This window comes from Nomascus leucogenys, chromosome 18, assembly GCF_006542625.1.
Source record: "Nomascus leucogenys isolate Asia chromosome 18, Asia_NLE_v1, whole genome shotgun sequence".
NCBI lineage: Eukaryota > Metazoa > Chordata > Mammalia > Primates > Hylobatidae > Nomascus > Nomascus leucogenys.
Window position 1 is genome coordinate 40,871,028 of NC_044398.1, and position 54,063 is coordinate 40,925,090.

At 41.5% G+C, this 54,063-nt stretch overlaps 1 protein-coding gene across 2 annotated transcripts; it reads right to left on the reverse strand.

Annotated features, from left to right (window-relative positions):
• Positions 1–14,672: 14,672 nt before the first annotated feature.
• ZNF239 (zinc finger protein 239) lies at positions 14,673–33,013 on the reverse strand. Of its 2 annotated transcripts, XM_030798663.1 has the most exons (3): positions 32,943–33,013; positions 32,033–32,073; positions 14,673–16,499 (listed from the first exon to the last, which is right to left on the reverse strand). In XM_030798663.1, the coding sequence occupies exon 3, from the start codon at positions 16,405–16,407 to the stop codon at positions 15,031–15,033; it is 1,377 nt and encodes a 458-aa protein (XP_030654523.1). In that variant the 5' UTR covers positions 16,408–16,499; positions 32,033–32,073; positions 32,943–33,013; the 3' UTR covers positions 14,673–15,030. The 2 variants fall into 2 exon arrangements, with proteins under 2 accessions (XP_030654523.1, XP_030654524.1); XM_030798664.1 differs by lacking the exons at positions 32,033–32,073; positions 32,943–33,013 and adding an exon at positions 26,301–26,851.
• Between the last annotated feature and the right edge of the window lie 21,050 nt (positions 33,014–54,063).

Sequence of the window (54,063 nt, forward strand, 5' to 3'; positions counted from 1 at the left end):
ATGTGCTGGCTCCCCTTTGCCTTCCAGCATCATTGGAAGCTTCCTGAAGCCCTCAGCAGAAGCTGAGCAGATGCTGGCACCATGCTTCCTGTACAGCCTGCAGAACCATGAGCCAAGTAAGCCTCTTTTCATAAATTACCAGCCTCAGGTGTTCCTTTATGGCAATGTGAGAATGGGCTAACACAGTGGCCCTGGGCTCAGGATTAACAAGGCTGTGCTAGCACCAAGCGATCATACTGGAAGGCTGAGGTGGGAGGATCACTTGAGCTGGGGAGATCAAGGCTGTGATGAGCTTCCTGGGTTCAAGTGATTCTCATGCCTCAGCCTCTTCAGTAGCTGGGATTACAGGTCTGCGCCACCACGCCCAGCTAATTTTTGTATTTTTAGTAGAGATGGGGTTTCACCATGTTGGCCAGGCTGGTCTTGAACTCCTGGCCTCAAATGATCCTCCTGCTTCAGCCTCACAAAGTGCTGGGATTACTGGCATAAACCACTGTGCGTGGCCCAAGTAATTGTTTTGTATTGATTGAATTTTTCTTTGTTTCTTACACTTCAGTTTAGATTTTAGGGTATATGTATACTTATAAAAAAATGAGATCATGTCTTAAATATTCTTTTTTTTTGAGACAGAGTCTCGCTCTGTTGCCCAGTGCCCAGGCTGGAGTGCAGTGGTGTGGTCTCGGTTCACTGCAACCTCTGCCCTCTGGGTTCAAGCGATTCTCCTGCCTCAGCCTCCCAAGTAGCTGGGATTACAGGTGCTCACCACCATGCCCAGCTAATTTTTGTATTTTTAGTAGAGTTAGTAGAGACAGGGTTTCACCATGTTGGCCAGGCTGGTCTCGAACTCCTGACCTCAAGTGATCCACCTGCCTCGGCCTCCCAAAGTGCTAGGATTACAGGGGTGAGCCACCGTACCCAGCCAATATTCTTGTGTAACTTGCATTTAAAATTTTATGATATGCTGTGAACTCTTTCCATGCGCCATTCTATCTTGAAAATATGCTTAATGGCCAAATATTTTTCCACTTTTCAAAACTGCATTTGGTTTTACCCATATCCTATATTTTGACATTTAGACAACTTCTGTTTTTGCTCGTGTAGGGGATTATTCCATTAAAAGTGGACAAGATAATTTTGATCAACCTGTGAAATAAAGAAAATGGACAAAGCTGAAAAAAATATTTTAGGCTGGGTGCAGTGGCTCTTGCCTGTAATCTCAGCACTTTGGGAGGCCGAGGCAGGCGGATCACATGAAGTCAGGAGTTTGAGACCAGGTTGGCCAACAATGGTGAAACCCCATCTCTACTAAAAATACAAAAAATAGCCAGGCTTTGTGGCACATGCCTGTAATCCCAGCTACTGGAGAGGCTGAGGCATGAGAATCACTTGAACCCAGTAGGTGGAGGTTGCAGTGGGCCAAGATGAATCAATGCACTCTGGCCTGGGTGACAGAGCGAGACTCTGTCTCGAAAAAAAATAAAAATACTTTCAACATTCTTTCTAAGCACATAACTAATAAGACAGTGATCACTGGGGTATGATGTAAAAAGAATGGGAATTCCATGTCAGTACAACGTATGAGGCTGCCTTTGCTCTGGAGACTCAGGCTGACCTGAGAGACGCAATAGGCTGAGGTTTGCTTTTAAGGGTGTTGCAGGGATGATGGGGCAGAAAGAGACCTCTGTGGCCCATGGATGAGATGGACCAGGATACCTCTGCCTTGACCGGACCCTTGGAGGATTCTGTACAGGTAGCATGAACAAGAAGAAAATCAGCCTTCCCACAAATTGCAGTTGGACTTCAAGATGTTTGGGAAGCCCAGAACATTCTTAAGCCCTGAAATCTCTTTTTATTTTTATTTTTTTGAGATATGGTCTTGCTCTGTTGCCCAGGCTAGAGTACAGTGGTGTGATCATGGCTCACTGCATTCTCAACTTCCTGGGCTCAAATGATCCTCCCAAATAGCTGGGACTACAGGCATGTGCCACCATGTCCAGGTAATTTTTTTTTTTTTTTTTTGTAGAGATAGGGTCTGTTGTCCAGTTGCCCAGGCTGGTCTCAAACTCTTGGACACAAGCAATCCTCCTGCCTTGGCCTCCCAAAGTGTTGGGATTATAGGCATGAGGCACTGCACCCAACATGAAATTCCTTTAAAGATATCAACGAGTGTGTCCCCTGTTAGCAGCAAGAAAAATTCCTCTGGAGGAGGAAACATCATCTTAGGTCTGTCTCTCTTTTTTTTTTTTTTTTTTGAGACAGAGTCTTGTTATGTTGTCATCCAGGCTGGAGAGCAGTGGTGCGATCTCAGCTCACTGCAACCTCCACCTCCTGGGTTCAAGCAATTCTCTGCCTCAGCCTCCAGAGTAGCTGAGATTACAGGAGCCCACTACCACGCCTGGCTAATTTATTTTTATTTTTATTTATTTATTTATTTTTGAGACAGAGTCTTGCTCTGTCACCCAGGCTGGAGTGCAGTGGCACGATCTCGGCTCACTGCAATCTCCGCCTCCTGGGTTCACGCCATTCTCCTGCCTCAGACTACCCAGACTGCCTCAGCTGGGATTACAGGTGCCTGCCACCACGCCCGGCTAATTTTTTGTATTTTTAGTAGAGATGGCGTTTCACTGTGTTAGCCAGGATGGTCTTGATCTCCTGACCTCGTGATTCACGTGCCTCGGCCTCCCAAAGTGCTGGGATTACAGGAGTGAGCCACCACACCCTGCCTCTTTTTTTTTTTTTTTTTTAGAGCTAGAAGAGAACATCATACACACAAATTTATTGCATTATACAATAAACACCTGATTGACAGATCACATCATGTGAAATGTATATAGAAAATAATTGATACAGGTTATAATAATTTATGCAAAGATAATATTAGAATAATTGGAAAAGATTAAATTATGCAGAATTGAAAATTCACTTAAGAATAAAAAAGGCAGCAGGGCACTGTGGCTCACTGTAATCCCAGAACTTTGGGAGGCTGAGGTGGGTGGATTGTCTGAGGTCAGGAGTTCAAGACCAGCCTGGTCAACATGGTGAAACCCCATCTCTACTAAAAATACAAAAATAAACTGGGCGTGGAGGCAGGCGCCTGTAATCCCAGCTACTCGGGAGGCTGAGGCAGGAGAATTGCTTGAACCCGGGAGGCGGAGGTTGTAGTGAGCTGAGATCATGCCACTTCACTCCAGCCTGGGTGAAAGAGCAAAACTCTGTCTCAAAAAATAAAATAAAATAAAACAATAAAATAAAATAAAATAAAATAAAATAAAATAAAATAGGCGTCACTGTTTTGCTGCAGAAAATCCTCTTTCAAAGCAAATTCACTGGTATTGGTATAATTCTGATAACAGTGTTTACATTTCTAAATGTTTTCAAACATTCTGGTATCCAAATCCTGTGTCAAAAGATGCTAAAATGTCTTGTGCCACCCACCTTCTTACTACAATCTTACATACTTTCATCGTGCCCCATAAGGATCTTCATGGATGCTATATCCATTTATAATTCCATGGGTGAGGCCAGGCACAGTGGCACTGTAATCCCAGTGCTTTGGGAGGCCGAGTCGGGAGGATCACTTGAGTCCAGGAGTTTCAGCTTGCAGTGAGTTATGATCACGGCACTGCACTGCAGCCTGGGTGACAGATCCAGACCTTGTCTCAAAAAAAAAAATCCATAGTTGCATTGTTCATTATTTAATCAATCTCTATTTTACTGTGAAGACAGGAGTGTTCACCATAGTTTCCACAGCACAAAGGACATGTTTTGCTACATGTCAAGTACTCTTTAAGTGTTGAGGTGAATCTGTGAAGTAGTTTAATGATTGCTGTCCCTTATTTTTATAAACATTTGCATAAACAGAGCTTCTAAAAATTGCAAGTAACTGAGGTTTGCTTTTGGAGTACAAAGAGTCATCAATGCGTGGGTGTTTGCAAAAATATTACCTAGGCAGGACATCCAGGTTCCATCTGACAGGGTAGACACTAATGGAAAGAGGGACTTGTAAATCACTTAATGAGATGGGATTTAATTAGTCACCAGGTGTTACATCTAGCAATCCCACCCACCCTCCCTTCCAAATCTAGCTATTTTTTCCTTTGAGAATTATCACTGCAGAACTTGTTCATCAACTAGTATATATCTGGTTCGTTCATATTTCCCATTTTCCTTTCACAAGAAGATTCAATGACGATGTGAAAGTGTGTCTGAAGTGGGTTCCCTTGAAGTTTGTTTTTAATTTTAATTAATTAATTTTCTTTTTTGAGACAAGGTCTTGCTCTGTTGTCCTTGAACTCTTGGCTTCAAGTGATTACCGCTTTGGCCTCCCAAAGTGGCGGGATTACAAGGATGAACCATTATGCTCAGCCTAGAAGTTTTGTTTTTATTTATTCTGCAAAATTGTTGTGTACCTTCTCCAGTCTAGAAACTTCATTAGCCTCAAGGGAAACAACTGCACATGAGTTTCAATTCCTGCTGCAAAGACCTTTTGTATTCACTACCGGGTCCCTTGTGGATTTTTATTAGGTGCAGTCCCTAAGTGATAATTTTGCCATAAGAAGTGAGGTCCTGGCTGGGCATGGTGGCTCACGCCTGTAATCCCAGCACTTTAGGAGGCCAAGGTGTGCAGATCACAAGGTCAGGAGATCAAGCCCATCCTGGCTAACATGGTGAAACTCTGTTTCTACTAAAAAATACAAAAAATTAGCTGGGCATGGTGGCGGGCGCCTGTAGTCCCAGCTACTCGGGAGGCTGAGGCAGGAGAATGGTGTGAACCCGGAAGGCGGAGCTTGCAGTGAGCAGAGATCACCACACTGCACTTCAGCCTGGGGGACAGAGTGAGACTCCTTCTCCAAAAAAAAAAAAAAAAAGTGAGGTCCTCCAAATAATTGGCTTATTGTTGGAGTTAGGGCTTTGGAAGGAAGGATACAGATATTGAAATCTTGAAAACTTGGGCAAATACCACTGAGAAACGGTAGGAAAATTTGAATATTGACATGCACTGGTTTCTTTTTGCTGCATTCAGCAAAGTTCTGATAATAGATTTAAACTAATACTACATCTAGGCATATTGCATGCAGAGATGGAAGGAAATCATGCATTTCTTTTTTTTTTTTTTTTTTTTTTGTGAGACAGGGTCTTACTCTGTTGCCCATGCTGGAGTGCAGTGGCGAAATCATAGCTCACTGTAGCCTCAACCTGCCAGGCCTGAGTGATCCTCCCACCTCAGCCTTCCGAGTAGCTGAGACTACAGGTGAGCACCACCACGCCTGGCTAATTTATTTTTATTTTTGTAGAGATAGGGTTTCACTTTGCTGTCCACTTTGAAGTTCCAGGCTCTAGTGATCCTCCTGCCTCAGCCTCCAAAAGTGCTGGAATTACAGGCAGAAGCCACTGAGCCTGGCCCCAAAGGGCTTCTTTGTTTTCTCTTGAGACAGAGTCTCACTCTGTTATCCAGGCTGGAGTGCAGTGGCACAGTCTTGGCTGACTGCAACCTCTGCCTCCAAGGCTCAAGCGATTCTCGTGCATCAGCCTCCTGAGGAGCTGGGATTACAGGCGTGCACCACCACACCCGGCTAATTTTTAAAATATTTTTGGCCGGGCACAGTGTCTCACACCTGTAATCCCAGCACTTTGGGAGGCTGAGACAGGTGGATCATGAGGTCAAGAGATCAAGACCACTTTGGCCAACATGGTGAAACCCCATGTCTACTAAAAAAAAAAAAAAAAATTATCTGGTTGTGGTGGCACGTGCCTGTAATCCCAGCTACTTGGGAGGCTGAGGCAGGAGAATCGCTTGAACTCAGGAGGTGGAGGCTGCAGTGAGCCGAGATCGCACCACTTCACTCCAGCCTGGCAACAGAGCAAGACTCTGTCTCACAAAAAAAAAAAAAAAATTTTTTTTTTTTTTTTTTTTAAGTAGAGACGGGGTTTCGTCATGTTGGCTAGGCTGGTCTCGAACTCCTTGCCTCAAGTGATCCATCTGCCTCAGCTTCCCAAAGTACTGGGATTACAGGTGTGAGCCACCACACCTGGATCCAAAGGGCTTTTAAGAAGAAACTTTCCTATGCATTTATTTACTAGACAAATCCATTGAGCCTGTGGCACAGATGGGTTGAAATGTGTTACCTCTTCAGCAGAACTGGTCCTTTTTTTCAGTTGCATTTTTATTTACTTAGAAATTAAAGTCGTAGAGTATGAATAAAAATCTCATGCCTAAAAAAAGTTTGATTAAAAATGTCCAGTTTATGATACATATTTAAATGTTATGAATGTGGCAGTTAGACTGATTTTTTTTTTCTTTGCAAGTTTTTATACAGGCTAAATGGATTTAAAAAGTGTCATACAAGTACTAGGTATTAAAATCACCTTTATTGAATTAAAATTTATGAACAACAATATCTGCCAATGTCATTAAATGTACAATTTAAGGAATTTTTCACAAATATATACATCTGTGTTACCACCACTGCAAACATATATTGCAGCGGTTAGCAAACGTTTTCTGCAAAGGGCCAGATAGTAAATGTTTTAAGTTTTGCATGACATCCGGTCTCTGTCACAACTACTCAACTCTGCAACTGTAGTGCAAAATACATATATGAACAAATCCTTATTCCAATAAAACTTTACAAAACCAGGTGGCAGGCTGAATTGGGCCTGTGCACTGTAGTTTGTTGACATGATATAGAATCTTTCCATCACTGCAAAAATGTCCTTATGCCACTTTGTAATTATTTCTTTTTCACACCCCCACCCACTGGCGACAACTGGTCTGCTGCTTATCACTAGTTTTGTGTTTTCTACAGTTTCATAAAAGTAGAATTGTAATCATGCAGTGTGTATTCTTTTTTGCCTGGCTTTTTTCACTTAGCATAACAGTTACAAGATTCATCTGTGTGTTCTATTTATGCATGTTACAAGATTCATCTGTGTGTTCTATTTATGTATGTTCTGCAATTTTTTAAACTCTACAATGTAGGACATTTAGGTTATCTCCAGTTTTGGGCTATTATGAAGAAAGGTGTAATGAACATTTATGTGTAGGTTTTCTGTGAACATAAGTTTAATTTCTCTGGGAAAAAGGCACAAGGGTACAACTGCTGGGTCATATAGTGTTTGTTTACGTTTTAAAGAAACTGCCAAACTAATTTAGGGAGTGGGATGCCATTCTACATTCCTACCATTAATTTCTCAAGATGCACTTTTTTCTTTTCTTCTTTTTTTGAGACAGAGTCTTACTCTGTCACCCAGGCTGGAGTGCAGTGGCACGATCTCGGCTGACTGTGGCCTCTGCCTTCTGGGTTCAAGTGATTCTCCTGCCTCAGCCTCCCGAGTAGCTGGGACTACAGGCATGCCCCACCACACCCGGCTAATTTTTGTATTTTTAGTAGAGATGGGGTTTCACTATGTTGGCTAGGCTGGACTCAAACTCCTGACCTCAGGTAATCTGCCTGCCTTGGCCTCCCAAAGTGCTTGGATTACAGGCGTGAGCCACCACACCTGGCCGAGATCCACTTTTTCATATCCTTGCCTGCATTTGTTATATTTACTATTTTATCTCTTCTAATATGTGTGTAGTGATAACTCATTCTGGTTTGAATTTATATTTCTCTAATGGCTAACGATGTTTGACATCTTTTTATGTGCTTATCTGCCATTTGTATCTTCACTTTAGTGAAATGTGTCTTTGTGTCTTTTGTTCATTCTCTAACTGGATTGTTTGTTTTCTTACTGTTGAATTTTGAAAGTTCTTACTTGATACAGTCCTTTGTCAGATATGGTTTATAAACATTTTCTTCCAGTATGTAGCTTGAGACAGAGTCTCGCTCTGTCACCCAGGCTGGAGTATAGTGGCACGATCTCACTGCAACCTCTGCCTCCCTGAAATCTCCACCTCCCAGGTTCAAGCTATTCTCCTGCCTCAGCCACCCAAGTAGCTGGGATTACAGGCACCCGCCACCATGTCCAGCTAATTTTTTTTTTTTTTTTTAGTAGAGGCGGAGTTTCACCATGTTGGCCAGACTGGTCTCGAACTCCTGACCTCAGATGATCCGCCTGCCTCGGCCTTCTTTTCATCTTCTTAAGGGGTCTTTTACAGTGCAAACATTTTAAATTTTGATAAAATTCTATTTTTTCCATTTATTGTTTTATGCGTTATGATTTTAATATGTCAAGAACTCTTTGCCTAGCTTATGTACTAAAGATTTTCTCCAGTGTTTTCTTCAGCAAGTGGTGTAGTTTTAAATTTAAAACCAGGATCCATTTTGAATCAATTTTTGTATTAGGTGTGAGATTTAGGTTGAAGTTTCTTTTTTTTTTTTTTTCTAACTTATGGCTATCTATTTGCTCCAGCACTATTTGTTTAAAATATTGTCCTTTCTCCATTGAATTGCTTTTGCACTTTTATCAAAAACTAGTTTTCTTTACTTGTGTGGGTCTATTTCTGGATTCTCTCTTCTGTTCCATTGAACTGTTTTATCTCTGCCAATTCCAAACTGTTTGATTGTTTTTAACTATAAGGAAGTCTTAAAGTCAGGTAGAATGATTTCTTTCATTGCATTCTTTTTCAGAAAGATTTTCAGTGGTTGCAGTTCCTTTGCCCTGCCATGTAAATTTCAGAGCAAGCCTTCATACATCGACAAAAAAATCTTGCTGAGATTTTGATAGGAATTATGTCAAAACTACAGATTAGTTTGAAGAGAATTGACATCTCAAATATCAATGAATATATATGTCTCGACTTATTTAGATCTTCTTTGATTTCTTTTATTAGTGTTTTGTAATTTTCAGCATACAAGTCCTGTACATGTTTTATTAGATTTATACCTAAGTAATTTTTTTTGTTGTTGAGTAATTGTAAATGGTATTCAGCCTTTAACTTCAGTTTTCACATAATCATTGCTAGTACACAGAAATGCAGTTGATATTGGTATGCTGATCTTGTATTCTGTGATCTTGATGAACTCATTTATTCTCGTAGTGTGTGTATGCATGTATCCCTTTGAATTTTCTGTGTAGATAATTGTGTCATTTGCAAACAGTGACAGTTTTTAAAAATCTGTATGTCTTTTTCCTTTTTGTTGCCTTATTGCACTGACCAGGACTTCCTGTACTATGCTGAATAAGGGCTGTGGGAGTGGAATCCCTGCCTTGTTCCCAATCTTATGAAGAAATCACTGCTTATTTTACCATTAAGTATGATAGTAACTGTACATATTTTTAGGTGATCTGTGTAAAGCTGAGGAGGTTTCTCTCTTTTCCTAGCTTGGTGAGGTTACTATGAATGGTTGTTGAATTTTGTCACATTTTTTCCTACATTATTTGATATGTGATTTTGCTTCATTGGCCTATTAATATGGTGGATTAATATATTGAACTATTCTTGCATTCGTGGAATAAGCCTCACTTAGTCGTAGTGCATGATTCTGTTGATATATTTTTGGGTTCAATTTGCTAATTTTTTTTTTTGAGATGGAGTTAATATATTGAACTATTTTTGAGATGGATTAATATATTGAACTATTCTTGCATTCGTGGAATAAGCCTCACTTAGTCGTACTGCATGATTCTGTTGATATATTTTTGGGTTCAATTTGCTAATTTTTTTTTTTTTTTTGAGATGGAGTTTCGCTCTCGTTGCCCAGGCTGGAGTGCAATGGTGCGATCTTGGCTCACTGCAACCTCCGCCTCCCACGTTCAAGCGATTCTCCTGCCTCAGCCTCCTGAGTAGCTGGAATTACAGGCGTGTGCCACCATGCCTTGTTAATTCTGTATTTTTAAAAGAGATGGGGTTTCTCCATGTTGGCCAGGCTGGTCTCAAACTCCTGACCTCAGGTGATCCACCCATCTCGGTGCTGGGATTACAGGCATGAGCCACCATGCCCAGCCTCAATTTGCTAATGTTGAGGACTTTGTGTATGTACGATATGAAGGGTATTGATCTGTATCCTGTATCCTTCAATATTAAGGATATTGGGCTGGGTATGGTATGTAATGTAATGTAATGAAAACTGTAATCCCAGTTTTCTTAGTACTGTCTGACGACTTTGGTATTAGGAAAATATTGGCATCATAAAATGAATTTGTACTTCTCTGATGATTAATGATATGGACCATTCTTTCATGTGCTTACTGACCATTTGCATATGTTCTTTCATAAAAGCCCATCCTTTCGTCTAGTTTTTTTCTTTTTTTTTTTTTTTTGAGGCAGAATTTCACTCTTGTTGCCCAGGCTGGAGTGCAGTGGTGCGATCTTGGCTCACTGCAACCTCTGCCTCCTGGGTTCAAGCGATTCTCCTGCCTCAGCCTCCTGAGTAGCTGAGATTGCAGGCGGGCGCCACCACACCCAGCTATTTTTTTTTTTTGTATTTTTAGTAGAGACGGGGTTTCACCATGTTGATCAGGCTGGTCTCAAACTCTTGACCTCACGTGATCCGCCCACCTCAGCCTCCCACAGTACTGGGATTACAGGCGTGAGATACTGTGCCTGGCCTTTTGTCCAGTTTTGAATGTTTTTCTGAATTACTGGGTTGTAACAGTCTTTAATATATTCTGTATATAAGTACCTCTTCATCACATATTTATCCTATAAATATTCCCCCCACTCCATAACTTTCATTTTCTTGATATGAAGTTTCAAACAACGTAAGTTTTAAAACTGATGAAACCCAACAATTTTTTCTTCTAAGATTTATGTTTTTCATGTCCTCTTTAATGAAGATTTTCTTCTAGGCACTTTATGGTTTTCATGCTGATATTACTCATTTTTCCCCTATACAAAGATTCAATTGTTACAGAACTGTGTTGAAAACTCTATCTTTTCCCTTTAGCTTTGCATCTTTGTTGAAAACCACTTGAAAATATATGGGTGAGTCCAATTCTGTTTACCTGTATGTGTAGCCTAGATCCAGTACCATACTATCTTGATCACTATAGCTTTAGTCTTGAAAAAAGTCTGTAATCCCCGCACTTTGGGAGGCTGAGGCTGGTGGATCACCTGAGGTCAGGAGTTTAAGATCAGCCTGGTCAACATGGTGAAACCTCGTCTCTACTAAAAATACAAAAAAAATTAGCCAGATGTGGTGGCACACACCTGTAATCCCAGCTACTTGGGAGGCTGAGGGAGAATCACTTGAACCTGGGAGGCGGAGGTTGCAGTGAGCCGAGATCATGCCACTGCACTCCAGCCTGGGTGACAGAGGGAGACTCCATCTCAAAGAAAAAGAAGAAAAAAATCTTAAAAAATTGTTTTGACTTTGTAGGTCCTTGAGGTTTATAACTCATGAATACAGTGTATCTATTTATTTTAGGGCTTATTTACTTTCTTCTAGCATTAGTACATGTTTTGCAGCTTTAGTACAGGTCTAGTAACTTTGTCCCTATATTTCATAGTTTTGATGCTGTTTTCATAATTTCAACTTTTTAAAAATATTGAGCTTGCATCCTGTGACCTTGCTAAACACACTTACTAGTTTTAAAAACATTTTCTGACACTTTATGCTTTTCCATATAGACAATCATGTCACAGCAAACAGTCTCACGCCTTCTTTCACATTCTGTATCCCTTTTCTTTGAGACAAGGTCTCACTCTGTCACCCAGGCTGGAGTGCAGTGGTGTGATCACAGCTCGCTGCAGCCTTGACCTCCTGGGCCTCCAGTGATCCTCCTGTTCAGCCTCCTGAGTAGGTGGCACTACAGGCACATGCCACCATGCCTGGCTAATTTTTATTTAAGTTTTGGTAGAAATGAGGTCTCACTATGTTGTCCAGGTTAGTCTTGAACTCCTAAGCTCAAGCAATCTTCCCACCTTGGCCTCCCAAAATGCCAGGATTATAGGCATGAGCTACCACACCCAGCCTCTTTTTTATTGGCTTATTGTACTGGCTAGGACATCCACTACAAGGTTGACTGGAAGTGGTGACTAGACATCTTTACCTTGTTTCCAATCTTAGGAGAAAAGTGCTTTTTACTTCACCAGTAAGTACGATATCAGATGTAGGTTCTCCCATAGATGCTCTTTCTTAGATTCTTGAAGCTCAATTTAATTCCTAATCAACTGAGTGGTTTTATCATGAATGGGTGTTAAATTTTTTCAAATGTTTTCCCACATTAAAAAAATTGTGGTTTTTCTTTTTAATATTAATATGAAACATATTGCTTTTTGAATGTTAAAGCTTGCATTTCTAGGATAAACCCTACTTGGCCATATGTGTTTCCTTTCATAGATTGCTGTGTTCAACTTGGTATTTTAAAAAGGGTTTTTACATCTTATTATTATTAAGAGATGTTGATCTATGAGTTTTTCCTATGATGTCCTTTTTGGCTTTGGTATCTGGGTAATGTTGGTCTCATGACTTTTCTTTGGGGGAAGGTTATCAGCTACAAATTCAATTTAATAGAACTATTCAAGTTCTCTCTCTCGAGTGGGCTTTGGTTCTATATTCCTTACAATAAAATTTTCCAATCCATTTAAGTTGCTGAATTTATTGGAATTAAGTTACTAATAAAATTCCTCTATTACCTTCTTGGTGTATAGGACCATAGTGATATTTACTCTTTCATTCCTGATACTAGGAATCCTTTCAACCCTTTCAAAGAGTTAGGTTTTTGTTCCGTTAAATTTTCTCTATTGTTTGTCCATTTGTGATTTTGTGACTTTTAGCTCTGTCTCATCTCCTGTTCTACTTGCTTTGGATGATTTCTGTTCTTTTTCTCATTTCATAAGGTGGAAGTTTAGACTATCGAATTGAAATCTTTTTATCTAATGTAAGTATTTAATACTGATTTCACCTCTAAGCACTGCTTTAGCTACATTTCACAAATTCTGACATATTCATTCAGTTCAAAATATTTTCAAATTTTTCTTACTTTCTCTTTATTGCTCATTTAGGAGTATGATGTTTAATTTCCAAATATTAAGAGATTGTTCAGACATCTTTGTTATTGGTCTTACTTCTGTCCTGGTGAGAGAATACACCTTGTATGGTTTTCATTCTTTAAAAATTTTTAAGACTGTTTTATTATAGTCCATAGTATATGGAAAAGAATGTATACAGGTTGGGCATAGTGGCTCACATCTGTAATCCCAGTGCTTTGGGAGGTCCTGGAGGGAGGATTGCTTGAGCTTGTGAGCTCGAGACCAGCCTGGGCAGCAGAGCTAGACCCCATCCCTACAAAAATAAAAAATAGCTGGGTGTGGTGGCACATGCCTATAGTCCTAGCTACTCTGGAGGCTGAGACAGGAGGATTGATTGAACCCAGGAATTCAAGGTTGCAGTTAACTGATTGCACCACTGCACTTCAGTCTGGGTGAAAGTGACACACTGTCCCTAAAAAATAAAAATATATTAATGTATCATGCTAATGAGTGAAGTGTTTTACAAATGCCAATTAGTCAAGTTAGTTGATAGTGCTGTTCAAGGCTTGTATCTCCTAAGTGACTTGTGCTATCAATTACTTGATTATTTAACCATCTAATTATAATTGAAATTGTGCCTCTTTCAATTTTGCCAGTTTTTATTTCATGAATTTTGAAGCTCTGTTTTATGTGTACTTAAGCTAGAAAGTAGCTCTGCTGTAGGATTCCCAAATTCCCATAATACAGAGGTCTTTCCCTTGGGGCCATTCAACTTCTGCAGAGAAGAAACTTCCTATTTCTTGCTGGACGTTAAACCTCTAGTCAGTCATGTACAGGAGTTGAGGAGCAGTGTGTGTTTATGTAATGAGGAGGTATGTTCCATATACAAATGGCCATTAGTTTCATTGCTTTCTCTTCACATCTCACTCCCATCCTCCAAGGTACTAAGCATTTCTGAGCCTGGAGCCAAACTGGTTCCTTCTTTTCCTTATCCCCATATGCAAGCAGCATAACTGTGCCTGCTTCTGCTCTGTTGTCTATCTTTCCATCTTTCAAATTTTCATTTGCTGATAGTCTTTCTCCTATTCTCCTTATTGCTGTAGTTTGATAAATTAAACTTTCCTCGCATCTTAATGTTGTCCAATGTGATGAGACATGTTTAACAAAAGTGCATTCTCGAATACTTTCTCTGCTAGCCATTTTTAGCTTATCAAGCCCCAAGATGATTTCTGCAGTCTCTAAGCTGCCCCCTGCGCCTTATGTATTCATTTCTCCAGCTCTGCCTCTGGAATTTATTTGTTATTATCACCTGCTCTCAGGTACCCTCCTGAGTAGCTGGGTCTGCAGGTCTGTGCCAGCACACCAGCTAATTTTTGCACTTTTTTGTAGAGACAAGGTTGTGCCATGTTCCCCAGGCTGGTCACGAACTCCCAGGCTCAAGTGATGCACCCTCTTCAGCCTCCCAAAGTGCCGGGCATGTTACTTTGGACCGTCCTTCACATTCACTCCGGAAGTATCCCAATAAACTAGCTGTACTCACCAAAAAGGACTACTTATGTTCCTGAATAGTTGCCTGGGAGGGGCTGTTCAACTTCCTATCAAAATGGTATATGGGAATGTACTACATGAGTAACTCTCTTCCAGCTTTTTGTTGTGTGGCTACAAACTATTATATCTTTTTGCAATAAACACAAGAATTTCCATGTCCATTGTATTTCCAACTGCCCTCTTGGCCTAAAATGGATGCAGTGTACAATCATAGTTTAGAGGGGGCTAATCAGGACTGGAAAGAATATGAACAACACAAGGCACATCATTTGAAGAGAAACCAGTTTCAATTTCTCAGAGAATGTGAACAAAGGGAAACATGCCCTGCTTGAGAATAAATATAAAGTTCTTGCTGTTAAAATGCTGGGTAGAGTATGTAGTTGAATTGTAAAGTACAGACACTTTTACTCTACCCATCTGAGAAACAAGAACAATCCATTCATTGTACAGCATAACAAAGTGCTTGATACTTAAATACTTTGAATGAATGATTTTTCAGTGAGGGAACATATCTAAATAACCCTTACATCTCTCTCCTTTGTAGAATATAAAGGTAAGGGTGATACTAAATATTTCACAGTTTTTACAGTATGAGCGCTGTGAAGACCTGAATGGGCTAATGTCACTTAGCGAGGATCTTTCTTGTGAACCCGCTGGTGGATGTGAAGGTTGGAGCTCTGGCTGAAGCCCTTCCCACATTTGCTGCACTCATAGGGCTTCTCTCCAGTATGTACTCTCTGGTGGATGAGGAGTTTGGAACTCTGGCTAAATCCCTTCCCACACTTGCCACAGTGATAGGGCTTCTCTCCAGTGTGGACTCTGAGATGGATGCGAAGATCCGAGCTCTGGCTGAAACCCTTCCCACACTCATAGCATTGGTAAGGCTTCTCTCCCGTGTGGATGCACCGGTGAATGTGAAGGTTCGAGCTCTGACTGAAGCCCTTCCCACACTCACCACACTTGTAGGGCCTCTCTCCTGTGTGTACTCGCTGGTGGATGTGCAGGTTTGAGCGCTGACTGAAGCTCATACCGCACTCCCCACACTCATAGGGCTTCTCTCCAGTGTGGACTCGCTGGTGGATGTGCAGTTTGGAGCTCTGACTAAAGCCCTTCCCACACTTGTCACATTTATAAGGTTTCTCGCCTGTATGGACGGCATGATGGATGAGCAGGCTTGAGCTCCTGGTGAAGCCCTTCCCACACTTGTCACACTTATAAGGCTTCTCATCTGTGTGGACTGCCTGATGGATAAGCAGACTCGAGCTCCTTGTGAAGCCCTTCCCACATTGCTCACATTTGTAGGGTTTTTCTTCTGTGTGGTCTCTCTGATGAAGTAGTAGCTCTGAGCTTTGACTGAAGTTCTTACCACACTGACTACATTCATATTGTTTCTCTGCAGTGTGGATTTTCTCACATGGATGACCATCTGGGCTGGTGTTAAGTATTTTCCCACAGTTATTATGGTCACAGGGTTTCTCCTCTGTAGGAGCTCTCTGCTGACTACAACTGACCACCTGTGATTTCCATCCACGAATGTCTTTGCAATTACAGTCAATGGGATCCAAAGATTCTTTTAACTGGCCATTCTGGCAAGTTGCCTCACCGTTTAACAATGGCGAGGCCAGTTCTTGTCCATCAGACACCAGTTTAACTTGAAGGTTCTCTGAAGAACTTTCCCCCTTTATCACTTTTCTCTCAGTGCTTTCTTCCATTACAAAGAGATGTTTGCTTTCCTGATGATCCTGAGGCTCATTCTTACAGAACTTCACTGAAGAGTATTGTGTGTCTATTTGACTTGAGACTTTCAAAGGCAAATATGTTTCACTTTCAATGTTTTTGAAACAATCACTTTGAAGAGTCATCACACTGTCCCTCTTTCTGGAAATATGAGAAGATGCTTCTCCCCATTGTTGACAAGGGGAAATATCTAGTTCAGGCTCCCCATCCACTTCCCCTTGATGATTCACAATACAATCCTGACTTCCAGTAATTGTACTGGCCATGCCTTCCAAAACTAGCCAGGAGGAAAGCTCATGTAACAGATCCTGAAGTGTTTTCTGCTGAAGATTCTGCACAGAATTTTCATTCAAGTCTCCTAGGGAACAAAGACAATTCAGTGGTAAGAACAAAGGGTAGACTTCAAGATTTCAGAGTGAGAGTGCCTAAGGCCTGAAGGCTTAGTAACTAGGAAAACTTGTCCTTATAGTCATGTCCTTTGGGTTAAGGTCAGGTACATTTGTATCTGGGTACAAGACAGAAATTTTCTCTTGGCTTTTAAGCATAGCCAAGGAAAGTCTTTCCTAACTAATCCTATAGAAGGCTGTAAGTCCTATATCCTTGCTAAGAATAACATTTCATCTCATCTCACTTCATTTTTTTTTTGAGACAGAGTTTCACTCTGCTGCCCAGGCTGGAGTGCAGTGGCGTGATCTGGTCTCACTGCAACCTCCACCTCCCAGGTTCAAGCAATTTTCCCACCTCAGCCTCACAAGTAGCTGGGATTATAGGCACACGCCACCATGCCCAGCTAATTTTTGTATTTTTAGTAGAGGTGTGGTTTTTCCATGTTGACCAGGCTGGCCTCGAACTCCTGGCCTCAAATGATCCATCCGCGTCAGCCTCCCAAAGTGCTGGGATTACAGGCATGAGTCACCATACCTGGCCTACTTTCCTTTAAGTAAATTTGCATTTAATTGGTATTCTGCTTTCATAGGTGTGGGGGATACAAGGAAGAAAATATAAATCCTTTTGCTTAACAAGCTAAAGCTTCCTGGGAAGACAAATATACTCAATAATGATAATACTAAGTGAGTGGTGTAGATGAATGTATAGTACAATACAGTACAAGAGATGTATGCATAACCAGCCACGAAAGCACAGCAGAGGAACACTCAACTCAGACCCTGGTGTTTAGGAAGATTTCTGGGAGAAAATGACAGGAAAAAAAAAAGAAGTGAAACGTGGAGAGAAAATATGACACGTTAAAGAAAACTACAAGCGGCTTCTTATGAAGGAGACAAAAACAGTAAGAGTGGTGAAGAATGTGCCACCGAGGGGAAGTAAGGAGCCAGAGCAAAGGGCTTAGTGTCTAATAATGACGACCCTGGGGCTAAACCCTGAAGGGATTGAAAACTATTAAAGAATTTAAGTTCAGAGTGAAATGACTGACTTTGTGACAATAAACACCACTGGAAAGAAAGACTTTAGGTAGCGAGAGGGCTGCCACAGCAAATCAGAAGAAAAACGGGTAAGGATGATAGTTGTGGAGAGAATGGGAGAAATTTATTCTAGATCATATGATGACAAACTAAACCTAGAAGAGAAAGGAGGCACCAAGCCTGTTCTTTGGGATCCCTGCCTGAGTGACGGTATGGTGGTGCTATATAATCAGACAGGAAATGCAAGAGGAAGACGCTGAAGTAGGGAAGGCGGCAGAAACTCAAATCTGCCTTGTATAATCTGTGGTGTTGGTGGAACATTCTTGCAGTACTGGTTAGTAAGCTGTGAGATATATATAGGTCTGGAACTCCTGTGAGAGAACTGTGCTAGGAATACAGAGTTTAGACTTACTGGTATATTAAAAAACAAAAACAAAAACAACACCCTCCCCCAGACTTACTAAAGCAATTAGAGTGAATAGCCTAATATTACACTGAAATGACAAGAAATCCATAATACTCTTGGGAAAACAGAAAGGCTGACATCATCAGAATAAAAACATTGAGGAACTCCTAAATGATAAGCAGCAGATGGATTAGGAGTGATGGAGGAACTAGGGGAAAAAATGTACAGCTTAAATTATGTATAACAGAAGGCTTCTTCATGGGTAAAACATCTTAAGAAATCATAGAAATTCAATTACCAAACTCAGAATCAATAATTACAAAGTCAGGGAGCACTGAACCCATTTCTCTGGAGTCTATGTCTCAGAAAATAATAAACAATGATAAAGTAAGACATTTCTTAATTCAACTTAGGCATTCCTAACAGCTGTGCTAGTTTTTGCTGTTAGCAGCACTCTCCCAGCCCACCTTCTTCCTCTTAGAAATAGAAATATTGGATGGCTAGCAGCAGTGCCCTCATATAAAGCCTCAAGAATAAAATAAATGATCTGCCAAAGAAAGACTGCTAATAATATTAACTGGACTGAAGAGAGAAGCAGAGGTTGAGGTAATGTTGAACCTCCAAAATGCCCAATGGATTAAGGTACAAAAAAGAAGCAATTGACAACGTAAGTGCCCAGGATAAAACTTCAAGCTAAACTTTTTAATAGGAGTTCTGACAAGGAAGATAGCCCAGCGCTGGAAATGAAGAAGCAGGGCATGCCCCAGATAACTCAGTGGCAAAAGAGGTGGACTTAAAAAATGGCCTACACCACTGTGCAGGGGAGTACAGGGAATAGGAGGCCCACCTGAGGCTCAGCCCTAGCCCTTAGCCCACCTGTGGGGGGAGTTTACTGCCTGGGTAGCCCCCTTGCCCACGCATCCAGCTACAAAACAATTCAAATTTTTTCTTTTTCCCAAAATAAAACCTCAGCTAGCTCTGCCAACTGTCAAAAAAAAAAATAAAAAAATAAAAAAATAAAAGGCCTATAACATCCACCATCTGGATTCTTATTACCTCCTTCCCTAGCCCAGTCAGCAGAAGCGTCCCCTAAAGTAGAACACACATGCATGCCAAAGTGGGTCAAGCATGGGTTGTGTCCTACACTCCAATATCATGCTGAGAACACAAGAATTTTGAAAAAATATATAAGGAGACAAACAGAATTTAAAAGGTACATAATTAAAATCCCAAAAAAACTAGAGTGGATATCACATTTAAACACAACCTAATAATAAAATATAAACATATTGTATGAAAAATAATAATTCTAAATAAAATGACTGAAGATGATGATAGGTTATGTAACTTGTTTCCTAGATATGTGTCAGGCTGTTTTGGTCAAATGCCTGCAATCTAGATGAGTTAAATAGTAAAATGAACACATGGCTAAGATGGAAGATTGAGGAATTCTCCAAGAATGCATATGAAAAGACAGACAAATAGAAAGATAGAAGTCCATCTCCAAGGAGCTGCATGAGGACAGTGAAGATGGAACGCAGGGAGAGAAAATGATAAAAGAAATAACACAAAAAAATGTTTCCTAGAATTCAAGATTCAGGGCCCAATAAATGCTAAAAAATGGTATGTAAAAAGACCCAGAACTAAACATACTCTTTTAAAACCTCAGGACTTCAAGGAAAAAACAAACAAATAAACAAACAAAAAAACAGAAAATGCTAAAAGCTTCCAAACAGAAAAGCCAGGTTATGTGCAAATAAATGAGAATTATATTGACACTGAACAACTAATTGGCAATATTGCAAATCTTCAATATCTTCAAATTTTGGGTTAAAAGTCATTGTGAAATTATAATTTTTACCCAGCCAATTAACCATTTCAATGGGAGGAAAAAACAGACACTCTTTCGGACATGAAAAGATTCAATTACTAAAACAATCATTCAGAAATATACTATAGCAAAATTTTTTAAAATTTAAGAAAAAGGATACATGCTACAAGAAATAACAGTAAGCCAAGAAGTCAAGTCAATACATAATTAGGCCAGGCGTGGTGGTTCATGTCTGTAATCCCAGCATTTTGGGAGGTTGAGGCGAGGTGATTGCTTGAGCTCAAGAGTTCGAGACCAGTGTGTGCAACATGGCAAAACCCTCTCTCTACAAAATACAAAACAAAAACCCCCAAACCCCAAAACCATAGTTGAAAAATAAAAGAAAAAAATAAACAAAACTCTACAATAACAGTATGGAGTCAAAATCCCCCAAATAAAATATATTTTTAAAAAGCAAGTATTAGCTTCAGAGGAAAAATAAAAAAAGTAAAAAGGAACTATAATCATACTGTACTACTTGACTCTAGAGTGAACAACTAATTACAAAGTCAAAGCAATGTAAGCATTCATCACTGACATGACTCTAACATAAATTCTTGGGAGGCTAGGCATTTGGGGAGGTAATATAAAAAAGCTACATCCTCATCTATAATATGGGGAAGTCAATAGAAATTATAAAATATTGATAAACTGAGAAATAACAGTATATCACAATACACTAAATTTAAAGGATACTGAGGTACCATTTTCCACCTGTTACACTAGCACAAACCCAAAGTCTGAAGACACACATTACTTGTGAATGTAAACTGATATGAAGGACAGATATTTTGACAATTATCAATCAATGTCATAAATATATGCACTCAGCATTCCAACTTAGAGCTTTACACTTCAGATTTTCAGGCGTAATTTGTGAAATGACATTTACATGAGACAGCTCACTTTTTAAGGCCAATGACCAGAACCTGGATAGACAAGAGCTACAGACATGAAAGAAACTTTTCATTGTGTACGTTTTATATTTATTTTTTTAACCATGTGAATGCATTTATTGTTTACATGAGAGAGAAAAATAACAATATGTAAACATATTGTGTGGAGTAGGAAGACAAACCCAATATGGAACAGCTAGAAAGATGAAAACTGAGTGCCTTTGGAAGCCACACTGTGGCTGATGGAGCAGCAGAGTCAGGAAACAGGAATGTTTTTACTATGAGCTGTCCACACAACTTGTTTTAGCCAGGTGAGTATATCACTTTGTTTACAAATTTCAAAAGTAATGGCAAAAATGAAAAAGAAAAATGACAAAAGAAAAACAGGGCAGTTTGTAGCATTAAATCATGAAATGGGCTGAAATGATTAAATGGATTTTAAAGGATATTGCTTCAACAGCCATATTGTACAATACTTGGAAATGGCTAGTGGTTATAGAAATTATAGGTATATGAAAATGAATGGGGGAGGAATTTTATGAAAGGTGCATTTTAATGAAAATGTGATGTTAGCTTTTAAAAAAATGTTTAAAATAATATGAAGAATGAGGCCGGGCACGGTGGCTCATGCCTATAATCCCAGCACTTTGGGAGGCTGAGGTGGGTGGATTACTTGAGGTCAGGAGTTCGAGATCAGCCTGACCAACACGGTGAAACCCAGTCTCTTCTAAATATACAAAAAACAGCAGGGCATGGTAGCGGGCACCTGCAGTCCCAGGTACTCAGGAGGCTGAGTCAGGAGAAATCACTTGAACCCGGGAGGTGGAGCTTACAGTGAGCCGAGATTGTGCCACTGCACTCCAGCCTGGGCGACAGAGTGCGACTTTGTCTAAAAGAAGAAAAAGAAGAAGAAATAGAAAAAAAAATATGAAGAATGAGTGTATAACATTAGGAGAAAATACTCACATAAGAAAAGTGGTCCTTTTATAGGGAGTTAACATGGCAGAAAAAAGCTCTAACACATACTGCATAAAACAGCACATTAAAAATACGCACAGTGTAATCTCATAAAATTTTAATACATATACTTGTAATGTACGTACATAAGTACAGAGTCCATAGAAAGTGATTTGATTTCATATTATACTGTGTTGTTTGAATTTTTCAGACTTTTACGTCTTGCATAAAAGAAAAATGTTGAACAAGTATGTTCCATTTTATGTTAATAACAATGAAAACCTAGAGCAGAGCTTGAAATTGGAAGCCCATCTCCTACTTCATTTTTGTCTACTTGTAAATCACTCTCTACAGAGCAGTCACAGTGATACTGGGACAATCAGAGCATACCATTCCCTGATACGATGGCTGCCCATTGAAGATAAATATACTTTTTTTTTTTTTTGAGATGGGGTCACACGGTGTCTCCTAGACTGGAGTGCACTGGCGCTATCTCAGCTCACTGCAACCTCCACCTCCTGGGCTCAAGTGATTCTCCCACCTCAGCCTCCCAAGAAGCTGGGATTACAGGCATGTGCCACCACGCCTGGCTAATTTTTTGTCATAAATCCACTTTTTACCAGTGCCTTCAATGCCATAACTGAGCCAGGCCGTGTTCACCACCTCTTCTCAGTCCTTCTTAGATGCACCCTGTGGTCTACCACACTCCTCCTTCCAGGTCTTTGGGTTTCCTCTTGCGTGGTTCTCTTTGCCTGGAATGTTCTTTCCCTCCCTAGCCACCTGTTTAAACTATTGATCCCTTAGCTCCCAGTTTAATGTCACTTCAGAGGCTCTCCCTAAGACACATACACAACCCACATTCCATCACATGCCTTTGTTCTCTCAGAGCAGTGTTCCATTCTTCATAGGACTTACCGACTATATAGTAATACTCCAAAGAATGACATCATAAATGATGTTTAAAGGAGACAAGTGTACGTGCAACATCTAACTTGGGCTTGAAAACCGATGGCAACAATCTGACTAATTTTTACCCTATTTTAAGCGTTAAACAGACTCATTTTAGGGCAACATCTGTGGAATCTAGGAGTGTTAATAAACTTAAAAGAAGTTAAAGTTAAAAAAGAATTGGTGGGAGATTTCAGATACTGAGGACGAGAAGAGAGAAACTTTTTTTTTTTTTGAGACAGGGTCTCACTCTGTTGCCCAGGCTACAGCCTGGAGATCTTTGCTTGCTGCAGCCTGGAGAATTTTGCTCTCTGAAGCCTCAACCTCTCTGGCTTAGGTGATCCTCCCACCTCAGCCTCCCAAGTAGCTAGGACTACAGGTGTATGCCACCAGGCCCGGCTAATTTTTTATATTTTTTGTAGAAGGGGTTTTGCCATGTTGCCCAGGCTGATCTCCAACTCCTGGGCTCAAGTGATCCTCCTGCTTCTGCCTCCCAAAGTGCTGGGATTACAGGCATGAGCCACCACGCCTGGCCCAAGAGAAATTGAATATAGTCATGGCCTATTTCTAAACTAGGAGACTGGAACAACTTTAATACTGACAAAAGTGGGAATATAAGAAGGGAACTTAACTGTGCACATGTACCCTAAAACCTAAAGTATAATAATAATAATAAAAAAAGAAGGGAACTTAAAAAGGAAAATAGTTGTAGGCTTACCAAAATAGAAAGGAGAGTTGAACACCATTAAATGTGTTACAGCTCCTCCTATAAGTGGACATACCATGCATTCTCAGGGGCAATAATGTCCTCAAGGGGTGAGAATTGGTTCATAGGGGGCAGAACAAATCTTTTTATTTTATTTTTTGGGATGGAATCTCACTCTGTCACCCAGGCTGGAGTGCAGTGGCACGATCTCGGCTCACTGCAACCTCCACCTTCCGGGTTTAAGCAATTCTCCTGCCTCAGCCTCCTGAGTAGCTGGGATTACAGGCACCCGCCACCAGGCCCAGCTAGTTTTTGTATTTTTAGTAGAGATGGGGTTTTGCCATGTTGGCCAGGCTGGTCTCGAACTCCTGACCTCAGGTGATCCGCCTGCCTCGGCCTCCCAAAGTGCTGGGATTATAGGCGTGAGCCACCACACCTGGCCAAACAAATCTTACATATTATGCTGGTTTGGGACTCACAAAAACAATCCTACCTGACAAAACCTTATTCCTTCATACTTAATTTCTCTAAAGGAGAAATTTAATTTGTCTCCTTTTGGCAGGGAGAGAGTAATGATAAAGAAAAAGGCCGAGAAACACTGATGATGTAACTTAAAACCAAAGAGCCCTTTGAGATTTCAAGTTAGAAAAAAGAAAGAAGCCGGGAGATCAAGACCAGCCTGGCTAACATGGTGAAACCCCGTCTCTACTAAAAAGACAAAAAATTAGCCGGGCATGGTGGCATGCGCCTGGAGTCCCAGCTACTCATGAGTCTGAGGCAGGAGAATTGCTTGAACCCGGGAGGCGGAGGTTGCAGTGAGCCCAGATCACGCCACCGCACTCCAGCCTGGGTGACAGAACAAGACTCCATCTCAAAAAAAAAAAAAAAAAAAAAAATAAATAAATAAAAAGAAGCCAGAGAATCTGCAGAGAAAAGGACTAAGAGAGAAGCTGGAGGAAACAGAAAAATTATGATTTCATGCATAACAAAGAATTTCAAGAGAAGGTCAACACTATAGAAACCATCAGTAAAACTGATAATGGTAAATATGCTGAAATAAAAATTAAAAAAGGAACAAACTCTGAAAGAGACAAAAGTTCAGTGGTGACTTCCAAGTGGGCAATTTTGGTACAAGAACAGAGCACAGGCACTGGGGTTTATATAAAGAATGTGGAAAGGCCTGGTTCACTACCTGGAGGTAACCACTTTGCCCTGTAGCATTCTCTTTACTCCCAAGGATGAGCTGAAAATAGAAACTGAAAGGCTACGGTTACTGAGGGAAGAGAACCAGGGCCCCACTGTGGACTGAGGGAGGCAAAAACCCTGAAAGCGAACGTGATGGCACATTTTTCAGTTTTTTTTTTTTTTTAGACATGGTCTCACGGTCACCAGGGCAGGACTGCAGTAGTGTCATCTCGGCTCACTGCAACTCTGCCTTCCCGGCTCAAGGGGTCCTCCCACCTCAGCCTCCTGGGTAGCTGGGATTACAGGTAACTGCCACCATGTCCTGCTAATTTTTGTATATTTTGTAGAGACAGGGTTTCGCTGTGTTGCCCAGGCTGGTCTCAAACTCATGAGCTCAAGCCATCTGCCCGCCTCAGCCTCCCAAAGTGCTGGGATTATAGGCATGAGCCACTGTGCCTGGCCACTTTTCAGTGTTTTTTGTAGAATGGCTGCTTTTGGCTATAAAATGGCAAGTTCACATGGTTCAACCTAGTAGGTATACATTCATCTCCCCATCTAATTAAAGTTCTTTATGAACATATTTTTTAATGGCTACATACTTTTCTGTGATCCATGATAATTTGCCTGACCAATCCCCTGTGATACATTTAGTGGGTAAATAATTTTTTCACTATTTTAGATAATTCTATAATGAATATCTTTGTTCGCAATTTTCAGTTAAAATTACTAATTATTGCTTTAGACTAGAGATCTAAAAAATGAATTACTGCATTTGAAAATGTTTAAGTCTCCTTGATTCAGGCAGTCAAAAAGTGTTTTATCTGGCCGGGTGTGGTGGCTTATGCCTGTAATCCCAGCCACTCCGGAGGCTGAGGCAGGAGAATCACTTGAACCTGGGAGGTGGAGGTTGCAGTGAGCCGAGATCGTGCCACTGCACTCCAGACTCCAGCCTGGGCGAAAGAGGGAGACTCCATGTCAAAAACAAAAACAAAAACAAAAACAAAAACAAAAGACTCCATCTCAAAACAACAACAACAACAACAAAAGTGTTTTATCTATCTGCAGGGTATGAGAGTGTCTCACCACAAGTTTTGATTATTTTTGGGAGGGGAGAGGGATGAATTCCTGAATGTGTAAGAAAAGAAATAATGGAAACTGGATATTGCCAGGGAGGGGGAGGACATTCAATGAAAAATAAAGTCCAAGCAAAGATGGCACAAGACCAATGTGGGGGAAATGTGGGGAAAGACAAGAGTACAGAGAAGCAAGTGACCATTACTGGGAAAGACCACAACCTCCTGTAGAGGTAGAAGGGAAGTGAATAGATCAGGTAAAACAGTAGCACATAGGAAACATCCTAGAAGTCCCTGCTTTCGACACAGACTGCAAGATAACAGGCAACTCCTGGAACATTGAAAAAGGACTCCTCTGTTGTGGATTAGCCTGGCTTATAACTTGCCATGATGCCTGGTGCTCTTTGGGGTTCACTTGCTATTATATAATGATCTTTATTTTGCTCTGAGAGATCACATTTCAGAAACTCACAGGGATTGGGTGATTGTGTAGAAAGCAAAATCAGTCCCACCTCTGGCTTATAAAGGATGGAAAAGGTATGGTTTTTGAGACGACCCAGTAAAACTACCATTCTCCAATTCTTATCAAGTTCTTTAGCTGCTTAGAATAGTCAGAAAACATCCTTTTGTGTCAAAAAGGAAGTTGGAAACAAAGAGGCCAATGGGCAGGTGTCCAAATTCACATGTCCTTACCCACCAAGACCAAGTTTCTGTAGTTGCCCAGCATCACAGCTCTGCACAGCTTCCTGGGAGGAGTCCAGGTGGCCTCACTCCTCCTCGGTGAAGGCCACAGAGGCATCCTTGAATGTAACTGGTTCCTAAAACATTAAGCACATTCCTTCTCAACAAACAACCATCTGCATAAATGCCCTGGAAGTGGGGTGAAGTCAGCAGCGCTGGAAAAGTTAAGAAAGGTATAGAAGAAGTTTGCAGCTCAGGGGATCTGAGTGAGCTAAGCCAAGTTTTGTTGGGAAGTCTTTCCTTTCTCACTTACTTGGCTACTTCCATCCAAATCATTTCCCTCCTGCCCACAACATGTCTATGCTCAAGTTCTCAGCTACTGAATCTTTCTGTGTCACTCTCTTCTTGTGTCATTGCTGAGTTGTCATCTTTACCCCATTCCCACCATTATCCTGACAACCGCAGGAACAATTTACCCAACACTCTGACCTCGCATTTCTTAATCTCCACAGTGCCAATGATCTCAGCCACATTTCATCAAACTGTAATAACCATAATCGGGAATAGTCCACTACCTGGACCCCTCTACTCTTAAAATATTAATCTCTCTAATATCCTACAAGTTAAAAATCACTTCTTATGCTTTCTGTTCTTCCTCTTCTAAACTAAGTAGTTGAACATTCCTGGGAAAATAAAATAGCACATATACACACAGCCATAAAACACTCTCCTGAGGGATCCCTTGACTTAAAATACCATTCACTGCCAAATATTTATTTCCAGCCCTAACCTCTTACCTCACCTCCAGACTCCAGCTTTCTACTTTTTAACATCTACACTGGGACGTCTAAAAGTGCTTAAAACTTAACAGGCCCTGGCTGGGCACGGTGGCTCACGGCTGTAATCGCAGCATTTGGGGAGGCCGAGGTGGGTGGATCACTTGAGGTCAAGAGTACGAGATCAGCCTGGCCAACATGGTGAAACCTCGTCTCTACTGAAAATACAAAAATTAGCCAGGCGTGGTGGTGCATGCCTGTAGTCCCAGCTACTCAGGAGGCTGAAGTGGAAGGATCTCTTGAACCCGGGAGGCGGAGGTTGCAGTGAGTCGAACAAACAAACAAAAAACAAAAAACTTAACAGGCCCCAACAGAACTCCTGCTCCAGCAATATCCATCAGCATCTGCTCTTCCCTGGTCATCCCCATTTTAGTAAACAGCCACACAAACCACTCAATTGTTCAAACCAAAATCCCCGAAGTCATTTCATTCTCATCCTCACATCTCACCCATCACCCACCTCCTTTACCACTAAAGCATATTGGCATCCACCCAGCTCCCCTGCCCTGCACCGTCACCTCTCTAGGCCTAGGCAGCACTTGCTCTCACCCACACCAACTTCCTGGTTGGTCTGACTCTACTCTTCCTCCCCCAAACATGAGTTTTCCACATGACAGCCAAGGTGATCTTTTAAAACAAAAACAAGGCCAAGCATGAAACCCTCCAAAGGCTTTTCAGTGGCCATCGAGTAAAATCCAGACTCTTCATCCTGGCCCGTGAGGCTCTCCTGTCACCTTCCCAACCTAGGCCTCTCTTATGATCATATTCAGCACCAGTGACCCAGCAGGCCCTTGAACCGCATCAAACTCATTGTAGCTTCTGCGCTAGCTGCCCTCTCCATTCCTCATGATTCAGCTCTCAGTCCAACTGTTGCCTCTTCAGAAAGCATGTCACTGACCATCTAATCCACTGGAGCATCCTGTATCTATCATCTTCCTGGTTTAATTTAATTAATTTCTTCTTATAACTTATGCCTTACCTTATTTTCTTATTTATTCACTTGCTTTCTTATTTACTGTCTCTCCTTGCTGAGATTTAAATTCCTCAAGAACAGAGAGGCTGCCTCGTTTGTTCATGACTGCATCCCCAAGACCTCACGCAGGGCCTGACACATAAAGGGAGTCCAAATATTTATTCAGTCAATGTCAGCAAATCTGGTTCCCTTCAGGGCTCTGTCTGATGAAGCAATGCTTCTTAAACTACCTGTGGTGAAGAACCAGTTTTTTGTTTTTGTTTTTCAAACTCTCAATTTCAGTACTTATATCTGCACAGTGCATGGGCTGGCACCACTGTCTAAGGCACAGTTTCAAAAGTAAAGTGATAGAATATATAAACAGTCATAAAGGCTGTCTCATAAATTTGATCAGCTAAGCCAGCTTCAGCCTGAGGCTAAAGAGGCACCACTCCCTCCTTCCTTGGGCCTGCCCTGCAGGAGTGACATGACTTACCCAACTTGTCACCAGTGGGCAAGGATGAGGGTAAAGATGAAGGTAAGAATGGGTGCTGTCTCCCAAGCTTTCTGTTCAAGGTCACTGGTCTCCACTCTGAGGAAGAGGGCTGGAAAAGGAGGCTCAAGCCCCGGAGTAAAGGTGGGACAAACAAGCAGAAGCAAAGGTTGCTGCCTTCAAGCCCCATCACCACATCCTTTAGCAAGGCATGACTCATGGCATATTAAAAGCAAGTGGACTGGCTGCTCTTCCCAACCAGACTTTGTCTTCAGACCACACAGAAAAAAAAAATTTCTTTCTGTTTAAGGCTAATCTCTTCCTGTGCATTCTAGATCAAATCCCTTCTTCTGTCTTCAGAGATGCAAGCCCACCAATTATCTTTTCTCTCCCTTATTTTTTATCCGTCTTCCATCCAGTCATCTGGATTGTCTAATCCTCCTTCTCTACCTCAACAATATTCACACCATTTCAGATCCTGTCAATTCTGCCTCCTAAATTTCCCTCCAATGTGTTACCTCTTTTCCATTTCCACTGCCAGTCTGAGTAAGACCCTTATTTTTTTTCTTACCTAGGCTACAATAACTCCTTACCAATTCTTTGTAGTACAATTTTTGTCATCTTTCAGTCCCTAGGTTAGACAACCAGAATTATTAATTTTTTAAGGTCCTCAAGATAAAATGGCAGGTGGGATTTCATTCTGAGAAGGGAAAGGATATGTTGGTGGACTACTAACTTTGTGGTAGGTAAAAAAATGACAGGAGTAGACCAAATGAGAAGAATCATTGTGACAAGGGAAGGGAGAAAAGGAAAGGAAATAGTGCTCCTGTTAAAGCAAGACAAAGCTGGGACTGAAACACTGAATAATCAACAGTCTTCCCAGGTATCAGTGGCACTAAGGAGTCACTCCAAGGCTGTGCTCTTGCTCACAGTGGGGAGAGCAGACTCAATATTCTAAAGGCCAACCAAAGAGGAAGGTCACAAGATCAATCGTTTCCTGTTTCTATCAGACAAATGTCAACTTCCTCAGAACTACATACATGCCATCATGTGGCCTCCCACTTCTTTCCAGAGCCCATCTCTGCTGTATCTAACAATTTACTTTGAAGTGGAAAAGCAGGAAGAGGCACACTAGATTACCTGGAGTCATTCAACACATCGCACTTGAGTCTAGCACAGTCCTTTCTATAATAAGCCCTAACTTACTGAGTTCTCCCATCCATTTTGGAGCTTTCAGTCTCAGGACAATAGCCTCTTTCTGAAGCATGAGGATGAGTTAGAATTCTCCTCCTCTGAGATCTCATAGCATCTTTCACATCCCTCTACTACAGCTATTAAATCTGTCTCCCAAGTTGGCTGGAAGATTCTGAAGGATAGGGGCTACACTCAACTCATCTTTGTTGTTTGAGACAGTCTCACCCTGTTGCCCAGGTTGGAGTGCAGTGGCATGATCTCGGCTCACTACAACCCCGACCTCCCGGGTTCAAGAGATTCTCCTGCCTCAGCCTCCTGAGTAGCTGGGATTACAACAGGCACCAACATGACCAGCTAATTTTTGTATTTTTAGTAGAGATGAGGTTTCACTATGTTGGCCAGGCTGGTCTCAAACTCCTGACCGCAGGTGATCCTCCCCACTCAGCCCCCCAAAGTACTGGGATTACAGGTGTGAGCCACCATGCCTGGCCTCAACTCATCTTTAAATCCCCGGCAACTACCACAATTGACTTGGAATCTGAAAGATAAATATAAATTCACATTCAATTTAAATGAATAATAATACAACTAAAGGAAAACTTACAGATAGTCAAGCCCAAGACCCTCAGTTTACAGATGAAAAAAATCAAAGTTCATAAGGGTGAAGTGACTTACCCAATGTCACAGAGGAAGGGCAGGGTTAACTAAGACTCCTGCCTTTTAGCAGACTTAAGGACAATGTGTGGTACATAGAAAACACACAGTGCTTGGAGTGAAGTCCTTCCTTTAAATTAAAAAAGTTGTGTAACACACATCAGAATCTCAAAATTTACTAAACTAGCAATCCCTAGTTGCAGCGGCAGTGCATAATTAATCATTAGGGAGCAGGCAGAAGCGAAGGAAGGAAAATGTATTGATTCTAAGGTTAATCTCCCTTGAAGCCCTCAATTACTTTTCAGGGCACAGAGAAGCCATGCTGTCAGTACCTCAAGACAGCTTACTATCCTCTAAACAGATTTTTTCTAAGAGCTCATGTGTGTGAGGGCTGTATTTGCCAAGCAAAAAGACGGCCTTTGCTGGTAGTGTTAAAAAACATTTTTTTTTCCTTAAAATGCAGTCTGGTATTTTATTCAAACAACTTCTGATGTGATGACCTGTTTAGTTAATGGAGAAAGAACAGCCTGAAGTTAGAAAACACAGGGTTTATTTCTGGCCTTCTGCTCTCTGCAACAAAGGACAAGGCACTTTCCTTCGGCTCTCTGAGTTAGCCGAGTTAGAGCTCTCCACCATAAAATGCCAGGACAGGGCAAAGAGGGGGCCGACCATCTCAAACACCCTGGGATACTAAGTGGGGGCTGACCATCTCAAATACCCTGGGAGTCTAAGGGTTAATTTTGAGGTAACCTCCTATGATGGTTTTACGGAGACAAATGAGAACTCTCTTTAAAAAAGTACGACTTGGTAATTTAAAATTTACTGGAACAGTTAAATATGTAGACATGCTAGTGAAAGAGAGCAAATCAACCTGATTATAAAGGATGAATAACTCATTTTACCTACCCTAGAGACACTTACATCAAGTGTATAGAGAGATATTTCACAATAAACCTTTGGATGTACAAAGATCAACAGAATAAAAAAGGAGTGAAACTCTCCTTTCACTACGTCTGGAAGAGAGAAGGAAGCTTAGTTCTTAAAAAAAACACCACAGAGAGTTCTGATGCATAGCCTGGTTGAAAAGCATTTCTAGAGTGATTTTGTAACCACTGTGCTGCCATTTAACGAATTTCCTCGTTTTTGACTCTTTCATAGTTAATAAATTATCACGATTAATATGCATTTTTTTGTGTACAGGTAATATAATATGTTCATCAAAATGGTAAGCTCCTTGACGAAAAGCACCGTGGTTTATCATTCTATCTGTTTTGCTGAGACCACTTAGCACTGGGATGAGTATGGAATAGCTTGGAATGACTTTCAATGTGAGTGAAATGTCTGGCAGGAAAAGGCAGGCTTTGAGAGGCTCCCCAGGAGGGCACAGCCCACTGCTCTGAGGAGTGGAATAAATTCTTGGAGGCAGGATGGGCCACTGAAAACTCTCTGTGCAGACCCTGGTGACATCATCTGCTAGCTACATGTCCTTAGTATCTTAATGTCCCTACATCCATAGCTATAAAATACCGTACTGGGGGCCTGTCAATAAAGAAAACAACACATGGCACAGGGACATTTCAGGGAGATGGCATTTTAGGAGAAATGGAACGCCAACTCACCTGGACCTTGGTCATTTCTTACTCCCAGGGGGGATGGATTCCTGGAAAGTCAGAGTTAGGGAAAGAGAAAAAGCCATGAAAATCAAGTCCAGCAAGACTGCAGGGAAAAAGTTACTTCGCTCCTGCCTCTGACACTTCTTCAGTCAACCCTTCCACTCACACTCCCTCCATCAGGTGAGAGGTGACGCATTTTCTGTCACCACCTTCATCTCTCTCCACAGGGCTTTCGATTAAACAAGCCAAGTCTTCCCCCCAAAACCAAGAGGCTAAGTAAATTCCGCAGCCGCCGGCAGCTCTAAGCCGTGCCCATTTCCTCTGACGTTTCCGATCTCTGTCCTAAAGTTCTACTTAAGAGGTGGAGCTTCTCGGGATGGATTTCGGTTGCCCAAGACGCCTTCCCCGACCTCATTCTCTGAGGAGCCTGGCTCGTTCCTGCGGTGCGAAGGGGGCTCAGATGCAAGCTCTTTTCAGCGAAGGCAGTGCTGCGGACAGAAACCTCAGTCTCTTACAGGAGCCCCCCTCCGTCGCCTAACGTCCACCGAAAACCCCCCTGCAATAACGCCCGTCACAGGCGAGGAAAAGGCCAGCATGGCCAACCACGAAGCCCCCAGCCGGGCCAGGCCAGAGTTCGGCCAGGAGGGAGGAGGGGCCATCGAAGGCGCGGCCGCTCAGCTGCAGGGCCCGACAGGCTTCTGTGTGGCCGCAGCCCGGCCCCGTGGGCGCACCAGCTCGGAAATGCAGTGCCAGGACACACGTGCCGCCGCGGGCCGCGCCTCTGCTGGTCGCGTGCCCTACCATCGCCGCCCTCCAGGCTTCCGCAGCTCGGCGGCCCAGCGCCTTCCCCGCGGCACACCCATTTCCTGACCCCCGAACGCCTTTGCAGCGGCTGGGGAAGCCCGGCCAGTCTCACCTCCCACGTGGAACCCCACGCCTGCAGGGGCCAGATTCCGGATGCTGACCGCTCGCGCGCCTAGGGCCCCGAAATACAAGTCCCAGCAAGCCGCGGGCGAGCCACGCCCACTTCCGGCGCGGGCTACGGAGCTCTGCGCTGTGCGGAGCCGGATTCTTGGGCGGAGGGGACCATCTTTGAGTCAGCGACGCGTGTATTCAGGTCCTCCTCGTCGTTTTTTGTTACAAACAAATAAGAATTATTTTAGGAATACCTGTTAAGGTGATTTTCATTTGTTAAAATACTATTGGGGGAAAAGGATGTAAATACCCATAATTTCATCTTTACCTTTAAAAACATTCTGAAGTGAATATTTGCCATTCGGCATCTTCCATCTCACCTCTGAAGTTCATCCATTTAACAGATATTAATTGAGAGCCAACTGTGTACCAAGAGCTGTTCAAGATGCTTGCACAAAAGTCACTGCCCTATTCTAGTGGGAGAAACAAGCAATCCATAAATATAGTAAATATATGGCGTCGTGTGTGTCATGAGGTGGTACAGAAAGCATAGAGCTGGGCGGGGTGTGGCGAGGTGCGTGTGGGGGTGTGTAGGGCTGTGGGTGTACTTTGCAATTTTAAATAGGGGATCTTGGAACAAACACAGGAGGTGAGGGAATTAAACAAGTGGCTCCCAGCAGTCAGAACTCTCCTAAACGCACACAAGGGTTGTTGATGCCAGGATTTTACATTTCTTTCACTTCTCACCGAGTGACACAGAGCCACCCATTTGGTCTTTTCCCAATTCCTTTCTTTCAGATTTACTTTGGAGAGGAAAGAGATGTTGCCTGGACCTCTCTTCTACATCGTCCCCCTTCCTTGGTGTATTAGTTTTCAATTGCTGTCACAACAAATTACCACAAACTTAGTAGTATAACATGTTTTCTCTTAAACTTCTGGAGGTGCCAAGTCTGAAATCAGTTTTACTGGGCTTTATAAAGTCAGTGTTGGTGGGGCTAGTTCCTCCTGGAGGTTCTGGATGAGAATATTTCTTTGCCTTTTCCAGCTCCCAGTGACTGTTTGCATTCCTTGGCTTATGGCTCGCTCCTTTATCTTCAAAGTGCATGACTGCAATCTCTGCCTTCATCATCACATCACATGCTCAGGCACTGGCTCCTCGTGGGTCCTTCTAATAACGACTGTTGTGATTACATCAGGCCCAGCTGGCTAATCTGGGGTAATCTCTTGACGTCAAGATCCTTAATTTAATCACATTTCAAAAAAATCCCTCTCGCCATAGAAATTAACATCCACAGCTTCTCGGGGTTAGGACTTGGACATATTTGGGGGACAATTATTTTCAGCCTGCGATGCTTGAAGATGCCCATGTCCCCTTCAGTCTCCTCCTCAGAGATGCTCTCTTACCTTTTTCCTGGGGAACACAAAATGTCTCCCTTGGACCTTACTCCTCTCCTCATTCTTCAATGGAAAACCACAGAGCTTTTCCCTATTTAGATTTACCACTCTTGCCCTGAAATTCACTTCCTCATGTGCTCACTTCCCTCCTCATGCAATTTAAGAGGCCATGGCCCATGGTTATGGCCAGGCCTGTGTATGTGCAGTTACCCTTAACTCTCTTGCCCCAGTCTTTCTTGGTTTTATTCTCTTGATAGAAACCCAAATCTGCTTGAATCCAGTTCCTGGCCTGCGCCTGTATGGCAGAGGTTGTTTGAGAAAACCACATGGCTGGGATGATTGGTCTCATTTTCAGTTTATACCCATTAAATTCAAGTGGGCCCTTCATGCTGCCTGGCTATCCTTCTACATGTCTTAGTCCATCCATTCTCCTAAATGACTATTTCACAGGTTCTACTCTCTTTTATGTATGTATGTATGTATGTATGTATGTATGTATGTATGTATGTATTTATTTTTTTGAGCCTGGCTGGAGTTCACTAGTGCAATCTTGGCTGACTGCAATCTCTGCTTCCTGGGCACAAGCGACTCTCCCACCTCAGCCTCCTAAGTAGCTGGGACTATAGGTTTGCACCACCATGCCAGGCTAATTTTTGTATTTTTTTTTTTTTTTTAAGAGATGAAGTTTCACCATGTTGTCCAGGCTGGTCTCCACCTCCTGGGATCAAGTGATCCTCCCACCTCAGCCTCCCAAAGTGCTGGGATTACAGGCTGAGCCACCATGCCTGGCCTTCTACTCTCTTTTTAAGCCGCCAACAACTCCTCCCATCTCACTCAGTGCTGATGACTTTGCTTTCTATTACTGAGTAAAGAGAACTTCTATACCACCTCACAGGCACATCTGCCCTGCTCTCTGCATTAGAACCTGTATGTTCTACTTTTCATTCTGAGTCACTGGCCCTAGTTCCTACATAAGAAAATTCTTTTGCACTCTGGATGTTAAATGCTTTTTCATGAATGAGGTCCTTCTCTCTCTTCTGTATTTCAAGATTTTCATTCTGTACTGAATTATCAACATACTAATGAATACACTATAATATTGTCCATAAAATAAATAAAACCCCTTACCTTGCACCCTATTTCTCTCCAGCCACTACCTCATTTCTCTGCTTTGCTTTACAGCAAAACTCCTAAAAAAATTGTCCCTAAGGGATGTTTCCAATTTCTTTTCTCCCATATTCTCTCTTTTTTCACATGCAAAATCCAAAATTTAATTTTTAAACTTAATTTTAAAAATTGATATATAATAGATGCACATATTTGGGGGTACATGTGATAATTTGATTAATATTATGTGTAAAGATCAAAGCAGGAAAATTGGGATATCTATGGCTAAGTATTTGTCTTTTCTGTATGCCGGAAATATTCAAATGATTCTCTTCTGGCTATTTTGAAATGTACAGTAGGTTAATGTTAACTGTAGCTAACCTACGGGTTTATTGAACACCAGGTCTTATTTTTTCTATCTAACTGTGTATTACACCTTGATATGGTTTGGCTCTGTGTCCCCACCCAAATCTCATCTTGAATCGTGATTCCCACGTGTTGAGGGAGGGACCTGTAATTCCCACAAGTGGAGGGAGGGAGGTGATTGGATTACAAGGGGCAGTTTCCCCGTGGTGTTCTCATGATAGTGAGCGAGTTCTCACAAGATCTGATGGTTTGTGAGATGTGTTTGGAAGTTCCTCCTTTGTTCTTCTCTCTCCTGCCACCTTGTGAAGAAGGTGACTGCTGCTTCTTCCAACATGATTGTAAGTTTCCTGAGGCCTCCCCAGCCATGTGGAAGTGTGAGTCAATTAAACCTCTTTTCTTTATAAATTACCCAGTCTCAGGCATTTTTTTTATAGCAGTGTGAAAAAAGACTAATACATACCCCTTAACCAACCTCTATTCAGACCCCTATCTCTACTCTTTCTGAACTCTGGTTAGCACCAATCTACTCTCTATCTTCATGAAATCCACTAGTTTTTTTGTTTAGCTCCCACGTATGAGTGAGAAGATGCAATATTTGTCTTTTTGTGCTTGGCTTATTTACTTTAACATCATGGCCTCTAGTTCCATCCATATTGCTGCGAATGACAGGATTTCATTCTTGTTTATGACTGAATAATATTCCGTTATGTACATACACCACATTTCTTTATCCATTCATCCATTGATGGCCACTTAGGTTGATTCCATATTTTGGATGTTGTGAATATTGTTGCAGTAAACATGGGAATGCAGATAGCTCTTTAGTATATTGATTCCCTTTCTTTTGGATATATACCCAGTAGTGGAATTGCTGGATCATATGGTAGTTCTGTTTTTAGTTTTCTGAGGAGCCTCCATACTGTTCTCCATAGTGATTGTACTAATTTACATTCCCATCAACAGTGTACAAGGATTCCCCTTTCTCCAAATCCTCGCCAGCATCTGTTATTCCCTGTTTTTCAGATAAAAGTCATTTTAACTGTGGTGAGAAGATAGCTCATTGTGCTTTTGATTTGCATTTTTCTCATGATTAGTGATGTTTAACATTCTTTTATGTACCTGTTAGCAATTTTATGTCTTCTTTTGAGAAATGTCTATTCGGATCTCTTTTGCCCATTTTTAAACTGGATTATTTGTGTTTTTATTATAGAGTTCTTGGAGCTCCTTGTATATTCTGGTTATTAATCCCTTGTCAGGTGGATAGGTTGTGGTATTTTCTCCTATTCTGTGGGTTGTCTGTTCACTTTGTTGGTTGTTTCCTTTGCTGTGCAGAAGCTTTTTAGTTTGATGTAATTCCATTTGTCTATTTTTGTCTTTGTTGCCTATGCTTTTGAGGTCTTACACAAAAAAATTTTTGCCCAGACCAATGTCCTGAAGTGTTTCCTCAATGTTTTCTTCTAGTAAATTCATAGTTTCAGATTTAGATTTAAGTCTTTAATCCATTTTATTTGATTTTTGTTTATGGTGAGAGATAGGGGTCTAGTTTCATTCTTCTGCATATGGTTACCCAGTTTCCCAGCATCATTTATTGAAAAGACTGTCCCTTTCTCCAACGTATGTTATTGATTCCTTTGTTGAAAATGAGTTGGCTGTAAGTGCATGGATTTGTATCTGGGTTCTCTATTCTGTTCCGTTTGACTATTTGTCTGTTTTTATGCCAGTCCCATACTGATTTGGTTACTATAGCTTCATACTATATTTGGAAATCAAGTATTATGCTATCTTCAGCTTTGTTCTTTTTGCTCAGGATTGCATTGGCTATTTGGGGTCTTTTGTGGTTCCATATAAATTTTAGGATTTTTTTCCTATTTCTGTGAAGAATGTTTTTTGTGAAGAATGTTACTGGTATTTTGATAGGAATTGCATTGAATGTATAAATTCCTTTGAGTAGTATTGTCTTTTTTTTTTTTTTTCGAGACAGAGTTTCTCTTTGTCACCCAAGCTGGAGTGCAGTGGTGTGATCTCAGCTCACTGCAACTTCTGCCTCCAGGTTCAAGTGATTCTCCTGCCTCAGCCTCCTGAGTAGCAGGGGCTACAGGCGCTTGCTGCCACACCTGGCTAATTTTTTGTATTTTAGTAGAGACAGGGTTTCACCATGTTGCCTAGGCTGGTCTTGAACTCCTGAGCTCAGGCAATCCACCTGCCTTGGCCTCCCAAAGTACTAGGATTACAAGGGTGAGCAACCACACCCGGCCAGTAGTATTGTCTTTTTAACAATACCAGTTCTTCCAGTCCATGAGCATGGACTATCTTTCCATGTTTTGGTGTCCTCTTCAATTTTTTTCATCAGTGTTTTATAGTTTTCCTTGTATCGATCTTTTACTTCTTTGGTTAAATTGGTTCCTATGTATTTTGTATTCTTTGTAGCTATTGTAAATGGGGACAAATTGTAAATCAAAAAATGCTTTTTGATTTCTTTTTCAAATTGTTTGCTGTTAATGTATATAAATGCTACTGATTTTTATATGTTGATTTTGTATCCTCGAACTTTACTGAATTTGTCAGTTCGAAGAGTTTTTTGGTAGAGTTTTTAGGATTTTCTAAATATAAGATCACATTGTCTGCTAACAAGTCTAACTTGACTTCTTCCTTTCTAGTTCGGATGCCCTTTATTCTTTTCTCTCACCTAATTGCTCTGGCCAGGATTTCCAGAATTATACTGAATAAAAGTGGTGAAAGTGGGGATCTTTGTCTGGCTCCAGATCTTAGAGGAAGGATTTTCAATTTTTCCCTATTAAGTATGATGTTGGCTTTGGGTTTGTCTAATATATGGCTTGTATTACTTTGAGGTATGGAATACACCCAGTTTGTTGAGCATTTTTATCATAAAGCGATGTTAAATTTTATTGAATGCTTTCTCAGCATCTGTTGAAATTATATGGCGGCCAGGCGCGGTGGCTCATGCCTGTAATCCCAGCACTTTGGGAGGCTGAGGCGGGTGGATCACGAGGTCAGGAGATGGAGACCATCCTGGCTAACACGGTGAAACCCCATCTCTACTAAAAATACAAAAAAAAAATTAGCCGAGCACGGTGGCGGGTGCCTGTATTCCCAGCTACTTGGGAGGCTGAGGCAGGAGAATGGTGTGAACCCGGGAGGTGGAGTTTGCAGTGAGCCGAGATCATGCCACTGCACTCTGGCCTGGGAGAAAGAGCAAGACTCCATCTCAAAAAAAAAAAAAAAGGAATTATATGGCTTTTGTTCTTGGTTCTGTAAATGCAATGTATCACACTAATGTATCATGTAAATCAATAAATGTTTATTAAGTAATGTATAACATAAATCAATACATGTTTAATATTTCTTGATTTATGTATGTTGAAACATCTTTGCATTTCTGGGATGAATCCCACTTGACCATGGTGAATGATCTTTTCAATCTGTTGTTGAATTCAGTTTGCTAGTATTTTGTTGAGGATTTTTGCATCTACATTCATCAGTGTTATTATCTTCTCATTTTCTTTTTTGTGTGTGTCTGGTTCGATATCAGGGTAATGCTGGCCTTATAGAATGAGTTTGGAAGTATTTCCTCCTTTTCATTTTTTTGAAGAGTTTGAGTAGAGTTAGTATTAGTTCTTTTTTTTTTTTTTTAGATGGAGTTGCCCAGGCTGGAAGCTCTGCCTCCTGGAGTCATGCCATTCTCCTGCCTCAGCCTCCCGAGTAGCTGGGACTACAGGCACCCGCCACCATGCCCGGCTAATTTTTTTTGTGTTTTTAGTAGAGACAGGGTTTCACCATGTTAGCCAGGATGGTCTCGATCTCCTGACCTCGTGATCTGCCCGCCTTGGACTCCCAAGGTGCTGGGATTACAGGTGTGAGCCACCGCGCCCAGCCGGTATTAGTTCTTTAAGTGTTTGGTAGAATTCAGCAGTGAAGCCACCTGGACTTTTCTTTGATGGGAGACTTTATTACAGCTTTGATCTCATTACTTGTTATTGGCTTGTTGATGTTTTCTTTCCTTCATGGTTCAAACTTGGCAGGTTCTATATGTCCAATTTATCCATTTCTTCTAGGTTTTCTAAGTTGTTGTTGTATAGTTGTTCATAGTTTCTAATGTTTCTTTGTATTTCTGTGGTCTCAGTTATTTTGTCTCCTTTCGTTGTTTCTGCTTTTATGTATTTGGGTCTTCTCTCTTTTTTCCTTAGACTTGCTAAAGGTTTGTCAATTTTATCTTTTCAAAAAGCTAATTGTTTTGTTGATATTCTGTATATATTTTTTACCTCAACTTCATTTATTTCTGCTCTGATATTTGCTGTTTTTTCCCTTCTAATTCTGGATTAAGTGTGTTCTTGCTTTTCTAGTTCCTTGCGGCACATTGTTAGATTTTTTATTTGAAGTCTGTCTACTCTTTCTTTTTTTTAAAAAAATTTTTTTTAATTATTGTACATTAAGTTTTAGGGTACATGTGCACAATGTGCAGGTTTGTTACATATGTATCCATGTGCCATGTTGGTGTGCTGCACCCATTAACTCATCATTTACAATTAGGTGTATCTCCTAGTGCTATCCCTCCCCCCTCCGCCCACCCCACAACAGTCCTCAGAGTGTGATGTTCCCCTTCGTGCGTCCATGTGTTCTCATTGTTCAATTCCCACCTATGAGTGAGAACATGCGGTGTCTGGTTTCTTGTCCTTGTGATAGTTTACTGAGAATGATGATTTCCAGTTTCATCCATGTCCCTTCAAAGGACATGAACTCATCAATTTTATGGCTGCATAGTATTCCATGGTGTATATGTGCCACATTTTCTTAATACAGTCTATTGTTGTTGGACATTTGGGTTGGTTCCAAGTCTTTGCTGTTGTGAATAGTGCTGCAATAAACATACATGTGCATGTGTCTTTATAGCAGCATGATTTATAGTCCTTTGGGTATATACTCAGTAATGGGATGGCTGGGTCAAATGGTATTTCTAGTTCTAGATCCCTGAGGAATCGCCACACTGACTGCCACAATGGTTGAACTAGTTTACAGTCCCACCAACAGTGTAAAAGTGTTCCTATTTCTCCACATCCTCTCCAGCACCTGTTGTTTCCTGACTTTTTATTGATGGCCATTCTAACTGGTGTGAGATGGTATCTCATTGTGGTTTTGATTTGCATTTCTCTGATGGCCAGTGATGATGAGCATTTTTCATGTGTTTTTTGGCTGCATAAATGTCTTCTTTTGGGAAGTGTCTGTTCATGTCCTTTGCCCACTTTTTGATGGGGTTGTTTGTTTTTTTCTTGCAAATTTGTTTGAATTCATTGTAGATTCTGGATATTAGCCCTTTGTCAGATGAATAGGTTGCAAAAATTTTCTCCCATTTTGTAGGTTGCCTGTTCACTCTGATGGTAGTTTCTTTTGCTGTGCAGAAGCTCTTTAGTTTAATTAGATCCCATTTGTCATTTTTGGCTTTTGTTGCCATTGCTTTTGGTGTTTTAGGCATGAAGTCCTTGCCCATGCCTATGTCCTGAATGGTATTGCCTAGGTTTTCTTCTAGGGTTTTTATGGTTTTAGGTCTAACATGTAAGTCTTTAATCCATCTTGAATTAATTTTTGTATAAGGTGTAAGGAAGGGATCCAGTTGCAGCTTTCTACATATGGCTAGCCAGTTTTACCAGCACCATTTATTAAATAGGGAATCCTTTCCCCATTGCTTGTTTTTGTCAGGTTTGTCAAAGATCAGATAGTTGTAGATATGTGGCGTTATTTCTGATGGCTTTCTTCTGTTCCATTGATCTATATCTCTGTTTTGGTACCAGTATCATGCTGTTTTGGTTACTGCAGCCTTGTAGTATAGTTTGAAGTCAGGTAGCATGATGCCTCCAGCTTTGCTCTTTTGGCTTAGGATCGACTTGGCAATGGGGGCTCTTTTTTGGTTCCATATGAACTTTAAAGTAGTTTTTTCCAATTCTGTGAAGAAAGTCATTGGTAGCTTGATGGGGATGGCATTGAATCTATAAATTACCTTGGGCAGTATGGCCATTTTCACAATACTGATTCTTCCAACCCATGAGCATGGAATGTTCTTCCATTTGTTTGTCTCCTCTTTTATTTCATTGAGCAGTGGTTTGTAGTTCTCCTTGAAGAGGTCCTTCACATCCCTTGTAAGTTGGATTCCTAGGTATTTTATTCTCTTTGAAGCAATTGTGAATGGGAGTTCACTCATGATTTGGCTGTCTGTCTGTTATTTGTGTATAAGAATGCTTGCGATTTTTGCACATTGCTTTTGTATCCTGAGACTTTGCTGAAGTTGCTTATCAGCTTAAGGAGATTTTGGGCTGAGACAATGGGGTTTTCTAGATATACAATCATGTCATCTGCAAACAGGGACAATTTGACTTCATCTTTTCCTAATTGAATACCCTTTATTTCCTTCTCCTGCCTGATTGCCCTGGCCAGAACTTCCAACACTGTGTTGAATAGGAGTGGTGAGAGAGGGCATCCCTGTCTTGTGCCAGTTTTCAAAGGGAATGCTTCCAGTTTTTGCCCATTCAGTATGATATTGGCTGTGGGTTTGTCATAGATAGCTCTTATTATTTTGAGATACGTCCCATCAATACCTAATTTATTGAGAGTTTTTAGCAAGAAGGGTTGTTGAATTTTGTCAAAGGCCTTTTCTGCATCTATTGAGATGATCATGTGGTTTTTGTCTTTGGTTCTGTTTATATGCTGGATTACATTTATTGATTTGTGTATGTTGAACCAGCCTTGCATCCCAGGGATGAAGCCCACATGATCATGGTGGATAAGCTTTTTGATGTGCTGCTGGATTCAGTTTGCCAGTATTTTATTGAGGATTTTTGCATCAATGTACATCAAGGATATTGGTCTAAAATTCTCTTTTTTTGTTGTGTCTCTGCCTGGCTTTGGTATCAGGATGATGGTGGCCTCATAAAATGAGTTAGGGAGGATTCCCTCTTTTTCTATGGATTGGGATAGTTTCAGAAGGAATGGTACCAGTTCCTCCTTTTACCTCTGGTAGAATTCGGCTGTGAATCCATCTGGTCCTGGACTCTTTTTGATTGGTAAACTATTGATTATTGCCACAATTTCAGAGCCTGTTATTGGTCTATTCAGAGATTCAACTTCTTCCTAGTTTAGTCTTGGGAGGATGTATGTGTTGAGGAATTTATCCATTTCTTCTAGATTTTCTAGTTTATTTGCGTAGAGGTGTTTGTAGTATTCTCTGATGGTAGTTTGTATTTCTGTGGGATTGGTGGTGATATCCCCTTTATCATTTTTTATTGCATCTATTTGATTCTTCTCTCTTTTCTTCTTTATTAGTCTTGCTAGCGGTCTATCAATTTTGGTGATCTTTTCAAAAAACCAGCTCCTGGATTTATTAATTTTTTGAAGGGTTTTTTGCGTCTCTGTTTCCTTCAGTTCTGCTCTGATTTTAGTTATTTCTTGCCTTCTGCTAGCTTTCGAATGTGTTTGCTCTTTCTTTTCTAGTTCTTTTAATTGTGATGTTAGGGTGTCAATTTTGGATCTTTCCTGCTTTCTCTTGTGGGCATTTAGTGCTATAAATTTCCCTCTACACACTGCTTTGAATGTGTACCAGAGATTCTGATATGTTGTTTCTTTGTTCTCATTGGTTTCAGCGAACATCTTTATTTCTGCCTTCATTTCATTATGTACCCAGTAGTCACTCAGGAGCAGGTTGTTCAGTTTCCATGTAGTTGAGAGGTTTTGAGTGAGTTTCTTAATCCTGAGTTCTAGTTTGATTGCACTGTGATCTGAGAGACAGTTTGTTATAATTTCTGTTCTTTTACATTTGCTGAGGAGAGCTTTACTTCCAACTATGTGGTCAATTTTGGAATAGGTGTGGTGTGGTGCTGAAAAAATGTATATTCTGTTGATTTGGGGTGGAGAGTTCTGTAGATGTCTATTAGGTCCACTTTGTGCAGAGCTGAGTTCAATTCCTGGATATCCTTGTTAACTTTCTGTCTCGTTGATCTGTCTAATGTTGACAGTGGGGTGTTAAAGTCTCCCATTATTATTGTGTGGGAGTCTAAGTCTCTTTGTAGGTCACTCAGGACTTGCTTTATGAATCTGGGTGCTCCTGTATTGGGTACATATATATTTAGGATAGTTAGCTCTTCTTGTTGAATTGATCCCTTTACCATTATGTAATGGCTTTGTCTCTTTTGATCTTTGTTGGTTTAAGCTCTGTCTTATCAGAGACTAGGATTGTAACCCCTGCCTTTTTTTGTTTTCCATTTGCTTGGTAGATCTTCCTCCATCCTTTCATTTTGAGCCTATGGTTGTCTCTGCACATTAGATGGGTTTCCTAAATAGAGCACACTGATGGGTCTTGACTGTTTATCCAATTTGTCAGTCTGTGTCTTTTAATTGGAGCATTTAGTCCATTTACATTTAAAGTTAATATTGTTATGTATGAATTTGATCCTGGCATCATGATGTTAGCTGGTTATTTTGCTCATTAGTTGATGCAGCTTCTTCCTAGCCTCGATGGTCTTCACAATTTCGCATGATTTTGCAGTGGCTGGTACCGATTGTTCCTTTGCATATTTAGTGCTTCCTTCAGGCGCTCTCGTAGGGCAGGCCTGGTGGTGACAAAATCTCTCAGCACTTGCTTGTCTGTAAAGTATTTTATTTCTCCTTCACTTATGAAGCTTAGTTTGGCTGGATATGAAATTCTGGGTTGAAAATTCTTTTCTTTAACAATGTTGAATATTGGCCCCCAATCTCTTCTGGCTTGTAGAGTTTCTGCTGAGAGATCTGCTGTTAGTCTGATGGGCTTCCCTTTGTGGGTAACCTGATCTTTCTCTCTGGCTGCTCTTAACATTTTTTCCTTCATTTCAACTTTGGTGAATCTGACAATTATGTGTCTTGGAGTTGCTCTTCTCGAGGAGTATCTTTGTGGTGTTCTCTGTATTTCCTGAATCTGAATGTTGGCCTGCCTTGCTAGATTGGGGAAGTTCTCCTGGATAATATCCTGCAGAGTGTTTTCCAACTTGGTTCCATTCTCCCCGTCACTTTCAGGTACACCAATCAGACGTAGATTTTGTCTTTTCACATAGTCCCATATTTCTTGGAGGCTTTGTTCATTTCTTTTTATACTTTTTTCTCTAGACTTCCCTTCTCGCTTCATTTCATTCATTTCATCTTCCATCACTGATACCCTGTCTTCCAGTTGATTGCATCAGCTCCTGAGGCTTCTGCATTCTTCCTGTAGTTCTCGAGCCTTGGCTTTCAGTTCCATCAGCTCCTTTAAGAACTTCTCTGTATTGATTATTTAGTTATACATTCGTCTAATTCTTTTTCAAAGTTTTTAACTTCTTTGCCTTTGCCTTGAATTTCCTCCTGTAGCTCGGAGTAGTTTGCTCGTCTGAAGCCTTCTTCTCTCAACTCGTCAAAGTCATTCTCTGTCCAGCTTTGTTCCATTGCTGGTGAGGAACTGCATTCCTTTGGAGAAGGAGAGGCACTCTGCTTTTTAGAGTTTCCAGTTTTTCTGCTCTGTTTTTTCCCCATCTTTGTGGTTTTATCTACTTTTGGTCTCTGATGATGATGATGTACAGATGGGTTTTTGGTGTAGATGCCTTTCTGTTTGTTAGTTTTCCTTCTAACAGACAGGACCCTCAGCTGCAGGTCTGTTGGAGTTTGCTAGAGGTCCACTCCAGAGCCTGTTTGCCTGGGTGTCAGCAGCCTTGGCTGCAGAACAGTGGATTTTTGTGAACCGTGAATGCTGCTGCCTGATCGTTCCTCCTGAAGTTTTGTCTCAGAGGAGTACCCGGCCGTGTGAGGTGTCAGTCTGCCCCTACTGGGGGGTGCCTCCGAGTTAGGCTGCTCGGGGGTCAGGGACCCACTTTAGGAGGCAGTCTGCCTGTTCTCAGATCTCCAGCTGCATGCTGGGAGAAGCACTACTCTCTTCAAAGCTGTCAGACATGGACATTTAAGTCTACAGAGGTTACTGCTTTTTGTTTGTGCTCTGCCCCCAGAGGTGGAGCCTACAGAGGCAGGCAGGCCTCCTTGAGCTGTGGTGGGCTCCACCCAGTTCGAGCTTCCTGGCTGCTTTGTTTACCTAATCAAGCCTGTGCAATGGTGGGTACCCCTCCCCCAGCCTCGCTGTTGCCTTGCAGTTTGATCTCAGACTGCTGTGCTAGCAATCAGTGAGACTCCGTGGGCGTAGGACCCTCCCAGCCAGATGCAGGATATAATCTCCTGGTGTGCCGTGTTTTAAGCCAGTTGGAAAAGCACAGTATTAGGGTGGGAGTGACCTGATTTTCCAGGTGCCGTCTGTCACCCCTTTCTTTGACTAGGAAAGCGAACTCCCTGACCGCTTGCACTTCCCGAGTGTTGCAATGCCTCGCCCTGCTTTGGCTTGCACACGGTGCGCTGCACCCACTGTCCTGCACCCACTGTCTGGCACTCCCTAGTGAGATGAACCCGGTACCTCAGATGGAAATGCAGAAATCACCTGTCTTCTGTGTCGCTCATGGTGGGAGCTGTAGACCAGAGCTGTTCGTATTCGGCCATCTTGGCTCCACCCCTCTTTCTTTCTTTTTTCTTTTTTTTTTTTGAGACAGAGTCTCACTCTCACCCAGGCTGGAGTGCAGTGGTGCAATTGTGGCTGTCTGCAGCCTCGACTTCCCAGGCTCAAGCGATCCTCCCACCTCAGCCTCCCGAGTAGCTGGGACTACAGGTATGTGCCACTACAACAGCTAATTTTAAAAATTTTTGTAGAGATGAGGTCTCACTGTGTTGTCCAGGCTGGTATCGAACTCTTGGCCTCAAGCAGACTTCCCACTTTGGCCTCCCAAAGTGCCGGGATTACAGGCATGAGTCACTGTGCCTGGCCTGTCTTTCTGCTTTTTTGGTGAAGGTGTTTATTGCTAAAAACTTCCCTCTTAGTACTGCTTTTTCTGTGTTCAATAGATTTTGGTATGTTGTATTTCCCTGTTCATTTGTCCAAGAAATTTTAAAATTTTCTTCCTAATTTCTTCATTGACCCTTTGGTCACTCAGGAGCATGTTCCATAGTTTCCATGTGTTTTTGAAGTTTTGATGTTTCTTTTCTTCTTGATTTCTAGTTTTATACCATTGTAGTTAGAAAAGATACTTGATATGATTTCTACTTCTTTTTTTTTTTTTTTTTTTTGAGACAGGGTCTTGCTTTGTTGCCCAAGCTGGAGTGCAGTGGCATGATGATGGCTCACGGCAGCCTTGACCTCCTGGGCTTATGAGATCCTCCCCACTCAACAATCTGAGTAGCTAGGACTGCAGGTATGTGCCACCATGCCCAGCTAATTTTAAAATTTTTTGTAGAGATGGAGTTTCACTTTGTTGCCAGGCTCGTCTCAAACTCCTGGCCTCAAGTGATCCTCTTGCCTGAGTCTCCCAAAATGCTGGGATTACAGGTGTAAACCACCATGCCTGGCCCGATTTCTACTTTTTAAAATTTACTGAGGCTGGGCACAGTGGCCATGCCTATAATCCTATCCCTTTGGGAGGCTAAGGCGTGTGGATCACTTGAGGTCAGGAGTTTGAGACCAGCCTGGCTAACATGGTGAAACCTTGTCTTTACTAAAAATACAAAAATTAGCTGGGCATGGTGGCAGGAACCTGTAATCCCAGCTACTCAGGAGGCTGAGGGAAGAGAGTTGCTTGAACCTGGGAGACGGAGGCTGTAGTGAGCCAACATCAGGCCACTGCACTCTGGCCTGGGTAACAGAACCAGACTCTGTCTCAAAAAAAAAAAAAAAAAATTGAGATTTGTTTTGTGGCCTAAGGTGTGGTCTATTATGGAAAATGTTCCATGTGCTGTTGAAAATAATGTGTGTTATGCAGCATTTGGGCAAATGTTACGTAGATGTTACTTAGGCCTATTAAGTATAGTGTGCAGTTTAATTGTCATGTTACTCTATTGATTTTTTTGTCTGTATGATTTGTCCATTACTGAGACAGTCCACTACTATTATTGTATTGCACACCATCTCTCCCTTCAGACCTATTAATGTTTGCTTTTTAAACTTGGGAGCTCTGGTGTTGCATGCATATTTATAATTACTATATCCACCTGCCGAATTGATCCCTTTGTCATTATATAGTGACCCCTTTTGTGTCTTTCTACAGTCTTATTTTGTATTCTATTTGATCTAAGTATAGTGATTCCTGCTCTCTGTTGGTTTCCAGTTTCATGAAGCATCTTTTTCCATCCCTTCACTTTCAGTCTATGTGTGTCTTCAGAGGTGAGGTGGGTTTCTTGTAGTAGCATATAGTTGGGTCTTATTTCTTTATCTATTCAGTCACTCTATCCCTTTTAATTGGAGAATTGAGTCCATTTACATTCCGTTTTATTATTGATAAGAAAGGACTTACTACTGCCATTTTGTTGTTTGTTTTCTGGTTATTTTGTAATTTTGTCTTCCTTTCTTCCTTTCTTGTTGTCTTCTTTTGTGGCTATGTGATCTTCTTTGGTAGTATGTTTTAATTCATTGTTTTTTGTTACTTGCAGTGAATCTATTGTTTTTTTTTTTTTGCATTGTGGTTCCCGTGAGGAAACCAAAAAATATATCTTATGGATATAACAAGTTATTTTAAACAGATGACAACTAAACTTTGATCACAAAGAAAAGAAGACAAACAAAAAAGGAAAAAAAGACCAGTTCTACACTTTAACTCTATCCCCCCATTTTGACTTTTAGTTGTCTGAATTTACATATATTTATATTACTTACCTCTTGACAGGTTGCTATAGCTATTATTGTTCATGGCAAATCTATCATGCCTGTTGCGGTAAACTGAAAACCAGAGAGACCAATATGGGGAATACAGGAGGATGTTTATTTAAGGTACTCACCAGCTCAGTGGATTCACATCCAAAAAGCTGAGCATTGAACAAAAACAGAGTTTAGCTTATATAGGCTAGCATACATAAACAAAACAAAGGCAGTAAGTTTTACGGTGACAAGTCATGTAATCCATAGCATAACTGCTGACCTTGGCAATAACCTGTGGCCTTGCATAGCTAGTGGCCTAGCAGCTGCATCAAAAGAAAAACAGGAACTTTGCAAATCTTACTATATACAAGTATTGGCAAACAGTCATAACTAATAGTTCGGTACAGGAGGGACAGCAAAGGAATTTGTTTTTCTTCTTTTAACCTTGCTTGGGGGTGTCTGGAGCTCATTTCTGCAGGCTAGGTTACTACGACCTGTCTATAGCCTTGCCTGTAGTAGAGGAAAACTTGTGTTTCTCACTTAACCTTTACTTTTCTTGGAGCGAATAAAAGCAGTACTTGTTATTATTATTATTTTTAAATTTCTGCCTCAGTTTCCCCCTTTGATGCTTTTTATAAACAAGATTTTAATAGAAAGCATCACTATTACTTGATTCTTTATGAAAGAACAAGCTTTCTTCTTCAGGGACAGGGTGATATTTACGCAGAGCCGTTAGCTGAATGGTAGCCTGCCTAGCTACAATTGCCTCTATAGTTAAATGAATTCTCCTAACAAGGAGGGGTAAGAGGCAAGGTAGTACTAAACAAATTCCTAGTAGGACTAGAACTGCTCCTATTAAGGTTTTGAATCCACTGAAGGAGGAAAACTAGCCTCCAAAGAGGGAATCAGGAGTCCATCTCTTCCAAGTCTGATTGGAACATGGGCTAATTTTTTCATTCTTGCAGTTATTTCCATAATGGCTTTCCTGTTGTCATCAATTTGTAGGCAACAATTAAATAGATTAAACTTTCCACATACTCCTCATTCCTGGGCTAGGAGGTAGCCTAAAGCTAATCTATTTTGGTAGATGGCATTTCTCATTTTTGTGGCTTGCTGGGCTAGTAAGTCTAATGAATTTGCTGTCTCATTAGTGATAATTTCAAGTACTAGCCGCAACCTTATGATGTGGTTAAGCATGTAAATTGGGGTGCAATACCCCCATTACCCATCTTGTGCCTAGGTAGCTGGCCCATAGTATTGAATTATTCTTTCAGGGGGCCAATCTGTGTCCTTCCAATCTCCTGCTTTTATGTCTTTTCTTATGTTTACATTTCTCTTGTTTCTTTCTTTAATTTTGTCATAGACAGTATATTTTAAAGTTTCTGCTTGTGGCAGTGGAAGCAAGAAGAAGGATGGCTTAATTATTCTGAGTACGCAAACCTTTGTTCACTTGGCTGGTAACTGTTGGTAGGCCTGTGGCCCACAAATCCAATAGAGACCAGAGGGTGCTTGCGAGCTATTTGGAGCTTCAGGCTGATACCAGGTGTGATTTACAGAAGAGAAAACAGGAGAATGGATTTGGATGAGGTGATTTGGAACTATTTTCACCTTGCCACAAAGTTTTTCTTAGTGTTTCATTATGATATTGCTGTCCTAAGCATGTTAATTCTCTTACTGGGTCTGTAAACGAGTTGTTGGGATTATAGGCATGCGCCACCACGCCCGGCTAATTTTGTGTTTTTAGTAGAGACGGCGTTTCTCCGTGTTGGTCAGGCTGGTCTTGAACTCCTGATCTCACATGATCTGCCCACCTTGGCCTCCCAAAATACTGGGATTATAAGTGTGAGCCACCGTGCTTGGCCTAATAGAAGTTTTTAAGAGCCAGACGCTCGAACTTGTGGGCGTCAGTTCAGGGGAAAAGTCAGTCAGAGTAAAATTATCTTGTGGCATTGACTCTTTTGCTTCCTAAGGCCACTGGTCTCCCATGTTAGTTCCTCCACAAACACAACATGAGGAAATGCCTAGGCTGCCAGCAATGTTTTCAGCCAACTGAGCAAACAGATTTTTGGCTAAAGGAGGAGGCTCTGGTAACTTTTGGTCTACATGCTTATAGAATGACTTAAAGACTTGGAACTGTTGCTGGGCTGGATGGGTCTGGGTTCCTTTTTTGATAACATATAGGTAAGTTGCTGGGTACGTGTGTATGTAGACATGTATGGGGTAACCTGCAGTCCACATGGGTAGGTCTGGCTTTAGAATGGTGAAGTTTACAGGATTACAGGTTTTTGTTTCATAATCTGGTTTACTGGCATTTCAGCAAGCATAATTGGTCTTCGTTGTGTGCTAGGGTGCCATGATTTGCATTACTGACAATCTTTTTCTGGGGTCCCAGGGGAACAAGGTGGAGTTACTCCTGGCATGCATACATATTTGTAGTCATTTCTATAGTATCTTTCTAAAGGTAAGTTACCACAGACAAGTGAGTCTAGGTATGCTGCCTGACAGGCATCAAAGTACAGAGAAATAGGCCCTTGGTAAAACAGAGGGACCTTGGTCTGGTTTTAAAAGGGGACCTTCCTTTGACTCTGCATGAATCTCAAACCATTCACCAGGTGAAAATTTAGGGTCATAGCATACATAAGGCTGGCCGTCCTCTGGGTCACAGACTGAATAGGTGGTCTGATTGTAAGTACAAGTTCTTAAGTGAGTCCTTGTACACTCGTAAGTATGGTATAATAGAGTTATAGTTATACTGTTCCTTGACCAGGTAGTATGTGTACAGTGGGGACACCCTTCTATAGGTGCATCTTCTAGCATGGTTAAGGGGGGTAACAATAGCAAAACAATGTATGGCACATTCATATCCAGCAAGAACAGAAGAGGCAGAGGAGGTTGAGCACAGCAACAGAACAATAGGAAAACAGTATTACAAGGAAAACGACTAGTCCTAAGATTTCTAACCACATTTACTTGCTTGATGAGTCCTCAAGCTTCAGCCGTGCATAGACTAGTCAGCTTCTGGTGTATGACTAGAGCAGGGCTTGTTGTCTCCTCAAGCTTCAGCTGTTCATAGACTGGTCAGCTTCCGGAGTGACCAGAGCAGGGTTGTTGTCTTTAACAGCAGCTTGGTCTCATCTTAGGATCAGCTGGGTTGGATGATCTGGGTCCTGCTGGCTGGTCCACTTGTCCTGAGCTGCCGGTTTCAGCAGACTGTGGTGGATCCAAGGCACAACACCTGCAACTTTAACAGCAGTGGGAGTGGACAAGATTATAGTATAGGGCCCATCCCATACGGGTCCTAGAAAAGTTTGGTTCTACTTCTTAACCTAAACAAAATCTCCAGGTTTAAAGGGGTGTACTGGGTCTGTCAGGCTTATAGGTATTCTTTCATGTACCTAACTATGGACACTTTGCAAGGCTGTCCTTAAAGCCTGCATTGGCTTTCTTAAGATTAATTCTCATAGTTCACAGAGATCACCTTTAATTTGACTTACGATTGGGGGAGGCTGACTGAACAAAATCTCATATGGTGAATTCTTAGTTTGTTTGGTGGGGGTGCATCTGACTCAGAGGAGGACCATAGGCTAGACCTGATCCTATCTCAGATGAGTTTTTTGGCAATATTTCTTCAGTAGCTGCTTGAGTGTCCAGTTCATGCATTCCACTTTTCCTGAACTTTGCAGCCAACAGGCTGTGTGTAACTTCTATTTTATTTTTAATAGTCTTGTTAAATCTTGCACTATTTCAGCTACAAATGCCAGCCTATTGTCTGATCCTAAAGATAGAGGCAGTCCAAACTTGGGGATAATGTCTTTTAGCAGTACTTTGGTCACTACTTATGCTTTTTCTGTTTGGTGGGGAAAGCCTCAACCTATCCTGAAAAGGTGCAAATAAGCACTAGCATATACCGACAGCCTCCATCATGGGGCAGTTCGGTAAAGTCTATAAGCAAGTTTTCACAAGGCATGGCTCCTACTTCCTGAATTCCTGGGGGCTGAGTGGGCCCCTGTCATGGGTTGTTCTGAGCACAGGTTAAGCATTGTTCATTAATGGCTTGAGTGATAGCAGAGAGCTGTGGCACCTAGAAATGGCATTTCAGTAACGTTTGTAATGCCATTTTTCCCATATGAGTTCCTTGATGAATTTGCTTCACAAACTTAGCAAACATCTCCAGAATGGCTAATCTCTTATCGAATAATTTCTACCACCTTCCTTTAATATATTTTCTAGCTTCCTGGGCAAACCAGGCTCTTTCATTTGGAGTATAACTTGGGTCCTCTTGGAGAGGAGGTTCTGGCAGGAGAGGCATAGCTAAGGCTTCCTCTTGAAAATGCAGTGTAGTCATTGCTGCCTGCTTTGCCTCTCTGTCTGCCTTTCTGTTTCCTTTGGCTTCTGGTGTCCCTGCCTTTTGGTGCCCTCTGCATTGCATTACAGCTACTTTTTCTGGAGCCTATACAGCCTCTAAGAGCTGTAGAATTTCTTCCTTGTACTTTATTTCTTTGCCTCCAGCTGTTAAAAGTCCTTTCTCTTTGTATATAGCCTCATGTACATGCAGTGTAGTAAAAGCATACTTAGAATCAGTGTAAATATTAACCTTCTTGTCTCTTGCTAACACAGTGCTCTTGTCAGGGCTATTAATTCTGCCTTTTGAGCATGTTGGGAATAGGCCCCCAAATCTGGCCATAAACTGGCCATAAACAAAATCTCTGCAGGCATGTGACATGTTCATGATGGCCATGACACCCACCCTGATGGTTGGTTGTTTACTGGAATGAGGGCAAGGAACACCTGGCCCACCCAGGGTGGAAAGCCGATTAAAGGCATTCCTAAACCACGAACAATAGCATGAGCAATCTGTGCCTTAAGGACATGTTTCTGCTGCAGATAACTAGCCAGAGCCCATCCCTTTGTTTCAGCCCATTGCTTTGTTTCCCATAAGGAATACTTTTAGTTAATCTATAGAAACAATGCTTATCACTGGCTTGCTGTCAATAAATATGTGGGTACATCTCTGTTCATGGCTCTCAGCTCTGAAGGCTGTCAGCCACTGATTTCCCACTCCACACTCTATATTTTTTTGTGTGTGTGTCTTTAATTCCTCTAGCGCTGCTGGGTTAGGGTCTCCATGACCGAGTTGTTCTCAGCAAGTGGCACCCATACGTGGGGCTTGAACTCAGGTCAAAAGGTCGCCAGTGTGATGGTTGGAGAATGTGGAACTAAGCTGGAGGACACTCAAGTACTCTTAAGCAATCCTCATGGTGAGTAAGAAGGGGAGCTTGGAAGCATCAGGGTAACAATGGGACAATTGTGGGCTCTGCTTTGTTCCACCTTGGAACCTTTTCACACTGATGATGAGGAGGAAGGAGAGTACAACAAAGTAACAGAAGAGGTGACAGAGCAGGTTTGTTTGCCAGCTAAAGCTAAAGTGGCAAAGGAGGGAGAGGTTCATCCCTACCCTTCTGCTCCCCATTATTATTTTGAAGAAAAAGAGTGGCCTGACCCCCCAGATCTTTCTTTTCTGGAGGAC

Excerpts from the sequence above, each read along its gene's own strand:
- ZNF239 (XM_030798663.1), bottom strand. The coding sequence starts at position 16,407 with ATGGCCAGTACAATTACTGGAAGTCAGGATTGTATTGTGAATCATCAA.